Below are 71,130 nucleotides of genomic sequence, written 5' to 3' on the forward strand. Positions count from 1 at the left end.
AAAAAAGCCTCGAGAAGGGATTGTGTTTGTCACCAAAGCCACATGTTTTGTCATTTTGAGGAGGTGAAGTCATACAGTCTCCTCACATGTCCCCACAACACAGAAACACACTCCTTGGAATGACGACTTTGACAGCTTTTCACTTAGTCTTTGTGGTACATTAAGCCTAGCTTATACCCTTGGTCTTTTAAATGTCTGTTCAAAGGTCAGGATCAAAACAAGAAATTCATAATTGTATTCTATTTTGACATTTTCCAAATATTGTCACACAGCCAATGTCTTCTGTACTGACAAAGACAAAAAATACTTTTAACTCATTCACTGCCACTGACTTTTTAATCAGTTGAGCTCATTTTAGGTACACAAAAAAAAACTAATTTAACTCTGATTTAAAAGTGATTCTTATATAGATCTGAATAAAAAAAACGAAAACATTTCTAAAAGGTGCAGAACAGTTAATTTAAAAAGAAAAATGTGTTTACATCAATGAGCTCACGACAGCCATTATCTAGTTGCTTCCATTTTCATTGGGGAAGGTACTTTTTTCCTTAAACAGAAGCTTGGAGGCAGAAGCTGCATTACAATGATGCAAACTGCAAGAGTGCTGCCTTAACACATTCCATGCCAGAGTTTAATCTCATAATGTACTCACCAGTGCCAGCGTTTTATTGTTGTTTTTTAGTTTTTTTCATGTCGCCACAGACCTCGCTAAATAAGTTAAAAGTGCGCGTTCATTTGGTTCTAAACACACAGCGGATCCGTGAGAAACGGCGAGCGAAAACAGTTTCCAAATCCGTGCCGCCATCTTGAAGCTACAGCCGATCAACGGTAAACAGTGATCAGCGAGGAGAAAAACAACAACCAGAGAAAATCGAGTTTTAAACAGGATCCCAGACAGGAAGCGGATACGATCGAAAAAACCGGAACCCGAATAATTCCGTTTCCGACCGGAAACCGGAAACGGAAATGGATCAAAAAAATTCGGAAAGTGCACCTGGGGCACTTAACATGGGAATCGGCGGTTCGCGTAGATCTACGCGACTGGCACGCTGCGGCTTTAAATAGGTTCGCGTAGATCTACGCGACTGGCATGCAATGTGTTAAAGAAACGTTACCCGGTGGAAATAAGGAACCTTATGCCACAGGTGTCGTCACATGTAGTCGTGACATCTAGTGGCTGAATGTTGTTTACAGCATCTTATTCCGTAACGTTCACTTCAACCAGTGCCACTGTGGTCACTCACTGACTGATTATGTTCATTCCTCGACACACTCCTCACCTCCATGCCCAGGCGGATGTCCTCCAGCACTCCGTCCACCACGTGGATGCCCACGTCCTCCTGGTAGGCCACCAGGCCTGCCAGCAGGTTGGCCACACAGTGGATGCTGTTGTACTTGACGTTCCAGATGTTGACCATGCAGCAGATCAGGTAGCTCTTGATCTCCGGATCCTGCCACGGTAGCTTGCGCATCTGCCTCAGCACCTGAGGTGGGAAATGGTGGGGTTCGTTGAAAAGAAAGAAGAGGATACGATAAAGTAAAGGGAAAAAATGAAACAGTAAAACGTAAGCACAGGATCAACAGCATGAAATATTGTGTTGACACAAAGTACTTTTTTTTGTTGTCATAACATGTGACAATGAAGTGTAGTATGCAACTGTTACTCAGAGTTTGAGGAGAATTAGAAATATAAAATAGAGATAAAATAATTGTAATCGTTTATTTCCCTTATTGACAGAACTTTAGGTTAACAGGTACATACAGAATACAGTCCACTATCTACAGTCTGAAAATACACAATGAAATCACCAAAACAAAGTTTGGCTATGAGATATACCTCTCTCTACTCATAGAGTGACTGTACCTTCTCGGTGGTGACCTTGGACAGGTCTTTGTAGAGCAGCTTGCGTATGTACTCGTGCAGCGGAGGCCTCTTTTTCCTCACCGTCTTCTCCATGGGCGGGGGGTTGCAGTAATAGTAGGCATTCTCCACCATGGTCACGTAGCGTGCGTCTAGGTGCTGCGCTTGCTTTTTACGCATCATTTGTTCCTGGGACGCAGAGGAAAAGATGGTGATAATTTGGGTGTGATTTCCATTATGAACACCAATATTCTGCCCATATTAAAAGTTATCTGGATGAATGCAATGTGTGTGAGTGTGAGTGTGTGGTGTGTGTGTGTGTGTGTGTGTGTGTGTATGTGTGTGAGAGAGTGTGTACCAGGAGGACGCTGGTTCTTAGGTGGGATTCAGGGGACCTGAAGAGGAAACGTCCGCAGGTCTCGAGCAGAGTGCAAGCCATCTCTATGTGATGATGGGAGAAATCCGACAGAAGCATCTGGAGAACACACACACACACACACACACACCCCCCTCTCCTTTGTAATAATATCCTTTTACAAGTGATTAACATCAATCTGATCATGGGGTTAAAGCTTTAGACACAGAGTAGCGATTTGTCACCTACCTTCAGACAATAAAGCGAGTCCGTTTTGGAGAACATCTTGAACTTGGCTAGCTCCCCAATGAACCTCACCGTTTTGTTTTTGGTTTCGATGTTAATCTGGTCCTTCTTCCGAATCTGTGGCAGCAGCAGAACACATAGCAGTGTTGATTTTGACAGCAAATCTTGATTCAGTTTTAGTCATAGTCTTTTGAATCAAATTCCATTTAGTTTTAGTCATATTTTAGTCACCTGAAATGTTTTACTGTTAGTCTAGTTTTAGTCGACTAAATATCATAAGATTATAGTCGACTAAATCTTACAGTTGATTTAGTCGACTAAAATGTATCTTGGCGGTGCCTTGATGGCGTCGTAATGGCTGATTTTACACTTGGTTGCACTCTGAAAATAGCAGATCTACAAGCTCACAACGCGTCGCAGCGCGAGGCGTTGTGAGCTTGTAGATCTGCTATTTTCAGAGCGCAACACAGAGCGCAACCAAATATAAAATGACTTGTCTTTTAGTTTTACTGGATCTCTTCTCCACTCGTCCCTCACTAACATTTTAGTCTAGTTTTTATTTGTTGACGAAATTGTCAATATATTTAGTCTTAGTTTTAGTCATCATAGCTTAGTTTTTATTTAGTTTTCGTCAGTGAAAAAAGGTAGTCGATCAACACTGACACATAGGTGTAGCGACAGTTGTCAAATCTTATCTTATCTGCAGAGCACAAAGGGGTGTGGCAACAGAGATGACCTACGTGAAACCTGAAGTCTCCCTTCAGCATGGAACACAGGTCTTCTGCTACATCTGACATGCAGGGGTGAAGGGTCGCCACCAGGCGAGAGTAGAAGGGCAGGAGATCCAACCTGTCCAAGGACAACAACAGTGTGAGGGCTTCTCCTAGTCTTGCAATAAAACATGACAACAGCACCACCTGGTGGAGTTAGTAACCACAACCACACAGGTCATGCAAAGTTCTACCTCTGTCTGGGAACAGTGAAGAGGGCACGGACAAGCTTCCTCCGGTTGGATTTGGTGTTCATGTTCATGCAGAAATCCATGGCAGCCTGCGGGAATACAGAAATACATGCAATGTCTTACATATTACAGGGGATTGAAACACCTCCTGTTCAGTTATTTTAATGGCAATTATTTACAATGACTTGTCCTTTTTTTTTTTTAAACTGAAATAATTGCTAATAAAACATTTTAGTCTTTCAATACTTCCCAAACCCACTAATAAATTCATATAATTGCTATTTAAGAACGTTTGAGAACACCTAAATACTTTAAGTCCTGCCTGGCCCAGTAGTGGAAACCCTTATTCAAGTCTTTCGAGTTTAAGATCACTGTACCTTGTCTATGAGGTCTCTGTTGACGCAGTTGGGAAGCTGCTGAAGGAAGGCGTCCACTATTAACTTCAGGTGTGACCCAGTGCTGGCCTCCTCATCCTCTTGTTCTTCACACATAAAACAATGAATGTGATTGATGTCAAATACAAGTGTAATAAATTATCAAAAAGTACAAGTTGTACTTGCACATATCTTATCTCATCTTATTAATTTATTTGTACAAAAAGGACACCACACCATAGCTGTAGTTTAGGAATGTCACTATGACACACACATAATTGAGGGACTGTGTGTTTATGAATGCCATGTTGGTTTTTCATAGGCTGTTTTCTCAAAGATAAGAAGAATTTAATAACGTTTTTGTGAGTCCACAAAACACACTTTACTTCAGGATGAAAGATGGAAGGAGTCTATATGCAGTTTATTATCCAGCCTTCACATAATCAACGTGGGAGGTTGGGCGAGTGAAATCAAACTATCAGAGAGAGGGAACGTCTCACTCAGTAGTGGGTATGCTTGTCAGACAGTGAGTGAGGAAGTGTGTTCATCTCTACCTTGCTCGTCCAACAGTTTCTTGGCCAGTTCTTCGTTCTCCGTCTCATCTGGTCCCTCCAGTTCCAGTGGGTCGTCAGCGATATCCAGAGCCTCCAGTTCCAGCTCCAGTTCCTCTGTGGTGGTCGCCAGAGTCGCCACGTCCTTCGCCTCTTTGGTGTCTGATCACAAGAAACAGGATTACAACTGTGTGCATGATCTTAATGTGTATGCATGCATGTCAATGGCACAAATAACTTTAGTACCTTTGGCATCGTCCTTGTCTTTGCCCAGGCCGCCCTTGTCGTTGTCCTTGAAGAGGATGGCGGGGACGAAGGCTTTCAGGTCCACCATGTTCTCGTAGAAGTTCCGCGCATCCTCGTCTTCCCAGATGCCTCCATCTAGGTCATACTCTCCAGGCTTGCCTGGAGTGAAGATGTCAATCCCAGGACCATGCTCTGTGGGCACCACAAAGACAAAATATTAGAGAGTACACAAACATGAACGGTATTTTTCAATCCCGGCAGTAGCCTGTATAAACTAGATGGACGTAGTAGGAGTCACTCATAACCCACCTTCCTGCACAGTCTTGTCCTGAGGCAGCTCTGGCATGTTTTCATCAAGCAGGTCAGCGAGGGACTGAGTGTTGGCCAGCAGCTTCTGGTAGGATGTGGCGAATTCCTCATACTGTTTGTGTCTGTCCTCACTTAGCTCCCCTTTAGAGTGGAGGATACGCCTGATGAGGGGAGAGAGCAAAGTTATAACTTAGTGTAAAGAGAAAATATTAGTAATGCTCTAACTGAGATATTATTGCCACAGCACACACAATTTTTCTGTGTATCGTAGATCGTCGTGCAGCCATGCCGTCGTCTCTCGCACACTTTGAGCATAGGGATAAACATTGACCGGTTACCGATTTAAAAATAAAATAACTAACAATAAATAAATAAATAACTAAAACAATAGCAAACCTTAGCCAAAGGTCCTCCCAATTTGGCCATGGTTTTACACATACATTTTGACAAACAGATTGGCCCTAGACACCAGCGATTACAATACACCTGTTCCACTGTGCGCAGGTGACTGAACAAAGCACAACATCTGTGGTAAGCTCAGCTCAGTGTTTGAAAACATTGTACCAACCGGCGGCGGCCGACAGAGTGGCTTACATTATTTAGCTGTGTGTGGTCACAGCTAACCACAGACTGAATAAAATCTACATGAAAGCTTAAGCTATAATAACAAGTCACCTGTTCTGACGTTCAATGTTCTGCAGCTCTCGGTGGTCCTTCTTCAGATGCTTGGTGAGTGAGGTGAAGTATTCCCTCAGGAGGTTCTGGAAGGGCTGCTGCTTCTCTGTGTTTATGATTTCACTGGGTGGGAAGGCCAGGCCAAACTTCTCAGAGGCCAGTTTCACCTTGCGGGGCAACAGGCCAGCGATGTCGTCCCCGCAATGCTTACAGAAACTAATGACCACTGACACATGTGTGTGTGTCTCCCGGTCCGTCCCGATGATGCTCTTCACCTGCTCATAGATGAGCGACAGCCCCTCCTTGTCTGTGAACAAGCCGACGATCGTGAGCTCGGCGATGAAGCGCAGGTCCGTGCGCAGCTTGCTCACGTTGGGCGTCTTCTCCTCCTTCCTTGCCTCAAAGTGCTTCTTCCATGCTTGCAGCAGCAACGGGGCGAACTCGACGTAGCGCTGGTGGAAGAGGGAGCAGAGGTGCACGGCGCAGCCCACGTCAGAGATCTTCAGCTTGGCCTCCACGACCGAGCTCACGCCCTCGCCGATGTACTTGCTGAGGTTGAGCGAGCCAAAGTCGTTGGAGAGGGAGTCTCGTTGCTGCTCGGTGAGCGTTCGCAACTTCTTGACAAAGGCGGTGTTCTTCTTAAGGCTGGAGTCCAAGCGGCTGAAGAAGGCTTCCTCGGGCCGACTCTCGTGGGCGCTCTGGTTCTTGACGCGGAGTTCCTTTCTGCAATGGTGGCGCTCCCAGGCCTCCTGGTGCAGCTGATGCCCCTCCTCCTTTTCCCTGCAGAGACAAGGACAGATGAGTTGGGAGGGTGAGGGACAGTAGGCAGCGAAAGAGGACCACAGAATGAGAATGGCCCACGGTAGCATGTGTCATGGCTGCCTATCAAAGAGATTCTGATACAGTCTTTTTTTAGAATAATGGGCTGTCCCGCTGCATGAGACTCTGACATTTTACCACAGCGAAGGGATCAGAGTTTCAGGGGGCGGTAAAGGTTTTACAATTCGGCTTACTCTGCCAACATATATAAAATAATAAATATTAACCCATTAAGACCTGGAGCCGATTCTACAAATGTCTTCTAAATCCCAACAGTATTCTGAAAAACGTATGTTTCTATGTCAGTGGTGCTCAAACTTTTTCATGTCAAGGACCCCCAAAACTATATGAATTTGGCCACGGACCCCCATCTCAAAACATTTTGTTCCAGGGACCCCAGAAGCAAAGATTTGAGCTACAAATTTTAGCTTTAAATATATATATATATATATATATATATAAAGATTTGCACACATTTTCACGATTTTTCTAAAATAGCAGATCTACAAGCTCGTATGAGCTTGTATATCTGCTATTTTTAAATATCCAAAGTGTAAAATAATGCTTTTTTAGCTCAAATCAAAAAGTGACACAGATGCGTTCCAGGTCTTAATGGGTTAAATCATTTAAGAAAATACACTCATCTCCTGTGCCTAAAACAGGCTAGTCAAAATGTCCCGTTAAATCATTCTAAAGCCTTGTCTCCCGTGGCTGGTGTCTATGCAGCCTGCCAGCCTCACGGTCAGCATTTTTACTGTCAGCAGAGCTGGCACTGACTGTTTCACAACCAAGCCCAAAGCCTGCCACCACAACCACAATTTATTCACACTAACCACCATGTTTCCTTTACATTTTGATAGGCTTCCTCTGACTGTGACATAGTTGTTTTAACAATGAGCAATATTAATTACATTGACAAATCAAAGTAAAGTAACAATAAGTCAGTTTTAATATAACAACGCAAAGATGAACACCACTTACTTCTGCTGAGCCGCCTCTTCCTCACGCTGCCTCTTGGCCTCTTCCTCCTGAAGCCTCTTCTCCTCCTCCTCCTGCTGCTTCCTCTCCTCTTCCTCCTTCTTCCTTTGTTCCTCCTCCGCCTTCTGTTTCTCCTCCTCTTTCTTCTTTCGCTCCTTTTCCTCCCTCTTCCTCTTTTCCTCCTCTATACGCTTCCTCTTCTCCTCCGAAGCTTTCCCACCATCTTTTTTGCCACTTATTTTGGCGTCATCTTTCGTCTTGTCTCGAGACACGCCCGCTCTCCTCTCTCCATCGCGGTCTTTCTCCTTTTCTTTATTACTGAAAGAGCCTGTCTCCTTCTCATCCATGTTCACTGATCGCTTGCGTTCAGCAGGCATCTGGAGACGAGAGAAATAATAATTAGTGTACATCTGGATCTTGAATACATGCAGTACCTAATATTAAAGATAATAAGCAGCCGTGCAACTAAGGACACGGCTGTGCACATCTTCTGTCCTGCCATGGAATAAATGGCAGGACAGAAGTTTAGTTTATAATTACTTTGTAGATTTTGATTATAATTACAAAACATACATAACCACTTCAGCCCTATACACATTAAATATAAATAAAATAGCCGATCTACAAGCTCACAATGCGCTACGCAATGTGAGCTTATAGATCGGCTATTTTCAAAATATTTTAATACATTTAATACATAAGAAAACGTGTGTAACGGGACATTCTGCATAATGAGTACTTTCTACGTTTGGTACTTTAAGTACATTTATTTTTGTGCCACCAATACTTTTGTACTTTTACTCAAGTAGATTTAGAATTCTTGAGTAAAAGTACATTTCTCGTAGCAGTAGTATTTTTACATTGCAGTATTGATACATGTATTTATTTATATACATTACTTTTTCCACCACTGGCTAGTGGCTACTACTAGGTCTCACGCCCACAGATTGGGCGGCACGGCCTCCTGTCAACGTTCAGCAGCGTATCATCAGCTAACATTAGCCAACAAGCACTTCCTTGTTGTTATGCCAAAGTTAGGCAGATACTGGCTCAAATATGTTGCTTAGCCGACGAACTAGCATCTTATATATTGTGTTACTGATATAAACTGGTGCTAGGAAACGTAGTTCAGTTTTAATCAGCAATAAAAAAAATAACGTGCAATTCACAAAGTTAACGTTAGCCTAAAAGGAGAGCCTCATTCTTTGGCGTTTCGACCAGGTGGGCGTGGTTTTGAGGCGGTCCTTGAGAATCAGGGTTATTAGGATTGGGCATACAGCCACGCCCACCTGAGCGAAACACCAAAGAAAGAGGGAGTCCCGTTAGCTAACGTTAGCAGTGAAGCATTATTATTAGGCCGCTTGAATGGAAGCACCGATGTAAACAAATGCCTTGACAGGCGCACAGTTTCCCCACATTGTCTATTTTTGTGTGTGTATCGTGCACTTGTAAATATAGACTATATAATCTGCCTGTATTAAGCATAAATCTGCTTTAACATGTTAAAAATGTAAAGAATTTACCTTCAATTTGTAGCAAAATAAACATCAGCATTGAACGCTGGTTTCCGTGTGAAGAGCAGTCAGGACCCTGTTCTGTGTTGCCAGGTTTTGTGAGGGAAATAAGCAACCGTGGCTATGAAAACAAGCCCAAAATAAGCGAATAGGCCACCTGAAGTTCACATTGCTATTCTCAAATAGCAACGTGTTCAGGTCCTGAACACATTGCTATTTGAAAATAGCCGATCTACAAGCTCACAATGCGTCGCAATGCGACGTGTGAGCTTGTAGATCTGCTATTGTCAAAGAAAGATATTTTTTTAAGTGAAAAATTAGGAATATTTTCCCACTCAATTTTGTATGGGGGTCTCTGGCACCCACTGTCCACAGACAAATACATATTAATTTGGGGGTCCTTGACCTGAAAATAATTGAGAACCACTGGTTTAAACAACATTAAGGAAACAAGCCGAAATAAGCAACGACACTTTAGAAACAAGCCCAAAAAAACGCAACCCGCTAATATGTACAAGCAACTTCACAGAAAAACAAGCCAAAAGTGGCTTATAATAAGCGGACATGGCAACCCTGACCCTGTTGGTTTGACTTTGGCTAAAATAATCCTGCCTGACTAAAAAACAAGAGTTACTAGCTCAAAGGATACAGGATATGTGGGCACTAGAGATATCTGTCCAACTCCATGTAAAATTGGCTATTTTGTCCAAATTGAAAAGAAAAAAATATATATATTTGGAAAATGTTTTTAAGTAAAGTTTTGATTGATGTAGTTTATTTAGTAAGACATGAGAATAGTACATGACAGTACATAACAGTACATGGAAGTACAAATTCACAATACAAGGTCTACTAAACTGGAACTCTCATTAAGCACTAAGCTTGTTTAAAATGAGAACCCCATGCACACAAATCATGATGAAATATAAGAGGCAGGCAGATATACACACTACTATACAGAATGTCATACAATCAGCTTTCAGGTTACTGGTATGAAGAGAGAAAAAAAATATATATATATACAAAAGAGGAAAATGAAGGAGGGGGGGGGGTAGGGGGGGGTAGGGGGGGGTAGGTTAAGACTTAGACAGGGGACATTTTCGAATTGCAGCCTCCTGAAGGTGTATCTTTAGGGCAGTTTTGAAAGTGAGTAGGGTTTTACACTCCTTTACTCCTTTTGGTAGGGCATTCCACATTTTTGATGAATAGCATGAGAACGAGTTCATTCCCTTAGTTGAGCCAAATCTGGGTTGAATATGATTTGTGGAGCTGCCTCTGGTGTTATGATCATGGACTGCATTAACATTTTGGAAGTATTTTGACAAATACAGGGGGATCCCAATGTTGTGGTGTATCTTGAAGACCAGGCCCATAGCAAGTTGCTGTACTCTGTCCTCAACCCTAAGCCATCCAATCCTAGCAAAATGAGTAGGGGTTAGATGGGTTTTGTGATTGAGGCCAAGAAGTAGCCTTACAAGTTTGTTTTGGGATGTTTGGAGCCTTGTTTTTAAGGCCTTGGAGGTGTTGTGATACCATGAAGTGCATGCATAATCATAATGACCTTGAATGAGGGCCCCTGCAAGAATTTTCAGAGTGTTCTTACTGACTAGACGATCAATCCTCCACAAATAGCGTGTTGTTTGGTTGACATTTTTGATCACTTTTTCGGCGTTTTTGTTACCAGAGAGGTTTGCCTCCAAGATGGAGCCCAGGTAGGTAATTTCATCCTTTCTTTTGATGACATCATTACCCACTTTGATCGTGAAACTCTCTGCCTTGCTAAGGTTAGGACTGGACCCAAAGAGGATGGATTCAGTTTTACCCAGGTGTAATGAAAGTTTGTTGTCAGAGAGCCAGATGCAGATCTTGTTGAGTTCGGAGCTGAGAGTTTTCTCAACCTGCAGCCTGTCCCTGTCCGAGACTAGCAGGGCCGAGTCATCTGCGAACAGGAACAGTTTGCAGTCGCAGGCTGATGACATGTCATTCACATATATCAGGAACAGTAAAGGTCCTGGGTATACTTCCTTGTGGGACACCACAAGTCACAGGGAGGGGGGGGGACTGGGTGCCGTTTACTTCCACCACTTGCTCCCTCCCTTCCAGGTAGGATCTCATCCAGTTCACTGACGTATCATCAAAACCTATTGCTTTGAGCTTATTGATCATAATTGGGTGATTAACGGTGTCAAAGGCCTTCTGGAGGTCCAGCATGACCATGCCACAATATTTGCCCTTGTCGACATCTTGTTTGATAGAGTCGTTCAAATAGAGAAGGCATGTGTCAGTGGAGTGGTTTGTTCTGAACCCAGATTGGACTTTGTAGATTAGATTTTTTTCGGCAAGATACTTAAGTAAAGTATACATGACTAGAAAATGCTTAAAAATTCGACAATTAAGGTCTAATTATTTATTATTGCTACAAAACCTCTATATGCAGTCATTTTGGGTCAAAAAGAAGATAAAAAATCAAGTCTGATAATGATGTGCTGCATGTTCACTTCATGTATACTTTACTTTACTTAAGACCATTTTTCTAATATTTTATTTTGCAACATTTTGGACAAATAGTCAATTTTACATCGAGGTGCCCAGATGTCCAGGCTAGTGCCCACCTATCCTGTATTGTATCCACTCAAAGGTAGTGCCACAGATAGTCCTAGAAGTGATGCATTTCTGTCATCCAATATAAAAATGCAATTGAAATAATATAATCTAATTAATTGTGTTAACCAAAAAACGGATTGACTTTGGCAGGCATAACGGTCAGGTGACCAAAAAAACAAAAATAAAGAATTTCAATAATTTCACGCAGACAATAATGAAAGTATAACATAGAAGACTTTTTTCTTCTTAGAAATACATTGTTATATTTCAGTGATATTAAAAAACAAGTGGTACGTCTATTGAATGAGTTAATAATATTTATATAGGGCCTACAAAGAGTGTGACTGGACACTGGAATAGGCCTACAATACCTTCTTTTTTAAATAGCAGTTCATCAGAGAGGACATCCAATCGTTTGGATGTTTAAATATTTCCTGATTGTTTTTCTAATCAAATATATTTACTGACATTTTTGTTCAATATAGAACCAATATTACCAAAACAAACAAACAAACAAACAAACAAACAAACATAGGCCTATTACTATGATGCATCACTCAAACAAGTCTGTCTTTTATTATTATTATTATTAGTAGTAGTAGTAGTAGTAGTAGTAGTAGTAGTAGTAGTAGTAGTATATTTTTTTTAATGTAAATGTATTAAAACATTTAGTGTGGGTCTATCTATCACTAATCTCTCAAGAACAGAGGGCGCTGTTTTTCATTTTCAGTTGGCGATGGGTTCCCAGATTGATCTATCACTAATGAACAATGAGGTGCATATTGCATGTATAGATTCCCTCCATAATGGTTCCTAAAACTTAAGATGCTGTGTCACAAATACATAACAGACAGACAGACTACATACTGTCTGACGACATACTTTACCAAACAAACAAATAATGGTGAATGTGGTAGGTAGTACACACATTTTTTTTTGAATCATAAAATTAGAGCAGTGTATTCACTTAACGCTGAACGTTTCAGAACATCTTGTCACTATATACAATTTTAAGGATATGTAATAAAATAAATTAAACTCAATGCTTATAAGACAAAGATGCATAGCCTACATATTTGCACAGGGCCCAATTTGTAAAAGTGTGCAATTGTCCCCTGGGCCCACTTTGAAATAGTACCTACTACTAGTTTGGTGGTCAAGTAGATCTCTGCCAAAAACAGACATGTTTTCTTCTCTGCAACCATATATTCATTAACCTGCTTTCAACTATTTCAACAATAAATGTCCTACAGTGCCTTCGGTCTGTAGGACTGCCTAAATCCGACTGGGATGATCAATTACATCTCATATCAATGTGGCTTCCATAGCACAGGCTTAGAAGGGATTGTGGTTAATACTGACTCCAATTTGGTCACTCTGACGTCTTCAAAATGGACAGTAAATTTAATGGCTGTTCATCCCAAATAGATTTCTTTTACCGCCCCCCTCCCACACACACACACACACACACACACACACACACACACACACACACACACACACACACACACACACACACACACACACACACACACACACACACACACACACACACGCACACTGCTTGAAGCCAGTTGAACTTGCTTGAAGATATTTAATATAACACAACAGAACAAACAGTTCATAAGCAAATATTTACAGTCTCTCTGGAAAGCCACTGAACCAGGAACACGTGTAATATGTAAAGTGATTCAATTGGATGTCTTGACTTGATATACGTACACCCTGTAAAATGATATGTCTTTGTCTTTCAGTGCTGTGCTGACATAGTTAATCTCTTTACTGTCCTATATGTATAAGGAATGAAGGAATATGACTTGGTGCATTACTCTGACACACAGAAAAAGAGATGCAACAAAAAAGAATAACTTTTTTTAAAAGTATATAACAATAGAAATATAGGATCAGATCAAGTGTAGTAGTAATATTATATATATTATATGTAACACATGTATTGTGTATTAGATATTGCACACAATATACACATTCCAGTCTACATGTATAGATATTGTAATTGGTAGGCAAATCAGTGCACATAACAAGAATTAGATTAGATGATGAATACCAGTGCTTACAGTCCAGTCCAATAGTTCTGTGTTGGTATATGGTTCAGTTGTTGAGTAGTGCAATCGCACATATGAAGCTGGTTCTTATTGCCATATAGGGAAGAGCTTCAAAGAGTGGCCAGGATGAGAGGGGTCAGAGATAAAAATGACCTGTTGGCATTCTGGGGAGCATGCAGTTCAAGCAGGTTGCAGTCCATGATCTTTTCAGCTGACCAGATGATGTAGGCCTACTGCTACCTGCTAGTGTCCAGCTTGGTGACAATGCTGAACCAGGCTGTGATGGAGGACGTGAATGCAGACTCTATGATGCGTGTAACTGGACCGTCATAGCCTGCGGCAGGTTGAATGTATGGTCCTTGGAGATGGAGATAGTTCCAAAGTATTTAATTATCTCCACAGTCACCTGTGTGCAGTTTGATGGTCAAACACTTATGGACTGGGGTCCCCCAAGGGTCTGTACATGGTTCCCCTCCTTTTGTTCCTCTACACCAAATCGCTTCACTAAATGTTTGCCTATTTTTGCCGAATGTTCGTCTATTATTATGATATTCCCAGAATATGGATTATGGATTATTATGGATATGGGTTGAAGTGATTAACTGAAGCCTATACCATCATCTACACTGTCTTTAATGTATTGAGCTTCAGGTTGTGGTGATCTGTGTCTACATGCAGATGCACTGTTCTGGATCAATCCAATCAGGTTGTGTTATCTACAAAATTGAGAAGCTTGATAGAGGTGTCCATGTAAGGTGCAGTCATCAACACACATCCCTGTGCTGAGGGTCAGTCGGTTTGAGGTGGGCTTTCCCAGCAACATGCTGTTTCCTGTCCATCAAGAAGTTGGTGGTCCCCTATTACCACGTAGCCAGAAAACTATTCCACAATCTACGAATGCTATATATAGTCTGGAACTACACATCCCGGAAGCCGAGAACGGAAGCTGTCATCTGTTTTTCATTTTCATTCACGAAAATATATTTTTGAATTTCCATTTCTGCTCAGCAGCAAGCTATGCTTCTATTAATGTGATTTATATTAGACAAATTTGTGCGACTGTACAGACGAAACGGAAGCGGCAAGAAGGCGTTACATTCGCTTTATCCTTATTTTCTGAGCTTCCGTGCTCCAGACTGTATGATGGAAGCATTTGAAATTTGTGAGAGGCAACAGTCTGGCTCGCGAGACCAGAGAGGGGGCTCAGAGGGGGCTCAGGCACCTTCAACTGGGAGAACTTGTACTGTAGGAGCTCTGACTCCACAAACATAATCATTGCCTATAGGACAATGTTCTCAAATTCCAACTAATATAGTTGTTTTGTTTTATATTCTTAAATACAGATACAATTTAGGGTACAGTATTAGTCCTGCAAACAGCTCAGTGGCCTTGTGGTTAGAGTGTCCGCCCTGAGATTGGGAGGTCAGCGTTCAATTCAATCCCCAGCCGAGTCATACCAAAGACTTACTGGGGGTAAGTACCTGTGACATACTGTACTAGCGTCATGTCGGATAAGGTGTACTTGTACATCATGGCCAGGGGATACTTCAGGCTACATAAACAGGAGATATGCTCCTCCTGACCTGGGCCACATAGCCGAATGTTCGCCTTTACGATTCTGTCCCAATCAAAACACAGAGTCAACTGAAACGGACTTTGCAACGTTCGGCACAGTGACCCGCTCTTCTGAGCTCACTCGGCTGTGCCTCTCGTGACTCAAGTTCGCTTCAGACGGTGCGCCTGCGTCGTTTTAACATTTTTTGCCCAACTAGTTCCTAACTTAATATAAGTGGTTGTAGTCAGTGCTCACCAACTTAATATAGGGGGCTGTAGTGGTCTGTTCTCAACAAGCGGACCAAGTGTTCCGCCTCGCTGGTGCCGACTGTTCTTATCAAGCGGTCCAAGTCTGTCCCGCCTCGTTGGTACAGACTGTTCTCACCAATAGGTTGTTGTACCGAGCGTTCCACTTACCTTTCCAACTTGCATCGTTCCCGACTTGCATCGTTCCTGGCCCAGTGTCCGCTGGTAATGCATACTGCAGCACCTTGAAAGTTAAATGCCTATTGTGTGTAGTCACTTGTCATCAGTGTAACGGTTGTAATGTTAAGATGGTAACAGGAAGGGTGGGCACTAAAACATTCTGGGCTCTAGGGAAATGTGGGCACCAAAACAGAGTGGCCAACAGACCTCGGAAGAGTGGGCACTAGGGGAAATCCAGGCACCAAAATGGGAATACTTTGAAGTCTGACATTGCGTATTACTGGAATGCAAACTACATTTAGATTTTTCAGACAAAGTTTATAGTAGTTTGAGATCAAGGTTAGGCATAGTTCTGTAGGTTAAGGTTAGGTTTAAGAATAGTTTTACTGAGGTTAGGTTTAGGGTTAAGGTTAGGTTTAGGCATAGTTTTACTGAGGCTAGGGTTAGGATTAAGGTTTGAGTTAGGCATAGTTTTATTAAATGGTGCCCAGTCTTCCAAGGTCTGGTGCCAACTCTGTATTGGTGCCCTCATTTCCCTAGTGCACTGTCCACTCTTCTCTAGTGCCCAGTCTTACCCCAACAATGGTGCCCAGATTTACCTATAGTGCGCACCCTTCCTATTTGTTAAGATGCAATGAATCTGCAAATCCTTTGCTGATCGATTTGATTTGATTTGAACTTCTCTCTCTTAAGCCCATTGGCTAATCTTCCAACTCCACATATAATAAAAACACAACATAACATCAAAAATGCAACGTACAAATATTGCAGTATATAGTCTATACAATACAAGTATACAACATACAATTCGAATTCAAATACAAATTACAGTACTACCAGTACCCTTCAACCACCAACAGCAGCTGACAGCACAATAGTGAACAATAATGTGCACCCCAAAAAGTGAATTATTGTAATGAATTCCATTATTTAACAGTCCTGAAAATAAAAGACCGACTCCCCATTTCAGTAACACAATGATTTTTAGGAAGTTTGTTCTTAACCTGATAGGCAGGTAGGTAAGCTACATTGCTGCATAGCCCTGATACTGACTGTCATACTCATATCATGACAGTCATGGATGAACTTCAACCTGGTGTTTGCACTTTCTCCATTTACATCGACAGCCCGTACAGCCCATGATACATCATACACATCTGACTACATAAACGTTCAGATTTCAAATATTAAGTGCTTACCCCTTGGCCATAAATGTTAGAATTATGTATGGACCCTCAGAAGTACCCGTATCTTCCATATTGTTCAATAACAAGCATTTTAATCCGATTGGTGGCCATTTTCTCCGCATTTTCTCCATATGCTTTCAACCCGACCCTATCGGTTGGGAGGTGTATTGCACTCTCTGATACATTATAACTCTATGAGAGAATAAACACCGATCGGATTAAAATGCTTTTTATTGAACAATACGGAAGATACAGGTACTTCTGATAGCCCTTACATAATTGCAACATCTGTGGCCATAAATTAACCCCTTATATTTGAAATCTGAACGTTTATGTAGATGTAGGTACGGCCTAAAAGGGGAGAAAGTGCAAACACCAGGTTGAAATTCATCCATGACGGTCGTGACAGACGACCGTCGTGTGATCCATGGCTACATTGCTGCATGGAGTTCCGTGTGTGGATGGAAGGAGAGATTAATTATTCAGACTGTGTCAGTCAGGTAGCCTATATCATATTGCTTACACGGAAAATCAAACATGATGCAAGTGTACCTAATTTAAGTGCTAATTTGTGGACGTGGCAAAAGACGGCGGTGGTACTTTTCTCAGCGCGGATCGGCTCTTTCAGTTGTGACTGATTGGCCAATTCACTGTGTTCCAATGACGAGGACCAATGAGAAGCAAGTGCGCTGAGTGAGCGCTACATGGGATGCACGATGTCATCATCCGAAGGGATCCTTCTGCTGAAGTGGACCAATCGAACGTGGAGACGTTTTTTCCGTGGAATTTCATTGGTTTTCTGTGGGAGGAAATGGGTGGGACGTGATCTGAGATAAAAGAAGCTGTGCGTGTGTGTATCAGTATTATCATCATAGACTGTGTATCTGTGTGTTTGTAGCATCATAGATTGTATATCTCTGGGTGAGAGTGTGTGTGTGTGTGTTTTGACTTCAATTACAGGCATCAAACAGGTAGGTTCACTCATGATAATGGACACGTCTAGCATGTAAGCTTCTGACATTAAGTTGAATTATTAATAGATAATGCTCTCTGCCATCACTGGCTTAAGTTGCATGTTGCATACTGGTCAGTCATAGACAATAGCCCTAGCTAATACACCAATGTTATCATAAATAACCTGTAATCCTTCTAAAGTGATGTAGTGATGTTTTGTCATAGATATTTCTTTTCCCCCCTATTTTTGTATGTAAAGCACTTTGGACTGCATTTGATGTCATGAAAAGTGTATTATTATTATTATTATTATTATATATAAATGGTTGTTCTAATTTAACTGCTGTTTAACTTATGACATATCACACTGCAGACACCCATGTTGTTATCATTTCAGTATTGCGTGTGATCATTTAGCATGATATTAACACCCAAACATGCATTGCTACAAGTGTGGACTGGACAATGTTTTATAATAGTTATAATTAATCAGACCAGTCTTATTTCTGTAATTAGAATGTAATATAGTAGGCTATAGTTGTTAATTAGCACAGCTCTCACCATGGGACTGTACCAATTTGAGTAGCATTCCAGTAATACATACTTTTGAGTACCAAGTTTACATTCACATTTATTTCCTGACATGCAGCTGTCCAATTCTAAATAAATCAGAATGTTGAAGCAAATGGAGTAGGAGACACTTAAGTATTTAATGTTTATTGCACAATTCAAGTTAATTAGTGGTCAGAGACTTGACCATGAATACAGGATAGGTGGGCACTAGGGACATCTGGGCACCTCGATGTAAAATTGGCTATTTTGTTCAAAATGTTAGAAATGTTAGAAAAAGTATTGTACGTGATGTGAACATGCACGGTACATCATTATCAGACTTGATTTTATCCCTCTTGTTTATGCCCCAAAATGACAACATGACAATGACAACATGACAAAATGACAACATGACAGGATATACAGGTTTTGTAGCAATTTGTAGCAATTGTAGAAATACTAGACCTTAATTGCAGAATGTTTATGCATGTTCACATTATGTATACTTCACTTTACTTAAGATAATTTTTCAAATGTTAAATATTTTAACATTTTGGACAGAATAGCCAATTTCACATCGAGGTGCCCAGATATCCCTAGTGCCCACCTATCCTGTTACCGACCATATGCATAGTATACAACTCCTCCTATCTCTGTACCAAGCTGTACCTGACAATAGATGTCATACTCTGTCAGTCTAGATTAGAACACATAATTCTAAAGACAGTAAGGCCTCAGGCCTACCTCACATTATATAGTATAAGACAATGTCCACATAGTCCTCCAACATCATGATGCCAAAAAAAAAACATTTTAAACAGTAAATCGACAAGCTCACAATGTGATGCGAGCGTGCGTGCGTGCGTGCGTGTGCATGTGACCGCACATATCCATGCACGTAAGAGCTTAAGGGGTGAATGGGCTGTCTAAATACATTATACAAGATGCAGGACAGCCTATTAAGTAAATCTATGACAGGAAGTTGTTGTGAATTCATCATTTACTCTCTCTCACCTTTCCTTCTTCTCAGAATGAAGTTGGTCAGACCATTGCTGATGTGCTTTGCCCTCTGTGTGGTGTACGCCACCAGTAAGCCCACAAAGAAGAATCGCGTTCACACTGAAAAGCCTCTCAGCAGCCATGAGCACAATGATGACGAGGACCATGAGTACGACCACGATGCCTTCCTGGGCGAGGAGGAGGCCAAGACCTTTGATGAGCTCCCGCCGGATGAGAGCCAGCGCAGACTGGGGTAAGTTCAAGTCCTTTACGCTGTCCTTTTTGTTTTTGTACTGCCATTGGCTGATGGAAGGAAACAAGGAAGCAAGCACTAGGTTTCGCCCCCTATAAATCAAGTTTCTGTAATGATTTGTCTGGTTCCAGTTTGTCTGGGTTCTTTAGGGGTCTTCAACCTTTTCAGGCCAGGGACCCCCAAACTGATGGGGTGATGGAGCAGGGACCCCCTACCTCGTCGGGTAGGGGGTAGGCTACCATATATCGTATATTTATGTATAAAATTGTGTTTTATATAAATAAACCTGAAAAAATGGTTGCCTGCTCCTAAGCACAGGTTGACCCAGTAGGTGTGCAAAAGGACCTTTCTCAGGGGCGTCAATTGGAGAAAAAAAAGAGAAAAAAATCATCAATAGCAGCCTAATGCAGGTGTAAGACCTAGACCATGGTGTTTGTATTGTGTTATAGGTATAATGCATAGTTTTCTATGCATTTCGGGGGTTTTGGGGGAGGATAGGTGTCCCTTATTTTAATCTCTGGGAGTTGCCAAACCTAACCTTGCCATACCATAGCTTTTGCTGAACTGACACCACTGATCTTTCTCTACAATATATGTATAAACATACCATGTTATTGTGCATTCAATGCTAAGCTATTAAAATATGTCATGTTATGTTTAAAGACAAATACAAAAAAAGTTTTTATGTTTTTAAAAACAAAAATATTTTTTTATCAAACAACAATTTCGCGGACCCCCTGCAGTACCTCCGCGGACCCCCTAGGGGTCGCGGACCCCCTGTTGAAGACCTCTGCTTTAGAAGAAAGAGGAGGAAGAAGGAAGTTTTTACTTGTTTTCCAGGTTCCCCATCACAATGATCAAAAACAGGTTTTGCAAGATTAGGCTATGCAAGGTTAGGTTAGGCTATGCTAGACATTTAATTTGACTTCCTACTACTACTGTATGTACATAGAATTGTGTTGATACTAGTGATGCTGCATTGTACACCTTGGAAACGTGCTCATATCTGCATCATGCCCTTCACTTAGCATTATTGTAGATCACATGGATGAAGACAAGGATGGCTTCATCACGGAGGCAGAGCTGAACGAATGGATCCAGAAAGCCCAGATGAAGTACATCTATGACAACGTAGACCGCCAGTGGTCGGACTTCGATACGAACAGTGACAATATCATCTCGTGGGAAGAGTACAAGAATGTCACCTATGGTACTTATATAGGTAAGGATGGGGGGAGAAAGCGTCGCACACGCACGCACGCACACACGCACGCACACGCACACACACAGGGATGCCAGGTTGAAAGTGGTTTACTATTGCAGCCTTGTTGAACTTTATGCTACTGCATTAAAAAAAAAAAAAAAATTAAAGAAAAATAATAGTAATAGATTCCTCTCCTCAAATTGATTGTTTAATTATAATCAATTATTTTTTGTAAATGATTAAGTTGATTAGTTTGATTTACTGTTGTACCCCTAGAAAAGACCTAAACAAATAATATATACTAAAATGTTCCTAATATTTTCCCCTTTTACTAGAGAACCCAACAACAGAAGAAGGCTACAACTATAAGCAAATGATGGCACGGGATGAAAAGCGCTTCAAAGCAGCAGACAAGAACGGTGACAACAATGCAGACAGGGAAGAATTCACCGCCTTCCTCCACCCTGAAGACTTTGACCACATGAAGGATACTGTGGTGCTGGTAGGCAATACATCACAATGAACACTTCACCAAAGATTTAAAGAAACTTGCCCAGGATCATGAAGTATTGTCATCTATTATACCCCATACTGCTGTGTTTATTCAAATAGGAAACAATGGAAGACATTGACAAAAATCAGGACGGTTTCATTGACCTGCAGGAGTACGTTGGTAAGTAAATGAAGATTTCATGCAGCATAATTCCACATAATTGCTTTGTTTTCCCACCCTTTGTCTAATGATCATCAGCAATCATCAGAGTAATGATTGGTCAAAGTAATTGCACACTCAAGTTCTGCTTCCATCTTACAGTAGAGCTTGAGTGTGCAATTTCTTCACATTCTGCTGAAGCTAGATGTTCAACATAGCTAGTGTTTACTGTTTTGATGTGCGTTCTTTTACATGTTTTTGTATATCCTTTAATAGTTGTCCCTCCAGAATGTGCATGTTTTGAGACAAGCATTGGTGTGCATTACCTTACCTTACCTTTCTGTTTTTACAAGCTTTCTCGCCTGTTGAAATACCAATTCTCCTGCCGCTTTTCTTTGCTGCCTCTGTAGGCGACATGTACAATGCTCATGAGGAGGGAGAAGAGGAGCCAGAATGGGTGAAGGCGGAGCGTGAGCAGTTCAATGAGTTCAGGGATAAGAATAAAGATGGTAAGATGGACATGGCTGAGACAAAGGATTGGATACTGCCTTCTGACTATGACCACTCACTGTCAGAGGCCAAACACCTGGTCCAGGAGTCTGACTCAGACAAGGTATGTTATCTCACTTTCATGTTACCGCGGGCACTTTGTGAGCAAACTGTGACTTTTTTTTGTAAAACAACCTACTTTGCATATCCTTGTTTTCTTAGGATGGGAAGCTTACCAAAGAGGAAATCCTGAACAAGTTTGACCTGTTCGTCGGAAGCCAAGCAACTGACTTCGGGGAAGCGCTAAATAAGCACGAAGAGTTCTAGGGACTTTTAAATAGGAAAACCATTTTAGACTCAATTTGATACATGATTTAATTTATTTTGTACGAAGACTTACGCAGTCACGACGAGTGTGTCGGGATTAGGTTGTCGATCTTTGCATTTGAATTTGATTGTTTTCTGTGTTTACATCCAAGCCTTTGGGTTTCTGTTACATTCGTTGTTGCCAATTTGTCATGGCTTTTCTCTTCTTGATATTTGAGTTGCTCTCACAAGCACTGAAGATTACATACACATTTGTCATACTCTTTTCTTTTTATACACCATCTTAACCCATTAAGACCTGACTTTAGATTTCTTTGGCTATTCAAAAATAGCAGATATACAAGCTCATAGCGCGGCACCGAGTGTCGCTCTATGAGCTTGTAGATCTGCTATTTTTGAAAAATCTTTTTTTTTATTTTATTATTTTTTTTTTTTTAAATGTTAGGATTTAGACATTTTTTAAGAATCGCCTCAGGTCTTAATGGGCTAATTAAGGTATTTAGTGTAGTTACTGCCCCTGGTACTGTAGGTAGACAATACTTTGTCTATTTTGCTTTTCCTTTATCCGGCTTCCGTGTGCCTTTGTAATTAGGGTGGCTTCACATACTGGAGATTTTCTTTTTTTTGTTTACCTTTCTACCCTTAAGCACTCCATTTGTCCTCATCCTTACAAGTTGCAGCGTCCCATCCTCTTTTTGAAGGAACGGGGACGGCCAGGATCATATTAAGCGCAACTTTCCTACCTCCTTTGCTTAGCTTCTGTCAATGTCCCACCAGAGGCATCACTGACAGCACTGTCCTCCTCATGTCCTTGTTTTTGTTTTTGATCTAACCCTTCTTTTACCAGGTTAGTACCATTGAGATCAATGATCTCTTTCACAAGGGAGACCTAGCCAAAACAACAGCATAAAAATGGTGCAGACAAAACAATAAACAATAAAGAAACAACATTAAAAGCATCAAAATAATTTAAATCTTACTTTCAAATAGTTTGAAGGCTATTCCAAGTGATTCTTGATTTCTGTTAATCTGGCCATAAGGTCAATTTGTACTACTGTAATGTTTTCATCACAGAAAATAAACTAATATTGAACACTTAATAATATGGTAATGCCTCAATCCATGTTGAGAATTCAAAACTGCTGGATAACCAGGATGAAGAGATTGATGCTTTGAATATACAAAAAACTGTCGGGTTATATTTTTAATGAGATTTTATTTTCTGAATGATGTTTTATTTAAAAAAGCTATGAAAATCTTTGGATTTTTAATATGCATAGAGATAGAATGTATAGGGATTTTAATCAACTGTACTTTGCTGTTAAATGCTGTACTTTGAAATCTACATCCTGTTTCTAAATAAAAATACAAATTGGAATAAATCTATACAGGACTGTCTATCTTAAATTAATTATGACATTCAATGTGTACACAGTTCAAGATATCTTTGCTCAATTTTAGCCTCAAATTACTTTAAATAATAATACTTTGGTATACCAAGGTTAAATCAAAACCTGATTTACATCAAGAGCAAAAAAGAGACAAAAATATATTCAAAATGATACAGATTTATTTAATACAAATTATTTTGTTTGATTTTCTTTGTATTTGCAACAACATATATAACAAAGATGTACTACAGTATAATATTTATTTCATTATGGTTAACCAGATAACAGATTTTCAGGAAGCAACACAGTATACAAAATATACATTAGGTGTTCTTCTTTATACTCCTGCGTTCCGAAAATCTCACTGGGAAGCACCGAAGCAGGTCTTTAGGCTGTAGAGACTGATGATACCTCAGTCTTGGATGAGGAAACCTCAGAACCTTCCTCCTGCGTCTTACCGAAGACTGTCTCCATGATGCATGCATTGAACTGGGGAAGACAACCATATTGAGTGTCAACGCGTACAAACATCCAAAACTAAAAAAACAGGTGCCGGACAGATGATATCCTTTACATAAATCAAGAACATAGCAGAAGCCTAACATCTCCCTTGGCTAGGGGGATCCCCTTTAGTCGATGAGCCGATGCGCACATTCTTGTTGTGCACATGCGTTGAGCCTGCCAGGGTTGCCAGGTCTGCTTATTATAAGCGACTTTGGGCTTGTTTTCCTGTAAAGTCGCTTGTAAATTACTTGTAAATAGATTTGGTTTCCGATGTGGGGGACCCAGGTTTGAATCCAGGTTGCTACATTGGTGGCGAGACCCAGATGGGGTTTCCCGATGGGGGAGGTCAAAGGGGTGTGAATGCAGAAGAGTAGCCCTGGCTGTGCCCAGGAACCAAATATCTCCCCTGGCCTGGGAGGATTCCCCTTTGGATAGATGTTTGGTTTCCCATGTGGGAGGCCAGGTGGTTATCAGTGGTTGACTGAAATGTTTTACTTAAGTAAAGGTATCAATACTGCAATGTAAGAAGTACTCTGTTACAAGTAAAAGTATGGAATTGGGCTATTTTCAAATAGCCTAGGTATAAAATAGGGCTAAAGTGGTTAATGTGTGTTTTATAATGTAATGATTTATATCTGTAAAGTAACTGGTAACTAAAGTTTTCAAATAATTGTAGTGGAGTAAAAAGTACAATATTTGCCTCTGAGATGTAGTGGAGTAGAAGTAAAAGTATTGACAATTAGGAAATACTCCAGTAAGGTAAAAGGTACCTCAAAATTAAAAGTACAGAACTTGAGTAAATGTACTTAGTAAATTTTTACACCACTGGTGGTTATACACGCTTTGGTGAGCTAAAACACATTGCTATTGGGAGCTAAACAGTGTGCGGGCTATGTTCTTGAAACAGACACAGTCATAATGTACATTTACAGACAGGAATAGATTTATGTGATTTCTTTCATCTCTACAGTACTTACCTGCTTGTTCAAAAATGCATAAATAAGAGGGTTGTAGACACAAGAACTCTTGGAGAAGAATGCTGGAATGGTGACCAGGCGATAGTCTTTGTTCTCATCTGTTGACCAGCCAAAGTAAAGGGCTGCAAGGGCGTAGGGGCCATAGCATACGATAAAGGAGCCCACCATCACGATGATCATCCTTGACACCTCTTTTTCTGCCTTTTGTGTGGAGGCTGACTCAGCCTGCTGGGCTGCCACCTAAAACGTTTGACCACCAAGTTAAGGACACATTCCCATGCTATGTTCGGTATTGTTAACGTTTTCTGTTGTCATAGTAGCAGAATGCTCAGACTCACGGCACGCAGTGCCCCCAACAACTGGGCGTAGGAGAAGACGATGATGGCGATCGGTGCGATGAAGCAGGTAATCATGAGGAAGTAGACGTAACTGGTACAATGATACTCCTCATTGTGCGTGTACCAGTCAGGTCCACAGGAGCAACCCAGTCCCTCTGGTATATACCTATAGGGCAAGCGCAAAAAAAGTATACAACATGTTGTTACCCATATAATAACAATTTCTATCCATACCCACATGAGAAAGGTTGTTTGTTACCTGCTCCAGCCAAAGAATGGAGGGGTGGCACAGCCAATCCCCATAAACCAGGTAAAGGCGACGGCAGCCAGGGCATGATTGCTTGTAAATTTGAATGCACCGAAGGGTTTGCAGATGACAAGGTACCTCTCAAATGAGAGGACTGCCAGAGACCATGCTGTCACCAAACCTGAAGAGGAGAGCAATGATGATGTATTAAGCCTAATTTATAGCTATTTCATCTTACAACTGCATCACTTGGCAAAAATAACTGATTTTCAATTAAAAAAACAAAACAAAGTGAACATGTTCTCTTAGTTCATATCATTATTGCAGTTTACCTGCTATAGAACCCATGCAAGATTCCATAGCACACAACGTGTGGCCCAAGAAGAAATATCCTCTGGTAGAAGCGAGGAAGACTTGGCTCACAGAGAAAGTCACAAAGATGAAGCCTGCAAATGAAATGTTAACCAGGATGTAGTTCAGTGGCACCCTCAGCTTCTTGTATTTCGCTGTCACAAAAAGGACAATGAAATTCAAGGGCGTTCCAGCGAAGAAGACAAACCCCATGAAGGCAGCCTGCAGGTAGAAGACCCATTGTGGAGCCAGGTAATACTGTGGTCCCTCAAAGGGAGACACTTTGGAGACATTCTCGTACAGATGAAAGTGCTTCCCCATTGTGGCTCCTCAGTTTTGCGCAGAACTTAGGCGTTTCTGCAAAAGTGCTTCTTTTTATACTGTCATAAACCACTTAAGGAAGATTACGGGAGGAGCAAGCTTCCCCTAAAGAGTTACTGATCTTATTGTTGGGAGACATTTTGGGATTAAGTTGTCCTTGTCACATTCACCTCCTGTCTACCGACGCTTTTCACCAAGTAGCATAATCCCAATTAGGGAGCACGGAATGAGAATCAGGGAGTTTGAGTGAATGGAATTAAATAGATGTAGGATGCAGAATAATCTGTGGACACATTAACAGCACACAACACATATATGATATGTTGATGAGATATACAGGACAAAATGATGCACAGGGTAGCAAAATATACAGTTGATTTAGTAGCTGCACATATTGTTATTATTATTACGGTTGTTCAGTACACAGCATGTCGTCTGTATGGCATAACTGTTTTATAGAACACATTGTGATTGGTAAAAAAAATTGCTAAGTAATGTTATAGTTTTTTGTTATAAGGTTTAATGAAGTAATGTAATGTAGGTGATGGAAACTATGCAGTGTAGCCTATTTTCTGAACCACCTACACACTGGTCTCAGAATGACATAGCATACTTGTTATCCCAGTTACTTTGTAATATGCTTGTTTTCTTATCACTCTAATTCCATGACCACTTACTGTTGGGTTCATGGCACATACTCTGACCATGTAGCTTTATAAGTAATTAAAAAGCCAAGAGTAAGCATCCCAGTTTTAATCCATCTGTTAGAATGTCTCGGTGCTATTAATTGGATCAAGCTGGCACATAGTCAGTTAATCAAATATGTTTGTGTATCATCCAGGGTTCAAAGCCCAGTCTCCTCCACTGGAACACTAACATCTACCGCTCATCCAAGGGAGGATTCCCCACTTTCTCTTCTTTTAAAACAGCCCTCGACGAGCCCGCTCCTCTTCAGACTTGCTTCGCCACTGTTATGGCGATATTGGACTGTCAAATATTGCTTTGTCATTTTCATGATCGTATGCATATTTAGATTCCATTTGCTCCTCCACACCCACAGTTGTGGAGAAGTGTCACTGGGGCGCCAGTGTAGATAGAGGGCCACACCCCACCTGTATAAACAAAGCCTGGTTTGCCCTGGCCGGGGGGGGTATGACACCTGCTTTGGCAACGTAAACGTATGTTTTCTCATGCCAATAAAGCATCGGTTCTCAAAGTGGGGTCCGGGGACCCCCAGGGGTCCTTGGGAGGGTTCCAGGGAGTCCCCAGCAAAAATGTGTTAATATTGCATCACAATAATTTTAACCTTTTATACTTTGGCTATTCAAAAATAGCAGATATACAAGCTCATAGCGCGGCACCGAGTGCCACGCTATGAGCTAGTAGATCTGCTATTTTTGAAAAATCGTGAACATTTGCAACTAAAATCTTTGCTTCTGGGGATCCCTGGAACTAAATATTTGAGATGGGGGTCCGCGGCCAAATACATATCATTTTGGGGGTCCTTGACATGAAAAAGTTTGAGAATCCCTGCAATAAAGCTCCTTTGAATTGAATTGTCTGACACCTCTTTGGGGGAATTCCTGCTATTTTTGCTTCCTGCTTAAAAGAAGGGTGACATGAAGGGAGTTCTGGTGGAGAGTGCTTGGGAGAATGCGGAAGCCTGCTTAGACTGACATGCTGTCTGCTTGCTTGATGTTCTTTTTTAATAAACTTCAAAGATATGCATTCACCTTCTGCATGGACAATATATGATTATTTTCCACTGCACCACCGATTACATTTTTTTACCGTTTTATTTGTAACCGTTTTAGTCATAATTTGTAGCCTCTATTTTCCTTTACCTATTTTTTTTTTTTTTTTTCTTTACCTATTTTTTAAATGTATTTTCTTTTCTCCAATGAAGTTATTTGTTTCGTCTTTGGGTACCTGAAAGTGTGATGTACAGCAAGTCTGATACACAACATGGAACTATAATTAAACTAGGCTACATGGAGCAGTGGCATTCATGCACTGTATGTCATGACAAGGATGGCAGGTCATAGCGATTTCCCTCTCATTTTGACCTTGCTTTTGAGCTTTCCACACACCAGAGCCTGCAAACTTGTGTTGACCTGGCTCTGGAGTAAACTGGAGTATTAAGTAAGTTACCCCAAGCCCCATGGGATGAGCCTTTATCCGGATAAGTCAGATTTACCTGAGAAGGACCTACATGGTCAATCCTCCAAATCCAGACCGAAACAGCGTTTGCGACATGGGATTACAACCATAAAGACAGCAACTTAGTTTAGACTTGGATAACAGCTCATTTGAGGAAGGATAAAGAGGTGGATAAGCACATAAGTACTGAGCAGCCGGGAAGGAAGGGTTCCTTCCCGGCTGCTCAGTTCCTCTTCTGATCAGAACCGTTTTATGATCTCTACATGCTCCGTCCTTCACCTTATCATTTAATGCTGTCTCTTTTACTTTAAAGGACAAGTTTTGAGTAAAGCATCAGAGATGCTTCTCCTAGAAATGCAGCACTTGCAAAAAGATGCAAAGGTAGGCCTGTCTTTTTTTTTCATAGTGTAGGGTACATGTTGATATACAGGTAGATGGGATAACCTGCTGACACCTCCTTCGGTGCCCATTGCTCGATTTATATTTATATTGATTTATGATAAGAATAGCAGAACTTGAAGACTTGAAAATTAATAGTAAGGATAATACAATTATTATTATTTCGTTTTTTATACTTCAAATATTTCAAAAATAAAACATTCAACACCCAATATTGTATGTCTCATTTTCAGTATAAGGACATTTTCAGTATTAAATTTATTTTCTTGTATTTGAGGAATGACTGTCTTTGTTTTTCTTTTACATTAAACATTTTTCCGGTTCTACACAGCACAGTGCTCTATTTGTCCTGAACTGTCGAGTGATGAGGAGGAGTGGCATTCAGGAACAGGGGGGAATGAAGAAGGTAAAGAAAGAGAGAAGGAAGAATTCATTCCCAGACCCGGGGTGGTATCATAACCAAGCTGTGAATGCAAGGTGCATGGGTATGATACCACCTGGGTTTGGAGGTGGTCTATCACAGTGGTTCTCAACCTGTGGGTCGGAAACCCCAGGGGGGTCCCCATGTGATTTTGGGGGGGTCCCCAGATGACATTAAAGTGGCAATTTTACGACTTTTACAATTTCACAATTTTTGCCTGTAATATTTATCTGTGGAACCGAGTCAAACTAAACTAATTACTAAGTAATGCTTCAACGCGGGGTCACGTTCTGAAAAGGTTGAGAACCACTGGCCTATCACAGCCTGCCAGAGGAACACTTTCCAAAGCCAACAATTTGCTGCCATGTCACAAAATGATGCAAAATCACATTTTATGTTACAGAGGAAAGGGGATGGGAGGAAAAAAACATTGCTGCTGGCCTGGATCGCTGGCGTAGCCAGTTCTCATTTACAAAAATGTCATTTCAATTCTTCTTACCATGTTTTTGGAGAGTTAAAGCTGCTCAAAACTGTCAATGAAATTTAATTTCATGCCATGGACGTGTAACAAATTATTTATTTGTTTAGCTTTTAGCCTACCCAAACGAACCAATACTTAATTATTTTCAAACCTTATCTTCAGAAAATCACAAAGGATGCTTTTGATGAATTTATTAAGAATGGAGAACTAGATTTGTGTGGCATCACATGTTTTCTCTGGTATTTGGAACATTTGTTTGTGAACACAAGGAAACAGTCCAAGGCCCACAATGTAATAATGAAATTTGGCTCTTTTTTTTTTATTGAACTGGATTAGACTGGGTTGGTGGAAATTGGGTCGATTGACAAATGACATACTGTAATAAAGGGATGACCTGTGTACATTTTGAGTTGATCAAACCTGCTGTAGACCTGCTGTATGCATGTAACAAAGTAAAAGTTGTCATTGGCAAAGAATTCTATTAAAGTGTCATTCACTGCGCTTGTAAAGAACAGTACTATAGAGCATTGTCCAGTATACTTAGCTTCTGGGAGCCCAAAATGTGATAATGGCCCAAAATGTAAAAAGGACACATTCTGAACGTAACAACTGCTTTGCTCTTTAATGTTGTGGCTTGTTTAGTGGACAGAGCCATACATGGCTCTTTTTACATGGCCATGTTAGCTTTACAAATAGTTATTATGACAGACTACAAACAGGTGAGAACATGGTTTGCCTACTACTGTGAGTTGTAAATAGACCTGCATAGCATCTAGGTGTAATGCATACATTTTGTATCTTAAAGGAGTAGTTCACCCCAAAAAAATACTTATTTTAACTACTCCTTTAAAGTTCTTTCTTGGTCACAGCAAAAAGTTTATCGTTGCAAATGTAACGCTCTAGTAATCACTGCTCATATAACCTAGTGTTTGTTAAATATCAGGGGTCTCCCCAACTCTCCAATTCTTTCATAAACAGAAAGTACAAATTCAGGTGGGCTGCTAATTTCATTCAATAGGAGAGAGAACCCATTTATGAGCTTCAATGCTATAGTGTTCAAGTTACAAATGTATCTGCTCATTTTCAGTGGTGGAAAGTAGCTAAGTACATTTACTTAAGTACTGTACTTACAGTTTTGAGGTATTCGTACTTTACTTGAGTATTTCTCCCATCCTGTACATTGCTGTACATTGACTGATTTCTTTCATTGGATTTTGCGGCCATTGTAGTCATTACTTGGGAACTAAGTCTTGCACCACGCACACATACAGTGGTGTAAGTGGTGTAAAGTAACTAAGTACATTTACTCAAGTACTGTACTTAAGTACACTTTTGAGGTACTTTTACGTTACTGGAGTATTTCCAATTTTCTATACTTTTACTTCTACTCCATACATCTCAGAGACAAATATTGTACTTTTACTCCACTATAATTATTTGAAAACTTTAGTTACTGGTTACTTTGTAGATTTGGATTATTATTACAAAACATACCCGCTTCAGCCCGATCTAAACTTTGGCTATTTGAAAATAGCCAATCTACAAGCTCACAACTATTTTCAAAAGGTTTTTTGCACATTTTAGACATTTGAAATTTTGTGAAATTTCTGCATAATGAGTACTTTCTACTTTTGGTATTTTGATACCAATACTTTTGTACTTTTACTCAAGTCCATTTTGATTACCGGACTTTTACTTAAGTAAAATGTTTTAGTACTATTTCCACCACTGCCTAGCCTTATAAAACCAACAATGCACAATGTACTGTGATAATTGAAGGTACTATAATTGCATAGAGGTATAGTATAATTGTCCATTCAAGAAAAGCCAAGAAAAACATATCAATGATCGTAATAATAATACTATTTGCTTTGCTGACATCTAGTGGTAAGTTTGCAGAGCAAAAATCATAGAGTTACATATAGGCAAAAATGAACTAATTGCAAACTGATGGGACTGTAATTGTTTTATTGCCCGTGTTATATAGCAGCATCCTCTGTCTTTATAAACAAATAATTATATTATCATGATGTATCTTAAGATTTCATATATTTTGTATTTTGCCTTCCCCCTCCTCTCGTGAAAACACGACATTGATGCTTACAGTTCCTCTTCCCATCATAGTCAGTGTTGCCATGTCGGCTTATTACAAGCGACTTTAGGCTTGTTTTTCTGTACAGTTGCTTGTAAATATTGCGTTGCGGGTTGCGTTTTTTGGGCTTGTTTGTAGTGTCTCTCAAACATTTTCAAGTCAAGGAACCCCAAATTAATATCTATTTGTCTGCGGACCCCCCACCTGAAAATAATTTATGCCAGGGAGTGGGATAGATTTGTGTTAAATAGGCTATTCAATAAAAATATATATATCTTCAAGATTTAAAGAAAGAGGAAAAAAAAGCAGATCTACAAGCTCGAGCTCATAGATTGGCTATTTTCAAATAGCCAATGTATTATGTTTAAAGGGCGAAGGGCTCACTTATTTTGGGCTTGTTTTCATATAACTGGTTGCTTGTTTTGATTTGATTTGATTTATTAAGCACAATGTAAAAATACATTAAAAAAACTGTACACAAAATATGAAAAGAAAAGTGCCAGGAGGAGGCAAGAAGCCCAAAGGGCTTATGAGGCCTCTATCTATGCATAACACAATAACACAATAAAAATATTAATAGAACATGATTTGTAAACAACAAAATATAAATATATAGAATTTACAAAAAACATGATTGAAATACCTGATTATCCATGACAACTGATAATAATTAGCCAGCATAGGGCTTAGGGTTGAGGACAGAGTACAGCAACTTGCAATGGGCCTGGTCTTCAAGATACACCACAACATTGGGATCCCCCTGTATTTGTCAAAATACTTCCAAAACGTTAATGAAGTCCACATCATAACACCAGAGGCAGCTCCACGAATCATGTTCAACCCAGATTTGGCTCAACAAAGGGAATGAACTCGTTCTCATGCTATTCAACAAAAAATGTGGAATGCCCTACCAAAAGGAGTAAAGGAGTGTAAAACCCTACTCACTTTCAAAACTGCCCTAAAGATACACCTTCAGGAGGCTGCAATTCGAAAATGGCCCCTGTCTAAGTCTTAACCTTGACCTCCCCGTTTTCCCCACTCTTCATACCAGTAACTTGTAAGCTGATTGTATGACGTTCTGTATAGTAGTGTGTATATCTGTCTGTCTCTTATATCTCATCATGATTTGTGTGCATGGGGATCTCATTTTAAACAAGCTCAGTGCTTTATGAGTCTTCCAGTTTAGTAGACCTTGTATTGTTAATTTGTACTTCCATGTACTGTTGTTCTCATGTCTTACTAAATAAAGTACATCAATCAATCAAGCATAGTATGACATATCACATTTTACAGGATGTCAAATCCATTGAGCAGCCAAGCAAACAGGGAATAGAGAAGATTGTTTTTAAAAAAAATAATAATAAACCAAACAAAAGTTATGTGTGATAACCGGGATGTGACATTACGTGACCTGGTCAATCAGAACATCCCTTCAATTAAGTTCCCGTTTCTCTCGCAAAAACCTGGCAACGCCGGCCACAGTTTCCACCCGGACGGAATTGGAGATGGCACACGGTGGGGAAGGAAGGAAGGAAGCGCTGTAGCGAGATGGCGGTCGACACATAAGGGCCGAATAGATCTATCTCCGGGCTAAAACAACCAAACATCACGCAACGTTACCGCCGTTCTAGCTCGCTGCCACCACCTCAATATTTATCCTCGTAACGTCGAAAACACAAGCCATCGCGCCATGGAGGGAGGTAAACCCACGCTGGCCCTCGTTTACCAGGCGGTGCAGGCTCTTTATCACGACCCGGACCCCGCCGGTAAGGAGCGAGCCTCCGTGTGGCTCGGAGAACTACAGAGATCGGTAAGAAAACGGGGAAGACGACGGGGGAGGGCGTTGAAATTTGGGCCCTTAGTCGGTGCTCATACTCCTTGGGAATCCCAACCTGACGTTTAAAAACGCCCGAACCGGGTGTATTATGTCGTTTTGAGCACCGTTGAATACGACGGGAATGACGTCCACACGGGGGGAAAAAGGGGGTTCATACGTATTACCGTGCGTGTTGTAGCCCAGGAGGGCGACGAATGAATGAATCAAAACAGAGGAAGCTAGGATTACAGTTACTTCACTGTTAGCATTACATTTTCGTGCTACATCAGCTGATGATAGCCATTTGCTATTATATTAGCAGGGATAGCTACACGCGGAAGGGAAGCGTTCCAATTCATTATTTATGCAGCGTTTTTTTTTTTGTAAGCAAGGCCAATGTTGAAATGCTCTCTGCTGCAAACATGAGGTGGATTTGCGTGTTGCAGGCAAGGGGGCTCAGGGGATTTCAGCCAGGGGCCTCACAACTACAGCTAGTAGCCCCGGTTAGCTTGGGTTAATTTAACTCGGGGTACAAATGTGGGTCCATTTTGGTTACATTTTGTACCATCTCAAGAGTTATGAATGGCTAAATCAACCCCGGGGATGTTACTGTCACTGCGATTCTCCCGTTCAAAGTTACAGGTTCAGTCACTTGACTTGTTGACCGATTTAACTTGGAAGAAAGGCATGTTTATTTGAGTGCCAACCCACCCCCCCCTCCTCCTCTCCCCATGGTTGTTGGTTTCCTCTTTTCACCACAACAGATAGGTTCAACTTGCTCAGCACATTCTAAATGTAGGATCATTGATAAGCTGCACTGCAGCTGTTGCACTGCCAAACATGCCTGTTCAAAAGCATGTGGAGAACAATTACACTGCTCAATTCAGTTGGCCATGACATAATATGATAGTGAGTTTACATTCTTCAGTTGTTTAGTGACATAGACAGTGCATATACCTTGTGTTTTGCTTTTGTTTTTGGGGCTTTAGCGGGCTAATTTAAGAGAGCATTGTATTTGGTTTGTGAATACTGGCAGAATATGGATACTACTAATTAAAAAAAAAAAAGAATTCTCAGACACATTATTAACCCCTGTAACAGATGTACTGTAAAAGGTTGAGGTGCAAGACATTATATGAATATTCTGAAAGGGATGCAGTGGAATATAGGTATTATCCACACAACAGACACGATCTGGTGGAGTGAATGTGTGCCCCAAACCAGGGGTTTTGTTTTACCACCTGGTCACTTAAATTACAATTTGTGGCCGCGGGACACGTTTTGGATTTCTGACTGCATGCTACGTTCACTTGGACAACAGTGTAACAAGTCTGTGTTCACCGCCTCAACCCTGTTTTGTGTGTGTGTGTGTGCCTGCTGTGGTGTTCGTTTTGCAGATGTATGCATGGGAGATATCAGACCAGCTCCTCCAGGTGAAGCAGGATGTGGAGTCCTGCTACTTTGCCGCACAGACAATGAAGGTCAAGATCCAGACATCGTTCTATGAACTCCCACCGGAGACCCACATCGCCCTACGGGATTCACTTCTATCCCATATACAGAACCTCAAAGACCTCTCGCCCATCATTGTCACACAGGTAACACCGCCAGCCACCTCCCCTTCACTTGCGTAGTTAATTTTGTAGCCGTCACGCCTGCAGTGAAGACATCGTCCCTTCGCTTCTCCGTGAAGGCGCTGTCCCTCAATCACTTTTCTCTGAGGCGCTGCCTCTCCCACTTGCAAATGGTGTTTTGTGTATAAATTAGTGTTTTTGTCATACTTAATACCCCCTTATAAAACGGAGAACTGTCAAGCAGCATTGTTTTGTCTTTCATGCAAAAATCCCCCGGGCCCCTGTCTCTTTTATCCTGGAATGTAGCACCATCCATCTGAATGGCCTAGTTTCTTGTCAGAGAATTTACCACAACAGAACGGAAACTATCAGTAGTTTGTTTTGTTTACAAATGTGAAAAAGAGACCCAATGAATTACTTACAAATAAGTGAACATGAAATGATATACAGCTTGTATCTGTGTTTTGAATAAAATCGAAAATGAGTAATTGTTATGCATCACATTTATTAGCTAATTGAGTTTAGATTTTCATACATCTCTTCCATTTCCTGTTTCACATCTGTCATGTCTAACCTGTCTGTCTCCATCTGTCCCTCTGTTTCTCTCTCAGCTGGCTCTTGCCATTGCAGACCTCGCCCTTCAGATGGCTTCGTGGAAAGGATGCGTTCACACCCTCATTGAAAAGTAAGACCTCCTCTACATGTTCCTTCATATCACTGCTCAAGCAGACAGAATAATAAACAACTGTAGTTGAAAGTATGGGTTTGTGCCAACCCAAATATTGTTGGCACGGGATGTTTTTAATCTAGTGCAGACGGTCACTATCATCGCAGGATGAGTTTGGATCAAAAACTACATTCAATAACTTGAAAATATTTTGATTGGAACCGAATGAATCCAAAGGATCAACTTATTGTCTAGTTTCCAACCGTTACTCAAGACAAACTAACCTCAGTCATTTAACTCACAGCTGGGTAGCCAGACAGACTCTCATCTCATGAGGTTCATGTCTCCGAAGCAGTGTTTCTAGGAATTGAAATGTCTATTCATGTACCACAACAATAATTTCTCTGCCCACGTCACCCCACCAGGTACAACAACGACATCAGCTCCATGACGTTTCTGATAGAGATCTTGACAGTGCTGCCCGAGGAGGTCCACAGCCGCTCGTTACGCATCGGAGCCAATCGCAGGACGGAGATCATAGAGGACCTGGCCTTCTATTCTGCAACTGTAGTCACACTACTGGTGAGAGCTCACCGACCCCCCTTTTCTTATCATTGGTTTCATCCTATATTGACCATATTCACAGTTCACACTGCCATTTTGTTGTTACATCATCATACTCAAATGGATGGCAGTGTTGATTTTGACAGCAAATTTTGATTCAGTTTTAGTCAGTCTTTTGAATAAAATTCCATTTAGTTTTAGTCATCTGAAATGTTTTAGTTTTTGTCTAGTTTTAGTCGACTAAATATCATAAGATTATAGTCGACTAAATCTACAGTTGATTTAGTCGACTAAAATGTATTTTGGTGGTGCCTTGATGGCGTCGTAATGCCTGATTTTACACTTGGTTGCATGCTGAAAATAGCTGATCTACAAGCTCACAACGCATCGTGCTGCGACGCGTTGTGAGCTTGTAGATCGGCTATTTTCAGAGGGCAACACCCTGCCACAACAAAACATAAAATGACTTGCCTTTTAGTTCTACTGGATCTCTTCTCCGCTAGTGCCTCACTAACATTTTAGTCTAGTTTTTATTTGTTGACGAAATTGTCAATATATTTAGTCATAGTTTTAGTCATCGTAGCTTAGTTATTATTTTGTTTTTATTTAGTTTTCGTCAGTGAAAAAAGGTAGTCGACGAACATTTTTCGCCATAGTTTTAGTTGACGAAAACACCACTGATGGATGGGGAACCCCACCCCAACAGGATGGAATAAATGTCTATGGCTAGTATTGGGTACCGAGAACCGGTGCCATACTAGAATACCCAGATCCTATTAAAGTGGAGAATTCAATGGTTCATAAATTATGGTGTGGTGTGCTAATTGGTCTGTCAGTTAGTCTTTTTGTTTGTCCGAGGCTAATTTCACGAACTGCTGGACCAATCAGTGCCAGATTTCGTGTGCATTCTGCCATTAGGCCAAGGACGTACCTCCACATGTTATTTTCACATTGTCATCGTCTACGACTGACATCAAGACCCCATGGAAGACGTGATGCATTTATTAGACCCCATCTTGTTTCCTACCTTTTTTCACTTCCGTCCTGAAGTAAGAGCTTTCACAGCTGTCCCTGTGTCTCTCATTAGTCACTGTAATTCCCCCCGGGCTTTGGCTTGCTTCATTATCACAAGCCAGGGATAAAATGAATCGCTTTGTACTATAGTGCTTTCCTATTGGGACTGTTTAACAATGAATTAATTAAATGACAGTAAAGAGGAACATGAAGTTCAGTGTGAAATAAACAAAAACACGAAGAGCTGGATTAAAATGCAAGATTGTATAAAAATTAGGCCCGTAACGATACAGTAACTGCATCGATGCATCGTTTTGAATTTTCAACGATCTACTATATCGATATGCAAACAGCTAAATATCGTATCGTTTGACTTTGTATCGTATCGAATCGTTCTGCAATGCAAATAATCAATTATATCAAACTAAGTACTTTTAAGAAGAAAAAAAGAGAAAGAGGGGTTTATATCCAGTATCCAGGTATTTATTTTTCACACAGAATTTTTGGGTAAATAAATAGTTACTATATCGATTTTAAGTCATTGAATCGAATCGTATCGTTCTAAATTAACCTGTCCTGTATCGTTCATGTATCGTATCGACTAAATCACTGAATCGAAACATATCGTATCGTTCTAAATTAACCTGTATCGTTCATGTATCGTATCGACAACCAAGTATCGTGATACGTATCGAATCGTTGTTAAAATGTATCGTTACACCCCTAATAAAAATCATGCTTTATTTAAGATGGTTCAGTGTAGAGAGACAGAAAACCAAAGGCAGAGAGAGAGGAGGTGATATACGAGATGATACAGGGATCGGAATTGAACCTGGGTCCTTACACTCCACTCCAGTGTTGATTTTGACAGCAAATTTTGATTTAGTTTTTGTCATATTTTAGACATCTGAATTTTAGTTTGTCTATTTTTAGTCGACTAAGTATCATAAGATTTTAATCGACTAAATCTACAGTTGACGACTAAAATGTATTTTGGCGGTGCCTTGATCGCGTCGTAATGTCTGATTTTACACTTGGTTGCAGCTGAAAATAGCCGATCTACAAGCTCACAACGCGTCGCAGCGCAACGCGTTGTGAACTTGTAGATCGGCTATTTTCAGAGCGCAACACCCGAGCGCAGCCAAGCATAAAATGACTTGTCTTTTAGTTCTACTGGATCTCTTCTCCATTCTTCCCTCACTAACATTTTAGTCTAGTTTTTATTTGTTGACCAAATTGTCAGTATATTTAGTCTTAGTTTTAGTCATCATAGCTTAGTTTTTATTTAGTTTTTATTTAGTTCTTATTAAGTTTTCGTCAGTGAACAAAGGTAGTCGACGAACATTTTTTGTCGACTACCTTTTATTTTTTTGTCGACAAAATCTATACTGTTACACTCATAAGGAGCACTATATATATATCTATATATATTGCTGGTCTGTGCACTAACTGGCTGAACCACCAGGAACCCCACCCCCATGTTGTTGCTTAATCGTGGTACTGATGATACTTTGAATATCTGTGTGTGTTTGTGTATGTGTTCCTCCAGACGTCGTGTGTAGAGAAGGCAGGAAACGATGAGAAGATGCTGATCAAGGTATTCCGCTGCCTGGGCAGCTGGTTCAACCTGGGGGTTCTGGACAGCAACTTCATGGCCAGCAATCAGGTCCTTATGGTCCTCTTCCAAGTGCTGGTCAGTCTCATACTTTTCTTAACCACTTTCAACATGGCGTCGGTCTATATTTTGGGCATGTCATATAGGCAAATATCTTTTTAGCTGGAGTTGGATGTAAATGTACTTATAAATAGATTTGGGTATATAACAGCAGAGTCCTTGGCTTGAAAAACGTCTTGCAATGTGAAATAATAAGTTATGTGATCAGTGATTATGTGCAGTGTCATAAAGTCAGAGTACGTTTTTGCCCTTTTGATCCTGTATATCTCAGAGTCTTCTGTCCAAGTCATTAGCGAGGCCCCGGTGTTTTGACGTTGCGTTCTTCCTTGTTTCCATGTTCTTTGTCAGCAGAGGGATGAGACCTCCACCAACCTTCACGAGGCAGCATCAGACTGCGTGTGCTCGGCCCTCTATGCCATTGAGAACGTGGATACTAACGTGACTCTGGCCCTGCAGCTCTTCCAGGGTGTCCTCACACTGGAGACGGCCTACCACATGGCTGTTGCACGGGAGGACCTTGACAAGTAAGAACACACATTACACACATGAACACACACTGGATTTTCACTGAGAAGCTCCCAATGTCCAGGTGCCACGCATGTCCCATTTTAGCTAAAGGGGCACGAACTTTGCCCCCGCTCCACCCAGATGTCCCATTTCAAGCTGAACACATGTTTGTCTTAAGCCTCAAGTATTTCACTGCCTTAGAATATGTTCTCACAAACTGTCTTTTTATGAAGAAAAAACGCGATTGACTGAAACAGACTTCAGTATAACTATATGAACTATATGAAAAAGTTTTAAACTAGTAGGTGTAGATTTGTCTAATGGGTTTAATATACGGTTTTGCAGGACACTCTGAACGGCGTACTGTCACCTGATGCTGATTCTCAATGTTTACTCTTTCTTCTTGACTTTCAGAGTGCTGAATTACTGCAGGATTTTCACAGAGCTGTGTGAGACGTTTCTAGAGATCACAGTGAGGAGTCCAGGCCAGGGCATGGGAGACCTGCGGACGTTAGAGTTGTTGCTCATCTGCGCAGGTCACCCCCAGTATGAGGTACGTGCATCACACTCCACACACACACACACTCTCTTTTAACGCATACAGTTGCTGGAGAGGCTTTGCATGTGTTGCGTTTTGTTCTCCACACACCAGGTTCAGTACTATAACTTTGTTCTCATCTTGTTCCAGGTTGTCGAGATCTCGTTTAACTTCTGGTATCGTCTGGGAGAGCACTTGTACAAAACCAATGATCCAGCTCTCCACAGTATCTTCAGACCGTACATACAGAGACTGTTGCACGGCTTGGCCCGACATTGTCAACTGGACCCCGACCATGTAAGGACCAACCTCTGCTTCTCGATAACCTAGGGCTGTCCCCAACTCAGAATGTTGGTGGTCGAATCGGCTTTGGCAGTTCAATTCCACAATTTGTATTATATATATATATAAAAGGTCTGTCTGACTTTCTGGCAAAATAGTATGTTGTTTATTTCAGTGCTGACGTGGACCGCAGTAACATGGTCAAGTGCAACTGAGTCATATTAATATTTTTTGAGTATTTAAAATCAATAAATCTGTTAAGACCACTGCATGTGACATAGGGCTGGGTGCTAAAACAATCTCGATAGTGAAAAATTAAAGACTGTGGACATTAATACTTGATATGTATAGATCTAACAGCAGCAATAAAATGAACAGTGTCACTATGCACTGTTTACATTACCAGCAGAGAGGAAAGTGGATGCAGCAGTGATTGAGAAAAGTGTAACAGAAGTGAACTTGCATTATCCTCTAAATATTTTTTTTTTGTATCTTCACTGTAGAATACTCAAATGTGACCCGTAAGAGTTAATTTGTTGTACGGGTCCATTTGGTTTTCATTTGTATACTTACTGTTACTTACTGACCCAGGTTCTGTTTGGTTATGGACCCGTTAAGGTCGAGCACACGCTTGGTTCCTAACTCTCAATCATTTGTCTGCGGACCCCCTGGTTTAATGAACCCTCTGGTTTCTTCATATTCTTAAAACTGGCAGAATTGTCCAATTATCATATTGTGATAAATATCAATATAATCAATATGGAAAAAAATATTGTGATCATATATTTCGCCATGTCACCCAGCTCTAATGCATTAAATTGGCGACAATCCATTTGACCATGTGCAGATTTATTTATGGAGTAGTTATTTGCTGCTACGCTACCGTAGCTGGAGTCGACAGGAGATCAAATAACTCACCGCTACAGAGGTTGAAAGAGAATGCACTTCCACTATGTATATTGTGTGCATCCCAACCGCATGGTTTTCATATATTGTAAAAATTGCATTTGCCAAAAACATCAACTATCAAGGGGAAGCCCTACGATAATCCTTGTAAAATTGTGCTTGAAAATGTTGGCGTCTGGGACGACTCACAGACTGGGTAGGAACGCTTTTCTGAACCACTCAGACTTAATGAGCATCAGTGTCTGACTCGAGAAACGATTTGGCTCCCGAGTTTTTTTTCCCAGATTTAAAAACTTTATCTGCAGTGATAGTAAGTACCGGTATACTCCCCAGTATTCTTTGTAAAGGCGCATTTGTCATTTGTTGTCTTGTTCTACTGACAGGAGGGAATCCCTGAAGACACGGATGACTTTGGGGAGTTTCGGATGAGGGTGTCTGATCTCGTCAAGGATGTGATTTTCCTTGTGGGTTCCATGGAATGTTTTTCCCAGGTAGCGTTCTGAAATGTTTCGTAATTGTCAGAGTCAATTCTTTAGCATTTCATACATGATGTCTTACAGCCTGTATTCTCACACGTGCCTTTTTACTCTTTACTCTCCTCAGCTTTATTCTACTTTAAAAGACGGTAATCCGCCTTGGGAAGTGACCGAAGCCGTTCTCTTCATCATGGCCGCCATCGCTAAAAGCGTTGACCCGTGAGAGCTTCATTCCTTTCGGTGTACATAAATACCAACAATGTCCTCCTTGTTTTATCTTTGCATGTAACATCTAAACCCATTCCCTTCCCGGCAGTGAGAACAACCCTACCCTGACAGAGGTTTTGCAGCAGGTTGTGCAACTTCCAGAGACAGTCCACATCGCCGTGCGTTACACCAGCATCGAACTTGTGGGGGAGATGAGTGAGGTTGTGGATAGAAACCCCCGCTTCCTAGGTATGGTCTAGATTCACCTCTGTTGCGCCATGGATCAATCAATGTGATCCTTAAATTGATTTGTATGTTGCGCCTGAATTTGTTTTACACAAAGTGACTGTACCGTGCCTCTCCATCCTACCGTCCTACCGCAGACCCTGTGTTGAACTACCTGATGAAGGGGCTGAGGGAGAAGCCTCTGGCATCGGTGGCAGCCAAGGCCATCCACAACATCTGCTCGGTGTGCAGAGACCACATGGCTCAGCATTTCCAAGGCCTGCTGGACATTGCCCGTGCCCTCGACACCTTCGCCCTCTCCACAGAAGCCGCTGTTGGTCTGCTCAAAGGTGACCAGGCTCGATCTGTGTTCTTCTTATCCTGTTGTATTCTCCATCACCGTCTAGTGTTTCATGTAGTTCTGTAGACTGATTCTTTGTCAGTCAGTGGTTGCTCTTTAGTCTCAGGTTAGCTTTATGCATTTATTGTAACACTGCTTTACTGTAATGAGTTCTTGCCGGATCTTCCGCAGGTACAGCACTTGTCCTAGCCCGTCTACCCCTGGAGAAGATTTCGGAGTGTCTGAGTGACCTGTGTGCGGTGCAGGTCTTGGCCCTCAAAAAGGTAAGTGAAGATTAACTAGAACAGAGAGGTGTGTTCTTGAATCTATACTTTACCATGCAACTAAAAGTCAAGTGGAAGTGGATGATATGCTCGATTTGAAAATCTCACTGTTTCAGTATGTTCATGGGACCAGTTTCTCAACAAAAGAGGGAGTAGTGCAGCCTACAATAATGATAGGTAGATTTAGAGGTCTGGCCCTGAACCAGTTGGGAGCTTATCTATGTTCCCTGGGTTCTATGTTCCCTACTTACCTAACCCTAAGGTAAATGGGGAACATAGGACCCGGGGAACATAGGGATGACCCCAGAGAGCATACTATTGGTAAAGTAGATTAGAGCATTTGGCTGGTTGAATGGCCTTTAGAGCTTCTGGTCCCATTGAATTCAATTATATCTGCAAAGTTTTTTGTTTAATAACACTACTTATAATCCAAATGTAATGTTGATTTAATTTAGTCTTATTATTTAATAACTGCTATTGTTAAAGCAAAAATAATGAAACGATGGGATGTGAGAAACTGATGTGTTATGATTTACTGTGTCTCCCCCACAGCTTCTCACTCAGGACTCTTGTAATGGAAAAACCGGTGACCCCACAGTGTGGCTAGACAGACTAGCAGTCATCTTTCGGTAAGGGCTGCACCGGTGGATTCGGGCATGAACGCATGTAAACATTTTTGTAAACACGCGTTTTGCTTTAGTTTTGATCACTGACACAATTGTTTTCTCCCTTCTAGACACACAAACCCGATTGTAGAGAACGGACAGTCACACCCCTGTCAGAAAGTCATCCAAGAGGTTGGTTTTCTGTGATTTTGAGTCTTTACAGCGAAAGAATCCAACGGCTGTCAATCTCCTAATCTCTTGTGAACAATGTCATGGTCCTGTAGATCTGGCCTGTCCTGTCAGAGACCCTGAACACACACCAGGCTGACAACCGCATCGTGGAGCGCTGTTGTCGCTGTCTCAGATTCGCTGTACGCTGCGTTGGCAAGGGATCTGCCTCACTACTACAGCCACTCGTCACACAGGTGAGTTGAACACGTTTTTGTGTATTTGAGCAACCCGATCTCACACGACTTGGTATACATTGCACGGAGTGGTCATTCCGTGCATAGACAACTGGAAAACCAGAAAATCCGTGCATAGCCAACCATTTCGGAGGTGCGCAGTCTCAAGGGAACTGGAGACGTTCCCTTGAGCCTACTCGGCGCCGTTTGAGTTACGTACCGATAAGCACAGAATCGTACATTTTGTTGTGGGGACTGCTCTGCTTCCTGGTTTTTCCGGGTTGCAACTGGTTACGTACATATGCACGGATTTTCAGGGTTTCTAGGCGACTATGCACGGAATGACGTGCACTGGATCCGTGCAATGTATACTAAATTCTGTGATCAGGCTGATTTGAGTTGCATGGTTATAGTCTGTTGATCATGAATAATATTTGCGTTGATCATAAGTCATGTTTGTTTCTTTGTGCGTTCCCCAGATGGTCAGCGTGTACCAAGTGTATCCCCACTCCTGTTTCCTTTACTTGGGAAGCATCCTCGTAGATGAGTATGGTATGGAGGATGGCTGCAGACAAGGACTACTTGACATGTTACAGGTAACACATGCACATGTACAGTATAGTACCATTGCAGTGGTTGTGTGTCCTGCTCGTCTTTTAATAAGGAATGTGTTCCTTCTCTCCTCCAATAGGCTCTCTGTATGCCCACCTTCGTGCTGTTGGAGCAGCCCAATGGTCTGCGCAACCACCCTGACACAGTGGACGATCTGTTCAGACTTGCCACCCGGTATGACCTGTCACTGCCAGTAGTGTAATGGGATTTGTTTTACTGGGGGGATGCTTTTTTATGACGTCACGTGCACGCGACATGCTCTGACCAGCATTATGACATTTTCATTTTACATGTCCATAAGTAGTTTTAGTTAGAAATGTGCTATTTTTTGTTTAGTTTTTGTTGTAACATTTTCAAGGAATGCTTTGATTTATAGAGAAAGAAAGGTAGGATATTAGAATGCATAGGCTATGCAATCAATAGAGGTGATGGTGGAAAAACAAAAACAAAGATGATTTCATATGCAATTCTAGTTATTTTGAATGTGTGTCAGTACGACGCTGATCAGATTAGGCTATTCTGACTATCATGGCTTCTGAAACGCGTTTGAGCTTTCCCAAAAAAGTCTTAAACTCACTTTTCAGCAGTATTTTGTCGTTGAAGCTACCTGTCTATGTTCAGTTGTAATTATTCCAATGAACACACAGACAACAAAGACACACTGGCACCAACGCTCAACTGAATGGAGAGACCAGACGTGTGACCAGAGTGTGACCAGAGGTTGGGTTGCGCATCTAATGGGGTGTAAAGTGCCTACTGCGGGGCTATTGTTTTCCTACCCTACCAACAACTAATCTGCGTGCTAGGCTACAACAGCGGTATTGGGTACTACAGTAGTAGCAGTGTGTGATAGTATGGGTACGCATGCTCGCAGCCACGCAAGTGCACACTGGTGCATGTGCGATTGCGCGTGGTCCTGCAAAAAAGAAAACTGGCGGAACGGCGTGGTGTTGCGTGAAGTGACCAGTGCACCCCTGGTCACTGCATGTCGCATCACGACTGATGGGTTCAATTGTCCCCTGTGAATGGGTAACTCTCACTGACAATGAATGAGATGTTGGTAGAACATGGAGTTGTATTTGTACATGGCGGGCGTGATATAACTATAGATATTGTCGATCGTCTTAATCGATTTTATGTTGCTTCAGTGAGCGAGAAACCGGAAGTAGCAATTCCATTCACTCACTGCATGAAGAAAAAAAACAGTCTCAAAACCACACTTTTAGCACATGTGCTAAACAATGGATTCTGCCATAAATACCATTATGTGGATCACTTATCTATTTTATAGTTTTCACAGGGGCCCCCCATGGCAGTGTTTTGTCTCCTATACTGTACCAATGAGTGGTGAACCTTCTTCCCAGAGCATTTTTGCCCTGGGAGCATGCAGATGACACAGCCTTGGTGGGGTTTCTTAAGCCTGACAACTGATCCTTAGGTGTTTTTAAGTGGTGCTCTGACAATTATCTTGAGGGTAACGTGAAAAAAACAAAAACAAAGGAAATGGTCATTTTAGACTTGGTAGAAAACAAGTTCCAAACCCATGACAAACCCATTGAAATGTTTTTAATTTAGAGGAACTTAGGGATAGAGGTTGATAACAAGCTGGAGTTCAATGAATGTGTCCCTGTGAAGGGAAAAAGAAACTGAAGCAGCGAATGTTCTTTTTTTAAAATGTTGATCAATATGTCTTGCAACTGTTTCGCAAGGCTATACTACAAGCATCCTGTCCGTTGGCCTGATTTGTGTGTTTTGGCAGTATGCGGTATGCAGACAGGTTGCAGCGCATTATCAGGATGGCGAGTAGGGTCATTGAGTGTGACCAGATGTCAGCCGCACAGCTGTGCAAAGACCTTATTCTGTATAAGGCTGAGTGCATGTGACCCTACTCACCCTCTAGTACACAATGGACTGCAACTAATAGCCATCAGGGCACAGGAACGATTCTGCAAAAGAAAGTATGAACAGCCAGTTTGGCAAGTATTTTGTTCCTTTTGGACTGTTAAATGAGAGGAACAGCACTAAATGTAGGATTTGATGGTATTGTGATCAGGGCCATTTATGTGCGTCTTATACTCTCTCTCCACACACACACACACACACGCACACACTAGTAGATATGCTTATGATATGTGTTTCTCAAGGGCTATGTCACTGGAGTGTTGTCTGTTTTTACATGGTGTTTAGGGTGCTGGGAAGTGCTCTGTGTTTGTGATTGTTCTGTCTTGTGTACTTGTGGTGCCATGACCACCTGAATTTCCCTAATGGGATAATAAGTTTAATGCCTTGACCACATCATGTGGGTGGTTGAAAAGTAGATTTCTGCCAGGGTATGGGCGTGGCCACTACTGGACACACTCACTGAACGAATAACTCATAAAATGTAATGAACCAGAATCAGCTTTTATCAGAATCCTTAAAGCGTTGCATATTTAGTTGTTCTATATGGATCCGCAACATCTAATGTCTCCCACCCCCTATCTATCCAGGTTTGTCCAGCGTAGTCCGGTCACCCTGCTCAGTAGTAGCATCATTGTTCACATCATCCAGTGTGCCATCGCCGCCACCACACTGGATCACCGGGACGCCAACTGTAGCGTCATGAAGTTCGTCCGAGACCTCATCCACACAGGAGTCAGCAATGATGTGAGTGACCTTGTGACAAGTGGCAAAAGCTCTTGTCAGGCATGCAATGTCTAATGTTGATGGTAAGAACAGTGGTTTGAGGCGATCGGTCACAATTATTATTGGAGTAGTAAATGCAGACCTGCTTAACCACTTTCAACCTGGCCTCCTTATTTTGGGTCATTATAGGCAAAACTTTTCAGGAATGTTGAAAAAGGCCAATCTACAAGCTGCTCGCAAAGCACTGCATTGCGATGTGTTGTGAGCTCAGCTTACAAGGTTCAATCCAGTGAATTTACATTTCTGTGCTCTAACATACAGATTTACTATGATCTGTACGTATCCAGTATAATATGTATATACATGTGTGTATTGTTTTTTTCTTCTGCTGCAGCATGAGGATGACTTTGAGGTGCGGAAGCAGTTGATTGGCCAGGCCATGGAGCAGCATGGACAGCAGCTGGTGACCCAGCTCATGCACACATGTTGTTTCTGCCTGCCTCCATACACACTTCCAGATGTGGCTGAGGTACTCTGGGAGATCATGGTGTTTGATAGGCCGGTGAGTAAATGCACGCGCAATGTCTTACCACTAGATGGCAGTTTCTCAGCTTCAGTGGGGATGGCTGTTGACCTGCTGTGCAAAAGTTGACAGTGGTGAATATCTTGTGTTGTTTTAGACGTTCTGCCGCTGGCTGGAGAACGCGTTGAAGGGGCTTCCCAAGGAGATCTCGGGTGGCGCAGTGACCGTCACGCACAAACAGCTCACAGACTTCCACAAGCAAGTCACTAGGTGAGCAATAACGTTGTCACATCAGTCAAAACTGTTCCCTCTTCCTCTGCTGTACTGTAGAAATGGAAACGCTTGCTGATGATGCAGATTCTGCACGTCTTGCTTAGTTAAGATTAGGAGAGCATTCCCAAGGGCAACCCTCTACCCTGGATATATATGCAGTTCTGTGTCAGATTGTAGCTGTGGAGGGTTAATGCCTGACAGGACCATGCCCAGACAGGCTGCTGTGGAGACGCAAATTCACGCAATGGAACGTTGAAAAACTGGCACAGGAAAACCATGCAGATTCCCTGTGTCTTGTTCAGGCTCGCCCGGGACCTTTTTCTGTTGTAGCCGCCCTCTCAGCAGGGGAAGGCATGATGGGATGAACCTGAGCGTTATGTGTTTCATAAGAACCAGACTTGACTCCTCTCCTAAGACAGTGTAGAACTTATGAACCATAGAAGATCATTGACAGCAAATACCTCTAATCTCTTTTTAACCCATTAAGACTTGGAACGCATCTGTGTACTTTTTTTATTTGAGCTAAAAAGCATTATTTGACACTTTGGCTATTCAAAAATAGCAGATCTACAAGCTCATAGCGCGGCACTCGGCACCGAGTGCCGCGCTACGAGCTTGTAGTTCTGCTATTTTTTTTTAATCGTGAATTTTTTTGCAAATCTTTTAATATAAATATTTTAAAGCAAACATTTTTAACTCAAATCTTTGCTTCTGGGGGTCCCTGGAACAAAATATTTTGAGATGGGGGTCGGCGGCCAAATACATATAATGTGGGGGGTCTTGAGCACCACTGATATAGAAACATACGTTTTTCAGAAAACTGTTGGGATTTAGAAGACATTTGTAGAATCTGCCTGAGGTCTTAATGGGTTAAGAAGTAATTTGTAAAAGCGGTATTTCTTGCATGCATCAATACATTTTCCAACGTTGCTTCCAATCTAACTTTTTTTTCTGTCCTCCTGTTCACCCACTGTTTCCCCAGTGCGGAGGAGTGCAAACAGGTGTGCTGGGCCATCAGAGAGTTCACCAGATTGTTCCGATAGCCACGCCACTCCTTAGAGCTCTGCCAGAATACCAGGTAAAAAGCTTTTCCACAAAATATCAGCCCACACGAGGGCCAGTGGGATGAGATAACCCCATTTTCTTAAAATCACCATAAATAAATAACGATGGGTAACAACTGGCACTGCAAAGTTGTTGACTTGCACATTTCCCCCTCCTCAGGTTAAATCTTTTGTTGGCTAACATTCAGAGGTGACGGCAAAAATACGCTGAGGACTGCAGATGTGAATCTAAAGGGAACTCTTTACTGGAAGATGGCGGGACTTGGCAACATGGAAAAGCCAAAAGGACGCACCACTCTGAAATTGGAGTGACAGGGTGGTAAAGAGACATAAAAAGACTCTGAGAGGTCTGATAATAGGAGGCCCCCCAAAACTCCTCTTTCAGCTCCCTCTTAAGCCCCCCTCTCCCTCACTGTCCCCCCAGCAACAGGTGGCATCCGGGGTAATGGGGTGGGACGAGGGCGTGCCCCAGGGATGGAGGGATGTTCACCGACCTGGAGAGCACCGATGGATTCAGCTCTGTGTCAGCCGGATGTCTTGAAGTTCCATCTTTAAAAAAAAGAACAAGGAAAAAAACAACAAACAAAAGATGTGCCTGGTTGCAAATCATAATGCATCAAAAAAGACTTGTACGTTTTAAGATAAAGGAGAGAAATCAATTTATTTTCGTGGACGTTTCTTTAGGACTTTATCATGGTCTTGCTGTCCGTGCCATATGAAAATGAATAGCAAACCCCAGGATGCTCTTCACAGCATGGCCACCAGTGCCTGTGGAGGCATGTAGTTGGTGGAAGGGTAATGCTTGAAGATTTGGCGTCACCTTTGACCTTTTTAACATGTTGGCTGGAATTTTAGTTATCTTTTGCCAGAAAGCAAGAATCACTCGACTAACTGGTAAAAGAAACATTTTTTTTTCTTTTTTTTTTTTTTGCTCTACCAGTTGATATCACCCATATTTGGGAGAGACACAACATCACTGACGATGTAGCCTTGTATTGAACAATAAAAAACAACAACTGAGAGGAACAAATATGCTCTTGTTATATTTTGCCTTGAGTCTCACCGGTATCTATCTGTCGGTTTGGGACCCAGACTCACTTTTCCTCGTATCTATTCAGTGAAACCAGTTCGACTAGGTGTCCATTGTTGTGATTGCTACAGTAGCAAGTCAAACAACACTTTATCACTCTGTAGCAATAAATGCATGTGAACATTCACACAAGACTCATCCTGGCAGGTGGCTGTATGCATCCTGACCGATCCCTAACTGCACAAGTACCCTCACTCACTCAGTAATCCGAATCCCTCCATTTAATGGGGATCTAGCCTAGATCTAGCCACTTTCTAGCCCTCCTCCAGGGTAAGCTGATGTCATAATCACACTTCTCTTTTGTATCACATTTTGTCATGTTCAGACCCCATTCACAGCATGTTCAAGTCAAACAGGTTCATGTTTGTTTAGCACCTACTTGGGAAGAATGGTTTTCCTTACTGTTCTGGAATCCCCGAAAGAATTGCCAATGTCATCTGATATGCAAAGTTGGGCGCTCTCAGGGGGTGGGAATGTTTTGAAGATGGCCATACATTTTCTTGAATTGAAATTACATTGTGCTTTAGGGGACACACTGTATGTGCATTTCAGTTCATTGTTGATTATCATAATCTATACAAATAACATTTACTATAAAATTGCAGAGAAAATTCCGCTGTTTGTTTTGGCCCTTCTCTGTTCCTACAAATTCCATGATGCATTTTGTGGGCAAGCATCAGCCTGGCATGCCCATATGGTGTATATCCGCCATTTACTCTACCTGATTCATATTTGCTGAAGTTAAGATTGTCTTTTGCTGTAAATACAGTGAACAAGGACATCTGTCACTGAGGGTAGCTGCATAAAACTGGACATAAGGGTGATTATACTTGGTACCAATGTCCAAGCTTGAGCTTGGAAATAGGCTATTTTCGGTGTGCAACCAAATATTAATCCAGCTTAAAGGACCACTTCAGTTATTTTCAACCTATCTTCATATCCATTTTTGTCTACTCACTGACACTGTCTCAGAGGGCCGTGGACAGTTCAGACACCAAATCCAAGCTAATAAAAACTCCAGGCTTTCTATTCCTGGAAAGTTGGCTTGCTATAATATAAACATTGTTATCACATTAATACAACTTAAATCTTGTTTGAAATGACTAAATCTGCCTACTGCTGATGTCACTGGTAGGTGGGTTAGCTAAACTGTCCACAGCCCTCCTGAGACAGTGAGGACCAATATATGACGACGGGTTGAAGTGGTCCTTTAGGGGTTATCACGTTCATGGTTTTTACCCCAGGGATGTCATTGTGGTAAAACTTTTCAAAGAAACAAAGCTGCTGTTTTTACAGCTGTGAATAGAACATTAGCCTTACAACAAATACATATCTCTGCCGTCCGGCAGGAACCAGCTAATTCCAAAATGTCAAATTTTCAGGAAATGAAAAAGAAAAACAGAAAAAAGTTGTTCATAATTGATAAGAACAGCTGAATGGACCTCCAAGCTCACAATGAGGTTGGAGGTCAAAAGGGGGTGGAGCCTGGAGTCAGCAAAACCAGCTAACTCCACCCCCCTTTGCTGGAGTTAGCTCCTTTTGTCAAAATCACTTTTTAGTACTTAATACTTTTCATTGGTTCAATTGTTTTACCAACACAGACAAAGGGTGTTCAATAGCACTGACTTATGGAGAAAAAAAATGCAAAAGCGAAAAATTTAGTTGAGCTGGATCCTGCCGGACAGCAACGATATACTAAGATGTTAAATTGTGATAGTCCCTTCTAAGGAAATAATGCAAATCTTTCATTTTATGGATACCAATTCTGTTTTGCCTCCCAGAAATGCTTAGAAATTCAGTTCTCTTGACAAATTAGAATATTAAATAATTGTTTTGGTAAGGGAGACCATGTAGGATTTATTCAAAACATTCAAATATGTTTAACATTGACAACACAACTTGACACTTGAGGAATACTGCAGTGGTGTTTATTGAAATTGTTAAATTCTAAGAATACTCAGTTTCTAATTAAATTGGCATTAAACACAGCTGTTATGGATGCCTGATGAGTGGTGACTCAGCCAGTTAGTGCAGACCATACGCTTTTGAGCGTGAGGACCGTGGTTCAAATCTCTCTCTGCCCTCGTCTTCCTGTCTCTACTACATGGACCTATCTGAAATAAAGCATGAAAATGCCAAAAATATATCCTTAAAAAAATTTAATACAGTGGTTAGAATGATGGCTTTAGAGCCCTTCAGGTTAACTCAACATGAAGTTACTGCTATAACCTCCCATGTTGGCTTGAGTCTCTCAAGCTCTTGAAGGGCCTAGGGCCCCCAGTGGGTGGGCACACTTTAATAGCCTCAGGCTTTGTGGTGTTTCCCAGAATCTTATTTCTTATCCCCAATATGTGACCCTCTGGTTCAAGGTCCATTACTGGCCCAGGGACCCTGGATGTGTTGGTTCTGGAGGAGTCTCTGTAGCTCCTTAAACTGCTCCACTGTGTGGTCCTTCACGTCAGGGTGCGAGATTTGTAGTCGAATGCTGTCCAAGGACCAATTGAGCTCTCCAGAGAACATCTCTGTCAGGATCCTTGCCGCGACTGGGACCACCTATGGAGAACAATGTCTATTACTACTAGAGAAGTATTTAGAAGAATTTAGTAAGTTTATCATACTCTATATCATACTCTCTCCCCCATGTAAAGCGACTTTGAGTACTTAGAAAAGCACACAAAACAAAGCACATACATTTGAGATTAATATTATACAAATGGGTTTCGGCCTTGGTCTTCCAGTTCCTACAGTTCCTGTGACACATTTTGCGGGTGAAAATGGGCCTGACCAAAGATGCTTAATTTAGGAAGATACGCCATCCCACACTTTGCCAGTAGGTGCGAAATGGTACACAAAATGGTCTCTTTAGGTGGGCGCCGTCTGACATCAGATCTCGCGAACGTCCTATGATTACCGTTGCTGGATATCGGGAGAGTGCGTTGCTGGGACAGAAAAAGGTCGATAACAAAGTTGTCTTTCTGAAAAAGTAAGTGTTAGGAAGATGTGTGGCTCGTGAAGAATGGATACAATATTTAGTTCAATGACGATGGGGCTAAACAATCCGTTCGAACAGAAGCTTTGTTCATGTTCACTTCTTCCTTTGGAATTAATACGCACCACCACCTACTTCTGGTCTCCTAAATAGGCAGACACTACGTCACACTGATACGGGAAGTAAATGGCGTGTTGCTTTTCTATTGTTTGTTTTGGGCCCGACACACCCATAGGTCTATATGACCGCCATTACATAAATGATTACTGACTGATTTAATCATTTATCTTCTGAAGATCGCTCTCAGGGTCTTGATTTTCAGAAGGACAATGTCAGAGGTAGCACCTAAACGCCTGGAAGTAAGCGTTTTAGTGTACACATTCACAGATACAGTTCTGTAGTGCTCAGTTTCATGTCTGGTAATGGAACATTAGCCCTACAACAAATATAGAGATAATGTTGAGAATCGTCAGTGTTCTAAGGTCAGTGGAGGCATGCTATACAATCAGAGCACTGACCTGGACAATAATAAGCTTCTTTTCTTTGGGTTTCTTGTCCGGCCAGTCCTCCCCAAAGCAGAAGTAGATCTCAAAGGGAGGAGGGCGGTGGGCTTCACCTTTCTGGAACAAAATTAGTCCTGTTTTCCGTATGCGGGGACAGAGGAAAAAAATAGATTTCAGTCAAGATGAACATGATATTTCTGCTCAATCGCTGTTGAGCAGAAATCTTGTAAAAAAAAACATAAAATCTTATTTTCATAAATCAATGCCTTATTTTATACTTATGCCATATGACAGTGTCGCACAAAAGCAGCGAAACATTTCGACAATTTGTGAGATTTTGCCTATAATGACATGCCCAAAATAGGGATGCCCTGTTGAAAGTGATTCTGTCTGTGGGTTTTATAAATATTTAGCAGATGAAAATATATATAATGTATACAAATATATATATAATATATATATTTTTCAAATATATTTTTTTGGGGCTTTTCTTCCGTTAATTGATAGTTTACAGTGGAGATGGGCAGTAAAGATCGTCGGGAACAGGACTCGAACCCGCGATGCACGGTCAGGCTACTTTAGAGCCCAAGTGCCCCCGATGAAAAGTATTAAGAGCTTGTGACTAAAGAACTACACTGGATCCATTGGAACTAACACCGGTAATTTTTTAAAATTTCCTGATTAGTAACTGTTTGGACATAAAAGGTTTCCACCTGACAATAAGATATACCCCCCCGCCCCCCTTCGAACTTTTCTTGCCAATTTTGTCATCGTCAATTCTCCAATCGCCCCATTATGGGCCTAGGGAGAGTATAGACATCCATGCGCTTTCTCCAGTACACAGAGTTGCCAGCTGCCACTTTTCATCTGAGAAGTTTCACCGGGAGACCATAACACACACTGAACAGGCTGCAGTAGGAGTCGCTAGTGAATGTTCAGTATGACCGACCATTTGGTTCGAATTTGTGCGTCTCACCTTGCAGGAAGTCATTAAGGCTGAACACTTTGATCTTCTTTTCCCGCTCCATGGGGTTTGGCGGGCCCTGCTCGGGCATGCCGGGCCCGGACCAGTACACTTTGCATTGACACAAGCGGATGGCGTAGATGTCCTGCTCCCAGATCTCCAGTATCAAACCGCGATCCATCACATCCAGTAAAGCCTCAGTGTAGAACTTCTGTTTCTGGTTCTGGATGCCGGTTGAGTCGGGGAACCGGACCTGCTGGAGGCTGACAGGCCCAAAGAGGTCCACCTGGTCCGGAGTGGGCTCCAGGTGGCCATAGTACAGTCGACAGCCTTGGGGGTTGCTGACAGTCAGAGAATCTGCCGTACGGCCGCGGTATTGGAATTTCATGTCCAGATCAGTCACTGGTCACAGCCACAGACAGAAAGGGTGAAAGACATGGAGTGAGCCAGTGTGTTAACACTAGAAAAAAGTTATTTTCACAATGCTAATTATATTTAATTAGATGCACACTGTTAACTATTCTCATGCAAAGAATAACAAATGAAACAACAAATATGTTTGCCTGATGGTAACCACAGAACCTACCACGCCTTCCGCCTTTATGCCAGTGTGTGTCAACTGCTGGGTGTGACAGACTGGTATGCATGTGCGTTACCGACCGCTTCACTAAGACCCACATAATCCACATAATGGCAAATCAGGCCACTGCTATTGTGATGATATGCATCTCAAATAACACCCAAGTTTAACCTCGCTATGTACTGTATAATCTGAGGGATAAAGAAACGCTAATATACGCTGCTGCATGTGGTTGCGTCTTACGCATGCGACTATGGTTCCCACTGCCAGGGCAAATGTTCTACTCACATGGAAGGCTGCTCAGCAGGTCATACTTGCAGGGCTGAGCCTGTGCCTCTCCCTGGGTTTGGACCCCTGGCATGGGGCTATCATCCATAGGGGCTGGCTCAGAGGGTGCAGAGGCGACAGGGGGAGGCATCTCTGAGAGGGCTGTCGGTGGTATACCCAGCCCGTCCGAGAGTCGTCCACGATGCACAAAGTCACCCTGTTCCATGCCACCCACCAGCTGAACCTGGGCTGGGAAGTCTGACCGAGGAAGGTCAGCCGTCACGGGAAGGCCTCTGCTGGGATTGGTTTGCATGCTGTCAGGAAGATGGGACATCGGGATGAGGTGGGCTGGACGAAACGTGCCGTTCACCTGGGTGGTGTAGTGCGCAACTTCTCTGTGTGCAGGGAAGGTGGGGAATGATGGTGGGTCACCAAGTCCTGAATCTGGAAGAGATTGTCAAGAAACATATCTTAACCACATGAACCCTAGCTTCCCTATTCTAGTGAACATTCGGTCAAAATAGCAGATTTACAAGCTCACAATGCAAAGATATTTGGTGTACAGCAAAAAAAGGAGGGGTCTGGTATAGACCCCTGGGGGACTCCAGTCAACAAAGTATATATATATAGGGTCTCTTTCAGAGATAGAACACATAACACACACACAGTAAATGAGTACATCCTATATTCTAGCGTTAAAGTGGTTAAACATACAGCAAAACGTGAGTAGAATATTGAATTGGAATTCCAGACCCACTTTGCTGTGGCATCAACACATGGGATGCCAACAAACTGAACAAGGTGAGGAAGGCTAGCTCCATAGTTAAGAGTTGAGCTGGATGATAAGGAGGAACCTGCACGCTATCCCGGAGAACCCTTCCCATCCCCTCTATGCCAAGCTAGCAGGAATGCCAGAGACTCATTCCCCCACGGCACACCACAAAGCAACTCTCTTTTGTGCCAGTAGCCATCAGGATTCACAACCAAGCTTGACCCCATGAGAGCTTGCACTGTCACCTGCACTGTCTGTTCTATTCTTTGGGATTACTGACTCCTGCTTTGACTCTGGTGGTACTGTCTTGTTATTTATCGCTACTGACCGCGGCTTTGACTGGCACACGAGTTGCACCTGGGCTACTAGGATGTATTAATGAGCGATATACTTTTTCCTTTCTCCAAATGTAGTCGTATGATCAATGACCAATGTCAATACTCATAATTCAGATCAATGTGATAGCTATCCATTATGTTACATCAGTGACCATATAGGCTACTCCAACAATAATATTTAAGGACCTTTTACTTACTAATTGTGAGACCAACAAGATTCGGCATCTGAAAGCATGAAAGTTAGATAAAGATTAAATCGTAAACCATCCACAGGAAGTACAGCTTCTGTTGTATCTCTCATTTTTAATTACATACCTCTTCCTCATCTTCATCAACAGTATCTGAAACCAAAAAGGAGAAAAAAAATGTGTCACATTTCAGTGAATTTGAAATATCAAAATCCAACGATTTCATGTAACAGTACAGATCTGCACTTTCAGCTCAGTAGTACACATCATAATATCAGCCGCTGAGATTAACCAGTAAACATCTGTTGTGCTTACCTCCATTAACAGGTTGGTCGCAAACCTCGTAGATTTTGTACGGCTGAACAGGGGTCTCCTTGGTACCATCGTATTTGAGTCTGAACTCGCGGCTTTTGTTCAAGGCACAACGCAAGTTGGCCTTCCACTTTGCTGGGTCGGGTTCATCAACTCCCTCTTGGTACTTCCCCGTCTCCAGGGCCCAGGCCTGAGTGGTAAACAGGGGACAAGCTGGTTTAATCGTTTAACCTCGAGAGTGTACAATTGTAACCAAAGGCACCATGGGTCCATTTGGTTACACTCTAAGAATTACAAATGGATAAATTGACACTGAGGATTTTACAATGTAGTGAAATGATAAACTACACTGGAAAAAAAATCTGAAATAGATGGTGATTAAGGCAACTGCAAACAAGGAAATGATCATCTGCCAATGACCTTTTTTTCAGAAAATTACTGAAACAGAAAAGCCCCAAGAAAGTGAAATGAAACTCAAAAAAGGGTAAGAAACTGAAACAAAAAAAAAGTACGGCAGTCATATCACAATTCCTGTCTGGAAAAGGAAGTTCTTTCTCCCTTAAGTTCTTTTCTTACGTGCTTCTCACACTCTGTGTTCTGTAAATGTCAATCCGGTGATACTTCCTATAGAACTTGTGTCCCCTGACTCCCCTATATGTCTGTCTGGTGTTCCGCAATTTCTCTAGCATGCTATGGACTCAGCTGAGCAATAAGCTATAAATAACCACAGTAAGGGGAAATATAACTGGCAAGATAACGTATCGTCAACATGTGTCAAACAAATGACTAGTGGCCCACATTAGAGATAAGACAAAACTGATCCACTTTTAATCCCTTCTTCCTAGTGCTTGTATCTCTTTATCTGCTTCGCTTAAGTTCAACAGTTGAACATTCTTATGCTATGAAATGAAATGAGACACACGAGACTGTTAAAGAATTGCCTTCAGGTGAGACCTTAAAGATGGTGTTCTCCTCCTCCGACATGGGCAGGTGACGTGTGGCATGCCTCCAGGGGATCTGGAAGAGCCTATGATCTGGAGTTAGCCACTGTAGGCCTGGGTACTGTCCGCTGTTCACCTGGGCTAGAAGCCAGGGCTTTAAGCGGATCCTCCGTGGTTGAGTGCTCATGGCTGAATGGCTCTGGCTGGACACAGGGACCACAAGCAGTAGGACTGGGTGAGGGGAGATGGGAATGTAGTGTTGAGGGTTGTAGGCTTGTTATCGGGGGTTATTGTGGGTCTCTGTAGACTGTAGAGAGTGTTCTTCCAAGAAACCTCCAACAACGTCACACCTGGAAGGCAATAAAGTGGATGAATCAATGAGATAAAAAGGTAAACAACACAGAATGTCAGTATTTGTGATGGCAACATCCCTCTGTTTAGGAAATTATCCCTTTAGAAACAGGGGCTGGAATTCGCACAATGTGCCATGTAATACAAGAGCAAGGATCGTTGCACTGAACGAAAGCAGCAGCAATCCACAGAAATGGACACTTGTTCTATTTTAAACAGATCAATAAAAGAAAACTGTTGGGACTAGTTTATACTTTTTTTTAGCCAACCTAAATTTTTGTTGAGCTGACTTTTTTTTTATTACCAGCTGAAAGCCCTAAACACTGAATCAGGTCAAAGCAATGTGTGTCATCATATTATATTTCAGTAAACACAAGAAGGAATGCAATTCATTCAGAGCCAATGGGAAACTGTTTTCCCAATGACAAATCACAGACTTGTAAAGGCAAATGGTGGTGGTGATACTGACTGTCAGTCAGACACACAGGAATAAAGCAAGCACACATTTTGACAGTTTTAAATTTACCAGGTGCAATGAGCACCTCACCCTCCCAAGGTTAACATTTCTATTTTGAAGTGAGCAGCTACGAGTGTTAAACTTATACTATGATTACTATCCACATAATAGCAGGCATATGCTTAATGCTTCTAGTTAGAACCAATCATAGTTTTTCACCTCCTGTTTCATTAAGAAGCCAATTCTACACAGGCCTAATATGGTACATTCATTCAACATGTACCAACCACTACCAGTAATGTAGTAAGTAAAATACTGCTAGTGGCAGGCTATGCCAGGTTTGTTTGTGTTTGTTTTGTCAGAGCAACTGTACATCACTGTCTCCTAATCTGATATAAGAGTAACATTGCAAAAGAAAACAATATTTTAGCCTAATTTTATTGTTGTTTTAAACCTTAATTTTGGAATTGCCGTTGTCTTTTTACAATCAGACTGCTGGTTTCATCAGAGAGAGAGACTTTCATCAATGAACAGTTGTTCAGGTAGGTCAGCTTATCTATATTAGTTCATAAATATCTAATAAATTAAATTATGGTCCCACTTGCCTGATATTGTAAATCCAAGAAAGACTTGAGCAGCAGCAGGTGACAGACAGCTGGTCTGTGTTTCTGTGCAGGTAAGAAGTTAGTTACACTGTATCCAACTGAAACCTTACAGGTAAAGAAGTTACACTGTATCCGACTGAAACGTTACAGCACAGCAGCTGCATTCGCACGTGTTCAAGATCAATATCGAGACATTAAACATGTCTCAAACAACAATCCGCAAAGCATCGTCAAACAAGCAGCAGATGTATGCTTTACAGAGGACGGCAACGAATGTGTTTGTTTGCAGAACTAGTATAAGTAACACCCTTCCGGGTGTTGGCACTTAGGACGGAAGCAAGCAAGCAAGCAGTGCAATAGCCCTGGTTCAGAGCGTTAGCGAGTTCTCTCTAACACTCTGCCAGGCGCGCTGCTATTCTCGTAGACCAAAAATTCCACTACCGTGCGAGGTCTCCAACTTTAGTACAGAATAAACCAAACTATTTCGCTATTCACCGAAAAAAAGGCTGTTTTGAGTTGTTGAACGTCCATTCTCCAGGGTGGGAAGCCTCTCAGGACCCCCCACTCTCTTTATAATTCACTTTTTGGGTAGAAAATAAAATATGTCTGCCAGATGGAAATTATTTTATGTACTCCACTGCGCCCTCTAACAGATCTGGTCAATGATAATTTATACTACCAGATCTGTAGAGGGCGCAGTGGAGTAAATAAAAGAGTAGACCAATTATTTGTTTACCAACGTTGAGACTGGACGCACAGGTGATTGTTTCATGCAATCAATTCTCAACCTGTTGTTTTGGGGTTTCGCTGGTTTCAGTGCACCCCGACCCCCTCTTGTGTGTTGGCTAGTGAGGCGCGTCCTAGCGAGACCTGACAGAATGGGTTTCATTTGCAACCAGTATGACGGTCGCTTGCAACCAGTGCGACGTCGTCTGTTAAGGGGTCTAGACATATTTTATTTTCTGCCCAAATGGTGTATTATACAGAGAAGGTGGGGTGCTGAGAGACTTCCCACCCTGGATAATAGACTTTCAACAACACAAAATGCCTTTGTTTCGGTGAGTAGCGAAATAGTTTTGTTTATTTTAACTAAAGTTGGAGACCTCGCACGGCAGTGGAATGTTCGGTCTATGGGCAGAGCAGCGCGGCTGGCAGAGCGTAGAGAACTCACTAATAGCTAACAGTGCAATCTGAGTGCAACTGTGTTGACAGCCAGTGGTGGAAAAATTACTCACCTTTTGTTTTACTTCAGTAAAAGTATCAATACTGCAATGTAGAAAATACTCTGTTGCAAGTAAAAGTCGGGAATTCAAAATTTACTTGAGTAAAAGTACCTAAGTATTGGCATCAAAATGTACTTAAAGTACCAAAAGTAGAAAGTATTCATTATGCAGAATGGCCCATTTCACAAATGTATAAATTGTATAAAAATATTTTGAAAATAGCAGATCTACAAGTACTTTCTACTTTTGGTACTTTAAAGTTCATTTTGATACCAATACTTTTGTACTTTTACTGAAGTAAAATTTGAATTCAGGACTTTTGCTTGTAACAATAACAGAGTATTTCTACATTGCAGTTTTGATACTTGTCTTTAGGTAAAAAAAAGAGTACTTTTCCCACCACATTTGCTATGAGTCATGCAAAAGGGTTACAATGTGTTTTTTCCAGACGACAGCTGCACTGACACAGGGCCTGAAGAGAATCCCTGACCAGTTGGGATACCTGGTGATCAGTGAGGATGGCGTGTTAGCGGTGAGTGTTTAGAGGATTTCTTTATTTTCATTGATTGATTGATTTTCTGTAACAGTGTCTGACACTTCCTATAAGTATGGCAATTTCTAGATCCTGAGTAAAAAGTTTTTAGTACTTTTTCCACCACAGGAGAGAGCCCACACAACACAAGTAGAGCAGGTCCACCAAGTTATAGCTCACAATTTGTCCACTGGAGGGCGCAAGATCCTTTTGAATGGATTGTGGACAGCTGCAGCTAGGGTATCCTATCCGTCCACACGGATGGATGGGGGGGCCGCTTGTAGATCTGCTATTTTTGAAAAATCATGAAAATGTATATATTTTTTAACCGAACATTTTTCATTCAAATGTTTCCTTCTGGGGGTCCCTAGCTCTGCTCTGGTCCATAGAAATGCTATGGACCAAAGCCAGGGGTCAAATAACTGATGTGTACTGTTAAATCTATAGGTTGAACTGATTTTGATGCTATATTAACTCATTTGTCTGGGGGACTACCTGGAATCCCCCTCAAGGACCCCACTTTGAGAACCACTGGTGGGGTGGGTGATTATATAGGCCTACAGATATAACAGAAATAGAGTTACAATACAGCTACATTTTAAAAGTATAGTAGCCTACATTACAGATAACATTACAGAAAGTAAAGTACAGTACAGATACATTACAGAAACTAGAGTAGTACAGTACAGATACATTACAGAAACTAGAGTAGAGTAGGCTACAGTAGAAACTATGGTAGATATCATTCATCATTTGGTAAGACAAGATGGTCATTGGTGTCAACGTGCTTTCTGTCCAGGATTTCAATTCATTCCTCTCGCCATATCTTCCAAAAGCTAACCTCTGGTAAGGGGCACAAATGTGAATTTCTGTTGCAGTGTATACTTTTATTTAAAGCTCAGAGACTGTACCTTTTGGCGAGACAGAGCTGACAGTGGGGCCTGTGAGAGAGGAATATGAGCCAAGACAATTTACATCCACCCATATTATATATAAGATGGCATGCCTGGTCCTCTCTCCTCACTATGTGTTTGATTGTTCTGTCCCCCATACAAACAGGAGAGTATCTGTTTCTCTCCAGTCCAGGCCATACACACCAGCCATGGCAGGAATTATCCACAGAATGCTATTAGATATCTGTAGTCCTATGAGTCTTGGCACTCAAAGGTATCTCATCTTCATAATCACTAATGGCATCATTATCATAATCACTCAGCTATTATCTTCTTTTATTGAAACCTGTGTGCAATATTCACTGAATTATTTATTTATTTTTTATTATACGTGCCCCTATGAACTTACATGAATTAAATACATTAATCATATATTATACTGTATATGCACATACACACAGTAAATTCACATGCACCTTGCACCCGTTGTGACTTGTAGATCTGCAAATTCCACTATTTATTTTTAAAAAAAAGTTTTTGAATTCATGAAATTCTTTAGATTTTTTTTTACCAACGACCCATAAAAATCGATCCGCGACCCAAAACTCTGTCCCGACCCAGTGTTTGAGAAATAGTGGTGTATATGGAGGAAGATGTGTCTGTGCAACAGAGGCCTGTCAGGCCAAGGACACCTCCCTGAAAATTTGATACAAACACTGCTGCTGCCCTTATATCGTCCTTCTGATGTGTAAGATTGTGTGTTATTTTAAATCTTTATGGCTAGACACTATAGCAACAATACAAAGTTGTTTTGTTACCTGACTTATTACCGCATCGCACTACGATGGTTCGTGCGGAAAGTTTATGATTTATAAGTTGACGACGCGCTGTGAGCTTGTAGATCTGCAATTTTCATCACATACAGAGTAGGCTATAAATCTCCTTTGCCCACGATATTGTCCCGGTTCATACGCAAATTAGATATGATGCATCATGAAGTTTCCCATTGTGCTGAGGGTCATGTAGCCCTGGTCCAGAGCGTTAGTGAGTTCTCTCTAACGCCCTGCCAGGCGCTCGGCTAGTGAAAGAATTCCATTGCAGTAAAAATAAACAAAACTACTTTTCCATCACCAAAACAAAGGCTGTTTTGTGTTGTTGAAAGTATTCTCCAGGGTGGGAAGCCTCTCAGCACCCCACCTTCTCTGTAAAATCAGAAAATAAAATATGTCCGCGAGACGGAAATTATTTTATCTACTCCACTGCACCCTCCACAGAACTGATCAATATAAATTACCATTGACCATATCTGCAGAGGAATAGACTTTCAACAACACAAAACAGCCTTTGTTTCGGTGAGTAGCGAAGTAGTTTTGTTTATTTTTTCTACAGTTGGAGCCCTCGTAGGGCAGTGCAATTCTTTGTCTATAAGCAGAGCCGAGCGCCTGTCAGGGCGTTAGGACCAGAGCTTTCAGGGCACCAGGACAGGGGGAGAGCAGCAAAGCACTTGCTGTAACGATCAAACAAACAAAATGCAAAAATACAAATCAAGCAAAACAATATATGTTAAGAGACACATTCACTGTAAATTCTTGAGTGTTAATAATAAAAAAAAGCAGTGTACAAATACATTTGTACACTGTATTTGCATTATTTAAGTCAAGTGAAGACATACATTGCCACAAGCAAGATTTTATCACCCACAAATTACCCTTTTTGAGTAATTGATTAGACAATATTGACAGAGTTTCTTCATTGACAACATTTGTTTATTTACATATGTACAGTAACGCTAATGGATATTTTTAAGATTGCAAACTGTAAAGCAAGGATTCCGTACAGGACCATACTGGCAGTCTGGCATGTTTAGCCCATTGACTCAACTCATTTCTGCTAACCACTTTCCAAAGCATACTTCGATTTTTGAGGAAGCCATTGGATTCCATTCATTCAGAAAATCTTTAACGTATTAAAGACATTAACAAAATAATTGTCTGTTTATCTATGATTATATGGCCAGAGCTGTGAATAGACAATGACATGTCATGTGTCTGCAACAATGCAGATGTCACATGATCCATATTTGCATACCTGCCAACCTCAGACCAGGGGGGGGGTTTAACAGAGTAGATGTAATTTCCAGTATTCTGGTGGATTTTGGGGGTTTGACACTTTTATCAGGCTTTACTTACATAGGCTCCATTAAAAAGTTAAAAGTAGCAATAAAAGAGCCATATTTAATAATAACCACTACGGTGATTACTTAAAAGTGACTATCTCTTTAAAATTGCATTCAATTACAATGTGTCACTTGGATACATGGATTGTATTCGTACACCGTATGTGGGACTGGAGTTTATCCAGACATAATATACATAAAGCGACAGTAAAAGAGTAACATTCCCATTCTCTCAGAAAGAGAGGTGTGGGTTGCCACACAAAAAGGGTGGAATCCCCAAAACGCTTTTGAAAACAGGAGAGTTGGCAGTTTGTCATGTTGTGTTCAGTATGTCTGTTATGCGTCATAGTACTGGATGAATTAGTAGGGTAAGGCCAAACACTTTGGCTGCCATAGAAGCTTCCATTCCAAGACGTAGATATCATGTTGAATTGCACTAAATATGATGACTGTAAGTTTTGACCCATTGCATTTGCTGAGAGAAATAATGTATGTAGAAGAGAAACAAAAGAAGTCTACAAAAATGTTGTTGGCTTAAGTATGTCAAGGTGTGAAACTGGAGTCTTGTTCAAAGTGAATACTTTGTGAGGTATTTGTTTGTTAAGATCGATGAGTGTTTGTTTAGGATGTACAGTATGGACATTGATTGGATTCACAGCGTCATCTCTCTGATGTCTTTCGTTCAGCAGTTGGCTTGTTACCTTGAGTACTTACAGTACATGTGCATCCTCGCTGCTCGTGCTGTCCTCATCACAGATTACAGCGTGCATGTTCCTGTAAGGGTTCTCTTCATCCTGCGTTTTAACGTCGACTTCTGGTTGTTGCTTTGGTTTCCTTTCATTCAGCTCCTCTATATTTGTTCTCCCACTGCTATCACCATGGTCTCCTGCACCTGTACCTGTTAATGTACCTCCTGTCTGTCTCTTTTCTGAACATGTTAGTTCCTTGACAGTGGGGATGTGTTCAGTCTCCATGGCCGTTTCCTCTATTACTTTCTCCAGCATTCTGTCGTTGACACTGGTCACGCTATGCGTCAAGGGCTTTGAGTCGCTCTGCTGGTCACTGTTCACAAAGCTTGGTGGAGGAAGAGGCATTGACTGCTTCCTTGTGTAGACACCCTGTCTGCCGGTGAGCGCTTCATTTCTGGTGGACAGCTCCTCCATAAAGTAGACCGGTCGACTCGAATTCACCTGTCGATTATGGAAAGAGGGAGCATTTAGGGTCTATGTGGAATTACAGGACTATGTTTTGTGTATGCGTGTACTGTGCACACATCGTTTAAAAGTATACATTTTCACACCTCCACAACTAGATATGACCGTCACCATTAACTGACAATACAAAACTACCACTGATCCACAATAACATCAAGCACCACAGGGACAATGGAAATGCTGCACATGTACAGTACGCACAAAGCACACACTGTTGTAACCATTAGAATTACATCACAACATGGAGTAGAAACTCACCATCTTATACCTCTTTAAGGTCTACATGAGCAGCGACAATCAAAGAAATGTGCAAGGACGGAGAGAGTCAAGATGAGGCAGGGAGGGAGATTTGTTTTTCTCGACCACAAATGTTAAAAATGTGATTCAGACAGATGTTAGATGGCATGTTATTTAGACAGATGCTAGTTTCATTGTTTACCTGACATCATAGTTTCTTTGAGGCACTACACTGTTCTCTCTGCACTCTATTTATGACTATTTTGTGTTAACTTGTTAATTGACTATAGAGTTCATGTTTAACCTGCTTCTCGCACTTATAGGTAGCTCTGGATAAGAGCATCGACCTGCTAACTGCCTAGATTGTAAATTCTAGGTGCGTATGCCTGATGCCGCTAAGTGCTTTTTACTGAGATGAGTTCAACCACGTGTCTCGCACTTTCAAGGGCAAATTAACGAAGATCTCATTTACTTGACTTTCCTAGGTGCAGAGTTTGTATTCAAATCAAATCATATCAAATCTAATAATACTGTACAGTATATTAACACTTATACTACTACTACTACTACAAAGTGTACATTTGACAGCATCTTTGTGTTTTGTTAGAATACCATGTAACAATACCTACATTATTCTTCCTTCTTCCCAACAATCACATAATTAATCATTAGTTTGAAATATTGTCTCTTCTTGCTCTGAGTAAGGGTCAGGTTTGCATGTGCCAAAGTGCTACATTGCTCGAGACAACCCTTACCACGTTCGGGTGCTTTCCCAGGGCGACGGCCCCTCTGTCTGCCGGGTCTTGCCCGTCTCTCCTTCTCCTGACTGCTCGAAGCAGCAGAAACAACGGCAACACAAGCAGCAACAAGATCACACCCGCGACCCCCGCGACCAGCCTCTTATCCATATCACCAAACAGCTGCTGCTCCTCCGCGAATGGACTCCAGGGTACTGCAAGGAGATTGTGGGAGGCCGGAGGGGTAGGGGGTCAAAGACAGAAGTATGCTACACATTTTCTCCAACAGCATTGCCCCCATTAGTTTAACCTCAGACACCCGTCGTGGCTTTCCAGCTGCACTGTTATTTATCTAATCACCAACTGTTACCTATCAGAGCTTATGAGATGAGAGGAGTGTTGGCCATTCGGGTTCAAATGGCTCAGTGATACCATTGACATATGTCTCATTGGCTGGTGTGACCAGTACCGAGGCAGAGGATGGACTGGGAGATAATAGAGGCTTATCTTGCAGAGAAGGGGAGGAGTAATGCCCCTTCAATTGGACAAATTAGCAAATTATAAATGATTGGCTTGGCAGCAGGTTTGAACTTGAACTGTTCAACACATGACACCATGCTGTGTCTGTAAAGTACTGCGCTCACCCGGCTGGCTTTCCTGTAGAACCTCAATCTCCACTAAAGCTGTCGCCACTTCCCCTGAGTCCTCGTCCTTAGCAACCACCTGTAGAATCATGATCACATAACGGTATTGGAATTAAAGGGACACTAGCGTCACATTTTTGATGAGCATTGCAGTTAATTGTTGATGCGTACCGCTAGTCCTGATAAAATTGTAATTAGTATTTAAAAAATCACACCCAGTGTGAAGTGGGCGGTGTGGTCACAGTGGTCATCACAGTGATGGAAGTTCACTTAAAGAAAAGTTTTCCTGTCAATATTGTGGACCAACCATTGTACACCCCTAACTTAAAAAAAACCATAAATGTGTTTTAAAAAAAAAAAACATAAATGTGTTTTTTTTAAGTGCATAGTCCTATTTATAGGGCTATGCACATGTGTCATGTTTCACTAGCCAATCACAGTCCTGAATAGACTGTGATTGGCCCGCAGGGTTGGGGGGGTGCAATGGGTGGGGGGGGGGGTACAATGGTGGCCAATCACAGTGCAGCGAATGTCGATGTCCAAACCTCACATATAGGGGCGGTTTCACCGCCCAAAAATCTGACGGGAGGAACTGATTTACTCGGTATTGGAGATTAGTAGTGGAATATAGACAATAAAAACGATTCACAAACGTATAGCCACATTTATTTCCAAGAAGTGCCATATTTCATGTATCATCAATACCTGAAGAATGTGGCGCCTGTCAGAACCTTGCAACCGGTCAGTCCTAACGATCAGAACACCCTCCTGCGTAATATGATATAATCCCTCGCTGGCCTGCAGGGGCTGGATGGAGTAGTGCATCTTGGGATTAACCCCCTAGAAACAATATAACATTTCCCCAGTCACTTTTTCAATCTTCCGAAACGTGGGGCATGTACATAGGATGACACCCCCATATACAGTATTGAATGGTTACAGTGATTGTGTACACTGTGTTTCATCTATTTTTTTATTCAGCAGAGAGAGAACGTGTGCGCTCCATCTCACTCTCCCCCTTACATCTCTGAAGTCCTGGTCCACAGTTTGGACGAGGAGCACTTGGTTTCTATAAGTGGACACGATAGTGGCAGGGATGGAGTTCTGGATCACAAAGCCCTTGTAAGTTGTTTGGTTGAAGGCCGGTGGAAAGCTGTTCTCCGCTACGACATTTACCAATGCTGTTGTCACGCTGTACTTCTTTGGGTCATTCAGCTGCGAAGCCTGTAGGTGGAGGACATTGTGGTACACACAGAATTACCCAGTTTTTCACTTTTTCACATTTGAAACAGAAAAGACGGATTTGAAAGACATTACTACCATGATACGCAGTCTGAATGTTGATGTCAGTTGTCTGTTTTCCACCCGTTTAGTTAACGTGATTTCTCCAGTCTCATTGTTGATCATGAATCTGCCGCTGTCAGCACCTGATGGGTCCAGCACACAGAGAGACCCTCAAATAGCCTATTTGCATTCAAGGACTATTCTAAAAATTCTCTAGTAAAAAAATAAAGACATCCCCAGATCATGTTGGAAGAAGATTAACATTTGTGCATAGTGTGGCATAAGTCTGTACATTTTGTATGATGTCCACTGTGCACAGAAGAATTAAGAGTTAGGCCTTCACCTGAAAGAATTGTGTAGGTCAGAGGAGTGTCCAGGCTTCTGTCACCGTCCTCTGCACGTATCGGTCCTGGAGAAAATTCTAGAACCACATCCTGTAATGCAGGGGTGGGCAACTTTGATGATGGAGAGGGCCACTATATTTCCACATTCACACCAGGGGGCCACATTGCATATACTGTCAGGCAGACACCTCATATCTCCGTATTTTAACTTTTTTCATAAATGAATGCTGTACTTCGCCGTTCTATGTCACACAAAAGTAGGCAAAAAAAGCCGATCTACAAGCTGAAAACGCGACGCGTTTTGAGCTTATAGATCTGCTATTTTTGCTATTTTCTAATTGGAATCCAGATTTCTTTTTTGCAGCTGAAATCAATAATATATCATCAGTATTCCGATATTAACCTGCGGGCCGCATTAAGTGAAGGTGGGGGCCGCATGTGGCCCCCAGGCCGCCAGTTGCCCATGTATGCTGTAATGGAAGAGTTTGCTGCATCTAAATATACAGCAAACATTTATTACACCATGGTTCACCATGGGTCAGAAAAGACAATATCACCTGTTGATTCTCTGTGATGTTGGCTGTGTAGACGGGGTTGGTGCAGACAGGGAGGTTCACATTTGTAGAGACCGGCGTGCAGGGCACAAACTGTGGGTACTGGTCGTCCCCATCCATTACGTTCACAGTGACTGTGGCGGTCACATTGTACTTCTCCCTGGTGTTGGTTTCCTGCAACAGCCGTTTTATGATATCAGACAGTGGAGATCAGCAAATAATGTGCTTTGATAGCTGTCAGTAGCTCCCTCCAGCAGTGTCACTAGCAAAATATATATACATCCTGTTGTTTTGAGCCTAGTTAGCCGCCTCAAAGGAACAGAAACAGGAGAAACAGGTTCCTGCCCTATGGGCCACATGGCTCGGCAAGGCTTACTTATTACTTTACCCATGTTGTGAATACACTGATGGATTTCAGGATATTAGATGGTACTATCAGTGCTCTAGATTCAAAGCTTTCCTATGGATTAATTAAAAAGATATTAACAATATTACCATGGCGTAGATGACCAACTGCAGCTGTGTTTTGGTCTCATAGTCGAGAGGCTTGTCCAGGACAACATTCCCACTGTTGGGCAAATCTATCCTGAAGTGGCTGGCATCAGGCTAAATTGGAGATGACATGTTCAGTCAGTAATGCCCGTCAGGATTGAGAGGAAGAGTTGGTACACCACTAGCATGATTTATAGGATAAAGAAAGGCACACAAGACTTTATATACAGATGGCTGCCCAAGTATTGGTCACAATATATTGTAGGCTAGCGGGGGCTTTGTATCAAGCCATCAAGCTTATATTAGTCCGACTTTTGGCAGTGTAGAGCAGGGGTCTTCAACAGGGGGTCCGGGACCCCTAGGGGGTCCTCAGAGTTACTACAGGGGCTCCGCCAAATATTTGTGTGATGGGGAACGCTATCCGAAAATAGCTGATGTTCAAGCTCACAACGCCTCGCAGCGCGAGCCGCGAGGCGTTGTGAGCTTGTAGATCAGCTATTTTCGGAGAGTTGGTGTAAAAAAGAGCCAATGGTCAAGTTGACTAAATATTGAGGGTTTAAAGGGTTAATTATCTGAAAATACACATTAGCATGTAAAAAAGTAATCTGCGACACAATTGTATACAATATGTAGTGGGGGGGTCCCTGCTTCATCTGTCTCTCAGCTAGGGGATCCTTGGGCTGAAAACCGTTGAAGATCCCTGTGGTTGATCAAATAAAATCGTGCTAATAGCAGTTGAATCAAGTGGTTGATTTTCAGTCAATTTGACGTCATACCAACGACTTGTCGATGATGTAGGTAATAGTGTCTCCGTCCGCATCAATGGCCTTGACTCTGAAGACGACAGAGTTCACTGCTGTGAGCTGCAGAGAGATAAAACATTCATTTGTGCTGCTATTTCTGGATATAGTCATGGCAGCCCTTACAGTATATTGTCGCCGTCGGGCAGAAACCTTGTATCACCATATTTCATCTTTTTATGCTTTTTAATAAATTAATGCCTTATTCTATACTTGAGCTATGAGCATTTTCACTATTTCTGAACCATTTAGAAAGAATTTGCCTACTGTCCATTTTGCCTACTGTATAATGACATGCAATAGAGATGCAAGGTTGAAAGTGGTTAAGTTGGTGGGTTTTATGAATATTTAATCTAACAAATGAAAAGTTTGCTTGTGACTAAACAATCACTTGGATCCATTGGAACACAGGTTCTTTTTCATTTTAGGACATACACAAGGTTACCGGCTGACAGAGTCAATATATTGTGTTACACCAGTCAGATATAAGTGTGTCCTCCAGTATGCCCACATGTTATACCTCACTGATGTGAAATGGTTGTATTGTCTCCTCCAGGAATCTTGGTTTGTTGTCATTTTCATTTAGGATCTCGACCATGACCCTGTATCGACTCTGGGGGACAGAAA

The 71,130-nt window shown here is 41.6% G+C and overlaps 5 protein-coding genes across 10 annotated transcripts in view; 2 read left to right on the forward strand and 3 right to left on the reverse strand.

The window, feature by feature from the left end:
* The window catches only part of upf2 (UPF2 regulator of nonsense mediated mRNA decay), a 24,517-nt gene extending 15,555 nt beyond the window's left edge, over window positions 1-8,962 (reverse strand). For all 4 annotated transcript variants that reach the window (XM_080420772.1, XM_080420771.1, XM_080420773.1 and 1 more), the window contains exons 1-13: window positions 8,899-8,962; window positions 7,379-7,752; window positions 5,579-6,358; window positions 4,904-5,064; window positions 4,595-4,786; window positions 4,352-4,510; window positions 3,801-3,904; window positions 3,427-3,512; window positions 3,203-3,311; window positions 2,466-2,579; window positions 2,220-2,336; window positions 1,865-2,050; window positions 1,281-1,484 (exon numbers count right to left, since the gene is read on the reverse strand). In XM_080420772.1, coding sequence (XP_080276898.1) covers window positions 1,281-1,484; window positions 1,865-2,050; window positions 2,220-2,336; window positions 2,466-2,579; window positions 3,203-3,311; window positions 3,427-3,512; window positions 3,801-3,904; window positions 4,352-4,510; window positions 4,595-4,786; window positions 4,904-5,064; window positions 5,579-6,358; window positions 7,379-7,752 — 2,586 coding nt within the window. In that variant the 5' untranslated portion in view covers window positions 8,899-8,962. The remainder of the gene's footprint in view (window positions 1-1,280; window positions 1,485-1,864; window positions 2,051-2,219; window positions 2,337-2,465; window positions 2,580-3,202; window positions 3,312-3,426; window positions 3,513-3,800; window positions 3,905-4,351; window positions 4,511-4,594; window positions 4,787-4,903; window positions 5,065-5,578; window positions 6,359-7,378; window positions 7,753-8,898) is intronic.
* An 8,572-nt stretch (window positions 8,963-17,534) lies between these two features.
* LOC308079366 (calumenin-A-like) lies at window positions 17,535-23,539 on the forward strand. 2 transcript variants are annotated; one of them, XM_080420819.1, is made up of 7 exons: window positions 17,535-17,694; window positions 19,260-19,481; window positions 20,510-20,703; window positions 21,021-21,187; window positions 21,298-21,358; window positions 21,748-21,950; window positions 22,049-23,539. In XM_080420819.1, exons 2-7 carry the CDS (start codon window positions 19,261-19,263, stop codon window positions 22,151-22,153), a joined length of 951 nt encoding a protein of 316 aa, XP_080276945.1. In that variant the 5' UTR covers window positions 17,535-17,694; window position 19,260; the 3' UTR covers window positions 22,154-23,539. The 2 variants fall into 2 exon arrangements, with proteins under 2 accessions (XP_080276945.1, XP_080276946.1); XM_080420820.1 differs by having other exon boundaries at window positions 17,553-17,698.
* Window positions 23,540-23,923: 384 nt separating this feature from the next.
* On the reverse strand, window positions 23,924-26,282 carry opn1sw1 (opsin 1 (cone pigments), short-wave-sensitive 1; the record flags this gene model as incomplete). Its single annotated transcript, XM_080421357.1, has 5 exons — window positions 23,924-24,033; window positions 25,026-25,265; window positions 25,364-25,529; window positions 25,623-25,791; window positions 25,943-26,282. The coding sequence occupies 5 exons, from the start codon at window positions 26,280-26,282 to the stop codon at window positions 23,932-23,934; spliced, it is 1,017 nt and encodes a 338-aa protein (XP_080277483.1). The 3' UTR covers window positions 23,924-23,931.
* A 7,066-nt stretch (window positions 26,283-33,348) lies between these two features.
* On the forward strand, window positions 33,349-50,046 carry tnpo3 (transportin 3). Of its 2 annotated transcripts, none has more exons than XM_080421558.1 (23): window positions 33,349-33,645; window positions 35,049-35,249; window positions 35,837-35,910; window positions 36,318-36,474; window positions 39,020-39,163; window positions 39,494-39,669; window positions 40,067-40,205; window positions 40,341-40,487; window positions 41,762-41,869; window positions 41,982-42,073; window positions 42,171-42,310; window positions 42,445-42,636; window positions 42,819-42,910; window positions 43,463-43,539; window positions 43,647-43,707; window positions 43,800-43,940; window positions 44,399-44,515; window positions 44,611-44,705; window positions 47,021-47,177; window positions 47,551-47,718; window positions 47,837-47,949; window positions 48,935-49,030; window positions 49,177-50,046. In XM_080421558.1, the coding sequence occupies exons 1-22, from the start codon at window positions 33,526-33,528 to the stop codon at window positions 48,993-48,995; spliced, it is 2,772 nt and encodes a 923-aa protein (XP_080277684.1). In that variant the 5' UTR covers window positions 33,349-33,525; the 3' UTR covers window positions 48,996-49,030; window positions 49,177-50,046. The 2 variants fall into 2 exon arrangements, with proteins under 2 accessions (XP_080277684.1, XP_080277685.1); XM_080421559.1 differs by having other exon boundaries at window positions 39,497-39,669.
* A 1,887-nt stretch (window positions 50,047-51,933) lies between these two features.
* Window positions 51,934-59,853, reverse strand: irf5 (interferon regulatory factor 5). The gene is made up of 9 exons (XM_080420817.1): window positions 59,374-59,853; window positions 57,974-58,310; window positions 57,023-57,209; window positions 56,835-56,860; window positions 56,717-56,744; window positions 55,431-55,853; window positions 54,575-54,964; window positions 53,614-53,732; window positions 51,934-52,659 (listed from the first exon to the last, which is right to left on the reverse strand). Exons 2-9 carry the CDS (start codon window positions 58,145-58,147, stop codon window positions 52,471-52,473), a joined length of 1,536 nt encoding a protein of 511 aa, XP_080276943.1. The 5' UTR covers window positions 58,148-58,310; window positions 59,374-59,853; the 3' UTR covers window positions 51,934-52,470.
* Between the last annotated feature and the right edge of the window lie 11,277 nt (window positions 59,854-71,130).

This window comes from Gymnoscopelus braueri (genome assembly GCF_963280865.1).
Source record: "Gymnoscopelus braueri genome assembly, chromosome: 23".
NCBI classification, from domain to species: domain Eukaryota; kingdom Metazoa; phylum Chordata; class Actinopteri; order Myctophiformes; family Myctophidae; genus Gymnoscopelus; species Gymnoscopelus braueri.

Bases quoted from the DNA above. Each gene is read 5' to 3' on its own strand.
- irf5 (XM_080420817.1), bottom strand. From the start codon at position 58,147: ATGAGCACTCAACCACGGAGGATCCGCTTAAAGCCCTGGCTTCTAGCC. The intron at 57,210-57,973 runs GTCTCACCTGAA...TTTACCACTCAG, and splicing joins AGGAGAACACCATCTTTAAG to GCCTGGGCCCTGGAGACGGG. The intron at 56,861-57,022 runs GTAAGCACAACA...TTTTGGTTTCAG, and splicing joins CGACCAACCTGTTAATGGAG to ATACTGTTGATGAAGATGAG.
- tnpo3 (XM_080421558.1), top strand. From the start codon at position 33,526: ATGGAGGGAGGTAAACCCACGCTGGCCCTCGTTTACCAGGCGGTGCAG. The intron at 40,488-41,761 runs GTAAGGACCAAC...TTCTACTGACAG, and splicing joins GTCAACTGGACCCCGACCAT to GAGGGAATCCCTGAAGACAC. The intron at 47,950-48,934 runs GTGAGCAATAAC...CTGTTTCCCCAG, and splicing joins TTCCACAAGCAAGTCACTAG to TGCGGAGGAGTGCAAACAGG.
- LOC308079366 (XM_080420819.1), top strand. From the start codon at position 19,261: ATGAAGTTGGTCAGACCATTGCTGATGTGCTTTGCCCTCTGTGTGGTG. The intron at 20,704-21,020 runs GTAAGGATGGGG...CCCTTTTACTAG, and splicing joins CACCTATGGTACTTATATAG to AGAACCCAACAACAGAAGAA. The intron at 21,188-21,297 runs GTAGGCAATACA...TTATTCAAATAG, and splicing joins TGAAGGATACTGTGGTGCTG to GAAACAATGGAAGACATTGA.